Below are 72,089 nucleotides of genomic sequence, written 5' to 3' on the forward strand. Positions count from 1 at the left end.
GTGAAAGATGATTTATCCTTCCAGTGGTACTTGCTAAGGAGGCAATAAATTTGGAACCGTAATGAGGCTGCAAGTATGTTTACACTTTGAATACCCAATACCAGATGACACAAAGGTCTTGTCAGGGGACCCTGAGAGGGCCATTCCGGTGAATTTCTGTGGTACTTAAATGAACCATCTCTGTGGACAGAAGTGATGCTGGGGCTTGTTAATTTACATTTGTGGAAACACTGAAACCTCTGGATGGAAGACATTCTGCATGGGTACAAAGGGTGAGGTGGTATGTTGGGGCAAATTCTACCCGTTATGGAGGCAGAGAGGGAACAGACTGGCTTGGGGACACTTAGGGGGAGCCTCTGGCACATTATGTTTCAAACTAATCTTCAAAGAAAGCTCCCTACTTTCAGTACACTGAGTGTTTTAACCACATGTATAAGTTATTACTCTAGTAATTATTTTAACATTTCCCTCCTCAAGTCTCAGCTCTGTGTAAAGGGATCATTAGAGGGATTAGCCTGTGAGTTTTTCCCTCTACTGCACTTTTACTTTTTTAGTTTGTTGCTTTTACTACATCAGTGACACTCAGCTCCTAAGCATGACAGTCTCTCCTGCTGAGCTGATTGGGACCCAAATGGGGTCATCTCATCCATTCTAGACAGCTGTTCACAAGTTCCAGTCAGAGATTAGAATAAGCTCAGAAAGGAGAAGAGAATTTCAGCAAAAGCTGCCACTCTATGATTTAATTGCATCCATTTATAAAAAGTGGTATTAGTAGTTACTTAATAAATAATACCAATAGAATAGATCATTTTCTTAGCATAATGATCCCTCTCAGCAAGGTAAATGCATACTCAAAGATAAGACATTTAACGTAAAACTGTCAAACCAAAAGCCAAGCTTTAAAAAAAAAAAAGAAACAGGCTATCATCTTTTTCAATATGCTACATCAGTTATGTGCTTGTGATTATGCCCAAATGAGCATTTAGCTTTCTTATGTTTTTTTCTCCTTGTAATTTGCTTAGTTTTGGAGGGAGGTGGGCAGTAAATAATTTTACTGCTTGTTCTCAGGAGTCAGAAGGATTTTGTGCTTTACTGTGCCTGGCTCTTCCTGAACAAGGACTGAGCGTCCGGACCTTTTCAACGGGTCCAGACAAGTCCTAGAAACTGCTCCTTCAGACCTGGATGCTCTTTTCTGTTCATCATATCCCCTGGGATTTTCTTTACCTGCTTTACTCCAAAATCTCTTCTTCCTCAGGAGGTAGCAGGGCCCCTTCTTGCTGCTCAGAGACCATGCGAGGTTGCGTTCTTTCCAGGGCCAGTCCTGCATGTGTCCATGAGCCCACACCAGCTCATTACGGGGCGCTTCCTCGACCTCAGCCAAGGCTCTGGTTAGATGGTACCACGCATGGAGCCACAGGAGAGGTTGCCCACATCAGCCTGAGGACTGAGTATTTCTTCTTGTCTCCTCATACATGAACTATGTGAATGCCGTGGGGCCATTCTACTCATTGGCCGCTGAGTGCCCTAGCTCATATTTCCTCTTTTTGTGCCAAAGTTTTCTTAGCTTCTGAACTATTTTTCTTAAGGGAGGCCTATCACTCCAGGTTGCCTGGAAAGATGAAATGCAAAGACCCTAGGGACTGATTTGTAAACTCCTACCCTCTGATTCATCACCTGACAATATAGTATTAAACATTATAATATGACAGAAAACAGTGAACCACTAAATTTCTCTGGTCTGAGCATCCTAAACAGAGACTAGGGTGCTATAAGAAAAATGTTTGGCATTTCAAATTAAGTGGATTTTTAAAAATGTTTAGTTTTTGTTAATCCTCACCGGAGGATATTTTTCCCATTGATTTTTAGAAAGAGTAGAAGGGAGGGAGGGAGAGACAGACAGACAGGTAAGCAGCCATGTAAGAAGACACATCAATTGGCTGCCTCCCGCACGTGCCCCTGGGGCCAGGGATGACACCTGCAACCCAGATATGTGCCCTTGGCCAGGAATCACACCCAAGACCCTTTGGTGCATGGGCCTACGCTCTAACTACTTAGTACCACTGGCCAGTGAAAAATAAGTGGCTTTTTTTAATGACTGCAGGGCTTTCTCTAGCGTTTGACAGAACACGTTTGTTTTCTTTTTGATTGTGTGGATGAAAGGGGGCCACATGCTAACTTGGCTAGTTCAGGGGAAGCCTGCGTGGTGGCCTTGCAAACTCAGAGACCTAAAGTAACCACAAAGTATGGTCTGAAATTAAAACTTTTTAAACCAACAGCAGCTTATTGTGAGTAGTCATGTTGTAGGCCAGTGGCCGGCAAACTCATTAGTCAACAGAGCCAAATATCAACAGTACTTCTTCAAAACAGACTCACTCAGGCCAAAAACCAACTTCTGTGCACGGGCCACGAAGTTTCAATCACACTGTACGTGCGCAGCCCACGTGGTATGTTGTGGAAGAGCCACACTCAAGGGGCCAAAGAGCCGCATGTGGCTCGCGAGCTGCAGTTTGCCGACCACTGTCCTAGGCCAGCATCTTCCCTGAAAAAGGTCAATCTTTACCTTAACTGAGCTGGTCCATTATCTTTCTGCATCTTTGATAACATATTCTTGCAATGTCAAAATAATTTTTCTTTTTCAGGACCCCTCAAATCTCAGGTACCACTCTGTGGAGACCACAAATCCCCTCATTGTTATAGGTAATTGTTGTCTGTTAACTCTCCTGCACCCACCTAAGTAAAAGAAGTCTGTGACTATCATTTTACTTTTTATTCAATCTGAGAAGTTTCCCCGCTTTGCTTTCTCCCACCTTCCTAATCTATCACCAATGGATTTCATGTAACCCACTTGCATCTCCTCTGTTGATTGTAATGTATAAAATAAGATGCAAAACTGCTGTTCTCTGGAGCATTATCGCAATCCATTGAGATTCTCTTTCCCAGCATTTGTTGACAGTTTGGCTCAAATAAACCCACAAAAATTCTTCACAGGATTGAAAGTTTCTTACATTGACAATTGGCCAAAAGCCCATGGTCTTGACTTGAAAGAAAACAACTCTGGGTACCATCACCACCACCTATTCAGCCAACATCAAATTTTACTGAGCAACCACTGAGTGCAAAGCATATTATACTACACATGCCAAGGAAATACATCTTTCTCTTCACACTTTAAAGGATGAATCCAAACAAATGGAAATACTCATTTTTAGTCACTCCTATGAGCACAATTCAAATAGGCAGGTGTGGGGTATATAGAGGGGCTCATTACAAAGGTCTTCAAATGGGAACATCTTTGCATCAGCTACTAGTTCTGTAAATTGTTTGAGTCCCTGACACTTAAAAATGGCATCAATACCCCACTGGTGTGGCTCCGTTCCATTCCAGGTCAGGGCACATGTCTGGATTGTGGGCTTGAGCCCCAATATGGAGCATGGAGGAGGCAGACAATCGCTGATTCTGTCTCATCATTGTTTCTCTCTCTCCCTCTTTAAAATCCATAAAAACATATTTTAAATAAATAAATAAATAAATAAATAAGGCATCAAAATCCTTCAGGCTCTGTGGAAAAGGAAATAGGATGTACCATTTGTTTAGAAGAGCGCCTCAATTTGATACTAATCAGGCAGCATGTATATTCATGTCTAACCTGCCAACCCATGGACTATTCTCATAATTATATGCTTAGTACCTAGTTTTATGCTCACCAAAAGTTTTCAGGGAGGGGGGTGGTCTAGTATAAAAGCAGGGTTTGAGACAGGTAGACTTGAGATTGAATCCAATCTCACCACTTATAGTCCTCTGTCTGCAGGTAAATTATTAACTCTTGCTTCCCTTTCTTTGTCTCTAAAATGGAAATAATAGCATTGAATTCATATAGTTGTGCATGGGAAATGAGATCAAGTGTGAAAAAAAAATGTATAGAAAGCCTGAAAGAATTGATCCCTGAACAATCTCTAAACTATGTAAATAATGAAAGTTTCTGAGGCCAGCTATATTGTACTTAAATAAATGAAAACTACTATAATGGATAATATTTCTCAACTATTAGCTTGGTAAATATTTAAAACATTGATTCTAGCCAGTGTTGGTAGTAATCTGAGAACCTGGTCTTTATCATTGTTAATATGAATGTTCATGAGTACAAATTCTTTAATATCAGTTTGGCAATAATTTTATATGTATATATACTAGCATGTATTATATATGTATATATAAGCATATGTACATATATACACACATATATATACATATATATGCTTATGTATATAAATTCCTAACCTAGAAACATCATGCAATTTATTCTACAAGATATATTTATATTTTTTGTTTTTTTAGTTTTATTTTTTATTTTATTTTATTGTTTAAAATATTAGATAGTAGTACATATGTCTAGATATATTTACATTTGTAATGCTATCATTACATATATGTTAGTATATACTAAGTATACACATACTAAGATATTGATTGAAGCATATCCGTTACATTAAAATTTGTAACACATCCAGTTATGAATTCAAGTATACTGCTTAATATGTAAAACAAAGTTTTAAACATCTGGAGAAACTGGTATGAGAAATGTGTATATAACTACCTGTTAAGTAAAAGTAGCAAGTTTTTAAAAAGTTATCCAATATAATCCTTTTTGGGAAAATATATGTGTGTATGCATACACTATATATGCATGAATATATTATATATCTATATGTATATCTATATCTATATATATATATAGATATATATATGTAAATAGAAATGTTTACATTCATGTATACTTATGTTATAAATATATTTGTGTATATGAATATATATGTGAGGTACAGATATATCTATATCTATATCTACACATATAGTAGGAATAGATATCTGTTTAATTATATAGGTACTCCTTAGAATGTGGTTATATCTGGAAAATTAAATTAGGTAAGATACATAAGTTATTTATACAAAACAAATGCTAGTTATAAATTAAATACTTAAATTTTGTTTAGTGACTTGAGAGAGAGAGAGAGAGACATCAACCAGTTGTTTTTAGCATGGGATCCAACCCACAACCTGGTTCAGTGTCTTGACAGAGAATGGAACTTGCCCCTGCCACTTTTTGATGTATAGGACTATGTTCCAACCAGCTAGCCACACTAGCTGGCCAGGGATGAAATACTTTAAATTTTTTTTAAATGACTTGAATATGAAGTGAGTTTAGCAAAATGAGAGCAAAGAAAAGTCAACATCAATTTATCAAATACTCCACCATTTTATGGAGGTTGGACCCACCTTCCCAGGATGGAAAAAGATTGAAAACATATGTCACATAAATGAGTTTGTACTTCTGTGTGTGTTTTTTTTTCCATTTGAATTTCCACAAATTCAATTATAACAGTACTAGTTTTACTTAAGAATTGAAGGGGAAGTCTTTGCTGTCCATCATATTTTAATATGTATCATTTAAACTTACAATCTTACAATCTCGAGATTACAGAATAACAGTCCATTCTGTGCCACTTGAGAGTAATTTGCTGACTGGATGTCTCATCTTTCCTCTTCAGTATACATTTCTTACAAACAGGGACATTTTCCTATGTGACTAAAAAACACTGTCCAAATCAGTTGTTATAAATACTCTCTGATCCTAGGCTGAATTCATGTCTTGGCGATGCCTTTTAGAGCAAAGGTTCCAGCTCAAGAGAGCTGTTGCCTTATCTCTTTGGTTTTATTCAGTCTGGGTGAGTTCCTCAGGCACTTCCTGATTTTTATGATCTTGATATTTTGAAGGTTACAAGCTAGTTATTTTGTAAAATGTCTCTCAAGCCGCATTTGCCTGATGTTTCATCACGACTAGATTCAAACTGTGTATCTTAGGTAGGAATATCAGAGAAATGTCATTCTATCTGTTGTTGTATACTTCTTGCATCTTATCAGTTGGCTCGATATTTCAGTTTGCTTTGTTACTGATTAAGTTCACCTTGCTCACTTGATTAAGGTACTTGCTGTCTGCCAGACTTCACTATAAAGTTATGCTTCCCTATCACAATTAATAAGCATTTTTCTGGTAGATATATCATAATCATAGAACTCCCCATACTTCATTAAAATTTCAATTTATTCAACTCTTTATTTATATCTATATGTGGTTTTGATTTCCTATTTTATGTAATGGGTTATTTTTTATTGCCATCATTATTTATTTTAATGTTCAAATTGCATACTGACCTTATTAAGCAGGTATTTTTATTGTCACATTTATCAGATGGAAAAACTGAAGTGTTGAGGGTAAATTATTTTTCTAAGCTCACTAATCTTACAAGTGATGGGGCATGGAATTAAACCTGAGTTATAGTTACTTACTTGAAATGATTAATCTTAATTTTTCATGTTCTCACTCCCAATCCAGTACTCACAGAAATCCTGTTCATCACTTTTCTTTATTCTAACCTCAAGCACACAAGACCGTACCCAGAAGAACAGCTCCATTGCCCTGATATACTCTTGGGCGACTGCTTTCACTCACACGGCTACTGTACAGACCAAAGCCAGAGAGCACTGTGCAGCCTTTGGATCTTAGAAAACGCGTTCCAAATTCAATTGTGTGAAACAACAGTTTACTTCTTTCTATTCCTGTGTAATATTATTTGCCTGGACAGACAAAGGCTATATATTCCCCACTGAACGGCTTACGGGGGTGTGGTTGGCCATGCCCCTGAGGTCTACCCGCTGGCCTTCCCTGTCCTTACTAACTCCTGTCCTAGGTCCAGGTGGCTGAGACAGACAGAGGACCATGCGTCTCCTTCCTTCTGTTGGGGCTCAGTCCTGTGGGCAGAGCTGGCTCAGGCAGGGCTGCGGACAGGCACAGTGCCAGCGCTCGGTGCTGGAGGAATGGAGCTGGGCTCGGGCTGCAGCTGCAAGGGGCAGCCGGTGTTGGCCTGGGCAGGCTGGGGAATTTTTACTTCTTTTTTAATTGATGAGAGAGGAAGGAGGAGAGAGAGAGAGACATAGATTTGTTGCTCCATGTACTTATGCATTCATTGGTTGATTCTTGTGTGTGCCCTGACCTGGATGGGACCTGCAACCCTGGTGCCTGGAAAGGACACTCTATGCACCGAGCACCCGGCCTGAGGGTCTGAAATCCTCGGGGGCTGGGAGCGACAGACAGGACCAAGCGGAGACGGGGGTCCAGGGACTCCGCGCTTTTGGGGGTTCACCTACTTGCAGGCGTCCTGGTAGAGGAAGCTCCCTCTTTTCCTCAGCTGGTCGGCCTCCGCTGCCATAAAGTAGGCCCAGGGCGCGCCTCCCAGGCTCCGCCTCCTGCAGCAGTGGCGTGAAGACCTGCCAGGCGGTCGGAGCGCCTCACGGCACACGGGCACACAGGCACACCCCGTGGCTTCGGTTACATTAGCCCAGCGCGAGGCGCTCTATGGGACAGCGGAGCTTCATTTCTTGTTACTGCTGCGGTGTGTTAGGTCCGGCTCTGAATCCTCGGGTCGGAAGAACCCGCCGGGCCTCCTGGCCCTCCTGTGGCTGTGCAGGCCCTTGCACTGCCCACGGGCCTGCAGCTCACTGCGCTTGCGCGCTGCTGGGAGCTGTCAGCAGCGTCGTGGCACTGCAGCCACGGCTCAGTCTTGCACGTGTGCAGGGCTTTGCAGCGGAGGAGGAGGAAGGGCAGCTCTGCACGAAGGTCCAGGTACCCCTCGGTGGCTTTGTTGTGCCCAGATTTCAAAGTTCCCAAGACCTCCAGGGAGCCAGTCAGTCCAATGCAAAAGCAGAGTCATTTATTTTCAAACCTAGGTTTGGCTCCCCTGCCACACTCACCGATGCAACGGTAAGCTCCAGTGGCCGAGAGAGAGAGACCTGATGGGACAGGGGGTTTTAAAGGGGGGTGGAGTGAGGGCAGGAGAGGGGACTGTGGGTCCCGCCGATTGGCCAGGTGCGAGTCAGTCATAGTGATGGCGTGTACTTCCCTTGATTATTATTGGTCAGTCCAGAGAAATCCTGGGATGTGGCTAGCAGCGGAGTCTTCCAGGAAGAAGCACATGGCACCGTCCCAAAATGGAGGACCCAAGGCAAGACGGAGGGCGCACGTGGCTCTGTCCCAAGATGGAGGACCCAAGGCAAGATGGAGGGCGCAGTCCTTGCCCGGCTCCTGCTGCTGCCGCTGGAACTCGCCACAAGGCAGGATGGCCCTCCCGCATAGCACCTGCAGCTGGCCCGCGGGCAGACTGGGACTCCAGCGCGTCTGGGCGTCACAGGCGTCCAGTAAACAACGGGGTGTGGCCGGTGGAGGGGCCCAGCCCCGGAGGAGCGGCATCTGCCCGGAGCAGGCCCGGCCATGGGGCCGGTGCACTGCAGCATGGCGGCCTCCCGGAGCTAGGGCACGCGCCCCACTCCGCTGCCACCGCTGCCCCTGCAACGGGCCCAGTCCGGGGGGCAGCGGGCGGGTGGCAGCCTGCGCCGGGCTCCCGCCATGGGCCGGGGAGCCAACGCCCCCCCCCATGGGGCCCGGTGGCCGGCCCACGCAGGCCGCGGTCCCCCTGACCGGGCCCCGAGGGCCGCATGGACCCTCAGCCCCAGCGCGGGCAAGCGGGGAGCCGACCACAGGGGGAGGGAGGAAGGAGCCAAGCGGTGAGGCCCTCGGCTCCCATGACCTCCTCCATGGTCGGTTGCCGCCCGGCCCCACCCCTCGGCCCGCCACTGGCCACCACGCAGCTGGTCCGGCCACCACGCTGCCGGTCCGGCCACCACGCAGCCGGTCCGGCCACCCGGATCCGCTCCAGGGAGGCCAGGCCCCACGGCGGGCGCGGAGGGATCCCAGAGCCAGCGGCCAGACTCCTCCTCCCGCACCGCCCGGAGAGGCGGGCAGCGCGCCTTTCAGCTTCGTCCTCTGTTAGATTCCCCCTGCACGGGCCAGGGCAGCGTTGTTCTCCTACCCCTCTGAGATACATTTCAACCCCTTGGCCTTCTTTTGAGTCAGTGGAGAGGGGCTTTTCCATGGCCACCAGACACAGCATCTGCAGGAGGCGGTTCTGCATCACCTGTAGGATGAGCCCAAATTCATCGAAGTCGCTTCCGCAGCTCTCAGGACCGAAACGCTCCTTGCAGGTAAGGGTGCTGTTGACGATGTTGTCCTGGCTCCAGATAGGGCCAAGATCCTGTTGGCAAACCTCGGCACCATGAGATTCTGGACCATCTTCTTGTCCAGGTAGCGGTTGATGCGGTAGATCTAATCCTCGCAGAATAGGGGAGAGAGATGGGTGGGAAGCTGGTTGGAGTGCTTTCAGGTTCCTCCTGAAGGGCTACTCCATGATGATGCCGTTCTAGCCTGTCTGATTCATGGATGTCTGCTACATGTTCTTGGTGACGACCTCATAGATGGTGCAGGGCAAAGCTGGGTAGAAAGTTGGCCTGTGGCTCTTGGTGGTAGGTCTCCATGTGGCTGTTGAGCTGCCCTTGGGAGGCCATAATCCTAATGGCCAGCCATGTAGGATTTAGGGGAAAGAATTCCTCCAGCGTGGGTTACCTCTTCTGGGATGGCTCTGGAGAAGGCACACTCTCAGGCTGATTCTTTATGCAAACTTAATATTTGAAAATCACACAGCCATGGCAATATATTTTGGGTTCCCTATTATTTTCTTTGTGACCTCAGTTCCCTAATAGATTTTGTAAAAAGTTGTTAATTTTCCTATGTCTAGTTTTTTCCTTCTTGTAATGCTAGAAGCAATGTGCATTCCTTCTTTGCACCAATGAGCTGAAACAAGAAGTACTACATTTTTATCTCTCATAAGTTTCAAAGGATTTTTTTAGGTACTATCTGTTGTGTAATCAAATTATTAATGAAATTCTCAAATATTTATGCAAATACTTATAATTATGGAAGTTGGCATTTGCAATAGTTATCTTTTTATAGTGTTCAGTTAATATTTGTAATGGAGAGCTTATGCCATTTTTCTTCTCTTAATGCCACGAAGGATTTGAGCTCAAAATTATTTCAGATATTACTGGTGTATCAAGTTTAATGGTAAATTATGTTTGACATATGAGAGGAAGCTTGCCTTTAAAAGTCTTGTGACATCAATTAAAAAAAAAGAGAAGAAATATGTGTGGTGATAAAGAGAGAAGTTGCAGAAGTGGAAAATATAATAGGCAAGCAGGGACTGAAATTGTGAAAGTGGAGGTGGGTGCAGTTGTCAAAAGGTAAGTTTCAAATCTAGCTTGGATAGGCTAAAATGTTTGCGTTAGGAGGCCTGAACATTATTTCTTAATGAAAAGAAAAAATAATTGAAATTAATAATTCAGGAGCGTATTTAGTGTTAGATATAATTCAAATCTCATGAATTACCTTCTTATAGGGAGGAAAAATTATTGGTAGATGCTAAATATATATTAAATGACTTTATTTTTATAAGAACTTGTAGAAAACAGGTAATTTGGGGGAGGTTCCACAAAGATTGTTTTGGACATGTATAATCTGAATAAAATTAGGCAATTGTTAGGTGTACTATGAACTCTGAATAATATTGATTTCTTTTTATTCCAAGTTTTATTGTATCCTAGGTTAAGTGATGATCTGTCATATTATAAAATACAAAGCAAATAAAATAGTTCTCTAATCTTGGTATAGCAACAATTTGTTTCATTTTACAGTCATGAGTTGGTATTTTACTGAAAGTTAGGAAGATTTTTTTTATTTGAAACCACATAAGCTATAATCTAAAATATAAAGTTCATGTCATCAGTATTTAATATTCATTCTCAAATTGTTAAATTCGTGTACTCAGAGTTAACATGTTAAACACTTGATGTGACTAGAAGTTATTTTGTATCATCTCCCTCCCATTTTATTTATTTTGAAAAATGCTAGATATGATAAATATGTTAAGTTTAACATACCGTCTTATCAATTCAGTTTTAGAAAATTCTATCTCAGTTAACATTTAAAAAAAACAAAAACACTTTTGCAAACCACGAAGATACCCCTGTTCTCTGATCACCCAGAATATCCCTTTCATTTGTGACAGACCAAAAGCACATCCCACTCTTTTCATATGTCTTAAAAGACAAATATTCTGATAAGAGGGATATTTTTGGTAAGACAACAAATATCACCAATCATTTTCCACTAGAGGGTGGAGTACTAATTTGAGAGCATGTCTTGAGTTATATAGTCAGTGTTCTTTGAGTTTTTATAGTTTACTAATATTTTAGGAAAAATTATTCTCTTAAATGTCTACTTGTCTTTAACTGAGGATCAACCACCATAAAAACATGTTCGAAAATCTGTTATATCAAGTCAAATGACAGCTACTGACTTTGCCATTTTCTGCTCACTTCTTACAGATATTTGATGGCAAGGGATCTCATGCTGGGGTTTAATGAAGGGGAAGTTATATGACAGTAAATGTAAGGAAGATAATGTAGGAGTATTTGGAAATATGCCAGTAGTATATACTGCATCTGAAGTATACATGGATCTGTAATGAGTTGGGAGAGAACTAGTTTGCTAGGGTTGCCATATGAAACATCACAGAATGGGTTGTTTAAGCAAAAGAAATTTATTTCTCACAGTTCTGGAGCTATACAGGCTCGATCAGGTATAAGCAGTGTTGGTTTCTTCAGAGGTCTCTCCATTTTTGTAGATGGCTGTCTTCTCCCTGTGTCTTCATATGCTCCCACTGTGTCTTTGTGTCCTAATCTCTTACAGTGACACTAGTTATATAGATTAGGGGCTACCCTAATGACCTCATTATGACTTAATTACCTGTTTAAAGACCTGTCTCTGAATACAATCACATCTAAGGTACTTGGGTTTAGGACTCCAACAGAGAAAATTTGGGGAGATGTACTTTAGCCCATAACATGGAAATATAGGGGGTACCTAGAAAATATGTATAATTCTATTACTACTTTAGAATGATTATTACAAAGTGACTATTATTTATTTGTAGGACATATAGGTATGGTATAAAATTTAATTTGCAAACATAAAGTTGTACTATAAAATACATTTATTTACTTATACAGACATTTCTACAATGCATATGTTCATAAAAATAGGTCTGAAAATGAATATTCATCTATATCACTGGCAAGAAAGCATTCTTTATGGATGAGACTACATGTGTTTTTCAAATAGTACTGCACAACTTGTCTCATATCCTGTATACTTTAAATGCAATGTCAAGTCTGGCATTTCATATTTTTCTCACTTAGCATTTGGTCTAAACAGCCTTACTTAATAGTAGGTTTAGAAGTAATCCATGGAGTGAAAACAGCAAGAGTCTGATGATCTTACTTAGTAGTTGTGTAACTTTAGATCATAAATGAACTTCGCAGAGCCCTCGTTTAATTATCCCTAAATTAGGAATAGTTACATAACCCTTGTAAAAATCTAGTTATGATTTCTCAAGTGTGCCAAGGAAGCTTGCATAGGCGGAGTGCGCTCACGCCATTGATTCTGCCACTGCACTGAGATAAATCTCCTGAGCTCTTCCCACAAAATTACACTGTTTGGACTAGTTTTATTAATTAACAGGCTGAGCTTGGGTACTTTGGTTAATTTATACTTGGTATACCTTCTCTAAGTGTAAGGTTAAAATGGTTGTCTTGCCCAGCTGGGTGTGGCTCAGTGGTTGAGGGCTGACCTATGAACCAGGAGGTCACGGTCAGGCCCGGTCAGGGCACATGCCTGCGTTGCAGGCTTGATCCCCAGTGCAGGTGGCAGCCGATTGATGATTTCTTCTCATCATTGATGTTTCTATCTCTCTCTCACCCTCCCTTCCTTTCTCTGGAGTTAATAAAAATGTATGTTAAAAAATGGTTTTCTTTAGTTTAGGGAAAAATCCAAAAACATTAATCCTTCAAGCAAACACCCTTTTAGTACCTATAATAGGACAGTCTATCCCTATGCTCTACTAGGCACAGATTGAAATTTTATCAAGAACCGATCCCTGAACATAAAGAATTCGTAATTCCTAATCTCATAGAGAGAAATAAAGACAATTGATCTTTATTGAGTATAGTAGGAGCATTTGCAAGCTACACTGGTGGCACATAGTAAGGAGCTCTGATACTGATCTCAGGATTCAAAGATGGTAAAAGAATCTTGAACTGAGGTGTGAAGGATGAATAAAGATTCACCAAGCACATATGCAGGAAGGTAATTTCAGCTAGTTTATAGTCTGATGTTCACAATATATACTGTGCAAGTATATATTTTGAGGTAGTAAGGGAATAGAGTTGATGGGACTCAGAATGATAAAGTACATAATCTGGATACCTGAGGCAAACATTTAAACATTTTATGCAGGAAAAAAAAATCTTTTACTATTTACATTGACCATCCCGGCAGAAGACTGGGCTTGGATGGTAGTGGAGATGTATGGCAGTGAAACAGGAGGGATTAGTGAGAAGGCATTTCTAGCAGTGAGCTATAACTGGTTATATATTAGATTAGATTAGATTGGTCAAGATTGAATTAACAAATAATTTTAATGTTGGAGTCTCACTTTAAAAAAGCTGGAATTTGAAGATGTATGCTACATATATGAAATTAGGTAATGAAAAATGGCTAATAAAGGGAGATTTAGTTTGTAACAGAATGCCATTTTTAGGACATTCTCATAAAAAAACACTTCTAGTGAAGTTACATGATAGCAAAAGTGAGTTCTTCCAAAAGATTCTGTTCGTAGAAACAATTACATTCATATTTCTAGTTCTTCTCAAAGCCCTAAGAATGATCAAGATACCCCCCATTCAACATAGCCGGGAGAAACCTTTCCGTGCATTTTCTCTCAGTTCCATTTATCAGTGGAGAGGAGTCCCATCCTGGATAGAGTTAACCTAACTTAGTTCACTTTTGTATGCAGAGAGAATGAGAGCTAGAAATTGATTGTAAATTTACAGGACAATTTGCCTTACAGGCAACATCTAGAGTATTTGTTCTGGACTGAGCGTGAGTTATGAGATGTCAATAAATTCCCAGTCCTCAACTATCTTTTATAATATAAAGCTAAAGGTGATTCCTAATTTTATATCTATATCTATCTCTTTATCTCTCTCTCATCTATCTATTTAAAATTAAATGCCTGTGTATTGGTATATAGTTTTAATTTCCTGTGTATTATGATGTTTGACACCTTAGAAAAACCTCTCTGGTAGAAGAGAGACTGACTACCCCTCTCAGGACTAGCTAATTCTTAGAGCTAGGAAAGGGTCCAGAGGGGAAGATTGCTCTTGTTATGCAAACTAAGCAATCCAGGGTCCTACTTACCAGGTCCATCTGGCCCCTGCACTCCAGGAGGCAGGATTTGTCTGCCTAATCACCCCAGGGCTAGTGCCAGACAACTAGGGACCACCCCTATATAGCTCCAAGCCTGCCAAAATGAAATTATCAAAACTTTGCCATTTCCAAACTGTTCATCTGCCCTGCCTCTCCTTTCCTACAGAAACCTCAATAAAGGCTCTGGTCTAATGCTTTCTCCTGATGCCTGTCTTCTGCCTCCTGACCACCCTGGAGTATCTCTGGTGGCCCTGTAGGACCTGTGTGTGTAATAAATTTTATTTTCCTGGGTCTCTTTGCTCTTGAAGAAGAAAAATTTAAGAGTAACTTTGACTCTATTGGTCCCTAAAACACCCTTTTATGCCTTTAACTCTGTTAGCATTCCTGCCAACAATCATGTCCTGATTGATACAAGAGGAACTCTTCTAATAGTTTTGCTTTCTCTTATTTATGTGAATTTGATTTCCCCTAACACAAAATTTTCATATACAACTGTTTATATCCTTTATGGTTTTTTCCACACTGGATTGTATTATAACAAGTCTATATGGATGATGGGATGACCCCTAAAAAGAAGTCACAGGTCCTGGGTGCAATTTAGACTCAGTAATGCATTCACTTTGAGATTTGGGGTAAACTTACTTATAATTTCTGGATCTTTGTTTTTTTCATACGTATTGGTTTTCTATTATTGCTTGAAGAAATTACCACAAACCTAGTGGTTTACAACAACTCACATTTATGATTTTATAGTTTTGGAGGTCATGAGTTATAAAATCTAGGTGTCAACCAGACTGCATTCCTCCTGGAAGTTCCAGGAGAAGATCTGTTTCCTCGCCTTTTGCACCAGAGGCTGCCTACATCCCCTCCATGTGTCCTTTTCTGCTCACTCCAGCCTCTGCTTCCATCATCCCTCTAGGGCTCTGACCCTCCTGCCTCCCTCCCATGAGGACACTGTGACTATATGGGGCCCGATCAGTATCTATAAATTAATCACATCTGCAACATCCCTTTTGCTATCTAAGGTCACAGTCTCTAGGAATTAGGACTTAGGTATCTTCGTTGGGGGCAGGGGCAGTTTCTGTCTACCTCATCACCTTCTAGAATTGGGAAGATAATACCTTCCCTATTTATTTATATGGTTTATCATAGGCTAAAATGAGATACTTTTGGGGAAAGCTTTATGTAACCAGTAAAGTTATTTTTTTACTATAGGAGAACTCATTCTGTTGCTCACATTTCATGTATTTCTCTTTATTATGTAAAATATGTTTCTGTATTCTTGTGCTATTATGTGAATTTATTTCAGTGCTATCATTCATACAACTGTTTATGGTACAGTGCATTTTCTCATAGAACTGTTTTTGTTATTTGTCAAAAACTATGTAAAGAACATATTGATAAAGGATGCTTATAAATCACAAAATATAACATGTAGTATTGCTATAGACTTCTTTAAAACAAAGTGTTGATGCAGTGTCTGAATTCAGAGAAAAGATTGTCTTTTATTTTTTTTCCAGAGAAACTAGTCATTAGCTGGCTCTACAATATTATTCTGTTCAGTTTTTCATAACTACATCAGCAACCCTTGCACTGAAATTATGTGGACAAGCCTAAAGTGGCATCAATTCTATTTTCGAGAGCAGGAATGCTTGTCTGTCTGATGTACATATACACTTTTCTAACTGTCTGATAGCGATTCAAACCTATCTGTTTAGATAGCATTGTGCCTGTTTCCAGTTGTTTGTGTTTAAGTTCAAAGAAACACATATAAGGCGAGTGTGATATTTTCATTGATTTGAGTTCACATTCCTATTTGAGTCAGTCCTCTGAAACATTAGTATTAGCTATCTATACAATCATGAAATTAATGTCATTTTTGTTAGATTCCTACACAGTGCTTCTAAATACTAAATGGTTTTGTTCTAAGTTTATTTTATAAATCAACATGCAGTAAAACTGAGAATTTTATTGGTGCACAGTTCAGTGAATTTTAACACATCTATAGATTTGTGTAACCCACATTACAAAGAGACTATAGAACAGCTCTTTACCCAATAACACTCTCACCTGCTACCCTTTTATGTCTACTCCAAGTTTGTATTTCCTGCTGATGGGAATTCAAAATGTATCGCCGTTTGGTGGCACTTTGTAATGATGCACATACACTTCACTGATGTCCAAGGTGCCACTGCCAGGTATTTACTCTAGAGCAGTGGTTCTCAACCTTCTGGCCCTTTAAATACAGTTCCTCATGTTGTGACACAACCATAAAATTATTTTTGTTGCTACTTCATAACTGTAATGTTGCTACTGTTATGAATCGTAGTGTAAATATCTGATATGCAGGATGGTCATAGGCGACCCCTGTGAAAGGGTCTTTCGACCGCCAAAGGGGTCACGACCCACAGGTTGAGAACCCCTGCTCATAAGAAATAAAAACTTCTATTCCTATGAAATGATTATAGCAACATTATAAATTATTGTCCCAAACTTGAAAAAAGGTATTATTTGACAAGGGAAGAGATAAACAAATGTTGGTATATCCACAGAATGGAATGCAATTCAGAAATAAAAAGGATTTGAATTAAGTTTAAAACAGTGATGTGTTTCCTAACTTGATCTAGCACAGTGGTTGTCCATGTGTCTCAGGGGAATTTCAATACTTTTTTTCAGTGACTTTACAAAACTCTTTTTATAGTGATATTAAAATGTTATTTGTCATTTTCATTGTGTTAACATTTTCACTGATATTGCGAAAGCAATGGTGCCTTAGCACAAATCAAGGTGGTAGTAACAAAAATACTAATAGACTCTGTATTTATGACCACTTCACACTCACATTCATTAAAAAGAAAAACTTTTTTGCCCTAGCCAGTTTGGCTCAGTGGATGGAGTGTTGGCTGGGGACTGAAGGGTCCCACGTTTGATTCCTGTCAAGGGCACATGCCTGGATTGCAGGCTCGATCTCCAGTAGTGGGTATGCAGGAGGCAGCTGATCAAGGATTCTCTCTCATCATTGATTTTTCTGTCTCTCTCTCCTTTTCACTTCCTCTTTGGAATCAATAAAAATATATTTTTTAAAAAAACCTTTTTTTCCCTTATGAATGTCTTTGATTGTAGCAGCCATAAGAATATGCATCTCAGATCCTAACTACAAGGCCCCAGTGGTTGAGCTCTGAAATCCTTTGGCTGCTCCTAGCTAATGAATAATGGCTGAAGGCAGCATGGATACTAAAGCAAGCTTGCTCCTGAGAGAGTGGGTCTCCTCCATCAGGAAACTATGGTTGGAGGGTTTGCCAGTGACCTTGACAAACATTCTGTAGAACTGAACTGGAGTCTAAATAGATTTTCTGCCAACTGTTTTTCCTTTTCGCTCTCCGTCACTCAAGGTCAGACCTGTACTGTGGCTCACTTCATATTTTCTTTTATAGCTATTCCTCCCAATAAACTTATTGCAAGTTCAGTTCATCTCGATGTCTTCTTCTCTGAACCAACATAGTGATGAAGGAATAAAAGGTTATTCCTTTTATTAAAGATTGACCATTGAGTACACATTGCTTTTCTGTTCTGTATGGAGAGAATGGAAGCATATATAAAGCAGTTCTACTATACACAACAGTATAATTGTATCTCAGTAATAAATGTATGATTTATAACTATGAGTTAAATCACATTTTAGAATGTTATTATTGCTTTCAAAAATTACTGACAAAATAAAGATGGTCATCCATGTTTTGTACTTTGCTAGACATTTTCTCAGAAATATATAAAGTTAGCCTATTACTTCAAGAACAACAGTTGGCAGTATTTGGTGGCAATTATAAGATTCAAATTTATAAATGAAAATTAGAATTTTTTAAAAGGCTTGTGTCTACCACCATGGGCTCCACAGTTTCTCAAGCCTTAAAGAATATTGTCTTCTTTTTTAAAGCCATTGTCAGTTATTGGAAAGCCTACAAATTGGGAGTAGTTGTCTATAAAGGACTTGTGAACATTTTTGGGGGTGTTAGAGCATTTTATATTTTCATTAGATGGGTGATAATACTACTGTGTGCATATGTGTATATTCACAGAACAACATGTTAAAAAGAGTGACTTTATATGTAAATTAAACTTTAATAAATCTGACTTTAAAAAGCTTCATATATATATATATATATATATATATATATATATATATATATATATAATCTTGCTCAGAATCATCCCAAACTTGGACTATAGTTCCTTCACTGTTCCTAAAGTCTACATCCCTTTTATCAAGTTGACTTACTGAGTGACATTTCTCAAACAGTGTCATCTACTCTATTACAGAGGGTGACCTGAGTTTATTGTAGTCCTTGTCAGTGACTTCTCACACACACCACATTCTTTAGTATTAAGCAAATGTTGAACAACTATTAAAAGCCATGTGATGAAATATAAAGACAAAAATCAAATAGTGACACCCTCTTCCCCCAAATAGTTTGGGTTTTCGTATGAGGCATACAGGTAAACAGTAAATTATAATACATGGTGAAACCTTGATGGTAAAGTTGTGGCAAAAGAGTTTAAGGTGCTATAGGAATCTAAAAAAAGAGGGTGGGGGTGAGGTGTGGCAAGAAAGGTGAGCCCTAAACTAAATCTTAAAGTATATATACTGTTGGTCATTATTTAGACACAACATTGTCTATAATCCCCATGCCTATGATCAATACACTAATCTGTGGCTCTTGTAAACTGAAAGAACAAATTGCTTGTTTGCTTCCCAATCTGGAGACTATTTCTCAGATAGTTGCATCTACAAACTATATTATTTGTCTTCTTTCTGCCTTTTCTATTAGCTTTTTATAACCTGTCAATATCTTCAATTAATATAACTATTTTAGAGACCTGCTCATCTCCTTAAATAAATGCGTGGATCTCATTAGCATACAAAAACTTATATTCACTTACTTGAACTCATTTTTCTTTTTGTCTTGGTGACTTAGAGGTTCCTTCTCGTGTAATATGGGTCTGTAAGAATGAGTTGGTCTGGTTTGGGACATGAGTACTGCAAAAAATTTTGTTGTCACTATTTTGTCAAGTTCATTCAAACAATATTTTTTCATTTTCTTTAGAGAAAAATCTCATTTTATTTCTTCAACCTTCATTTTTGATATTGTGTTGTATGTTAGACCATTGTAAAGTTCAAGTACTACATAGTTCCTGTCTTCAAATAATGTACAGTTTATTAGAGGAAACAGATGTGAAAACAATACATCTTAATACAATGACGTATTCTAGTAATTATAATGGACCACGCGCACACAGGTTGGGGTAGAACAAACAACTTTAAGGACTTCAGGGAGACCATAGAAACTTATATTTGACCCATACCCTAAGACAGCAGTTCTCAACCTGTGGGTTGCGACCCCTTTGGGGGTCAAACGACCCTTTCCTAGTGGTCGCCTAAGACCATCAGAAAACACATATTGAATATATAATTACATATTGTTTTTGTGATTAATCACTATGCTTTAATGATGTTCAATTTGTAACAATGAAAATATATCCTGCATGTCAGATACTTACATTACGATTCATAACAGTAGCAAAATTATAGTTATGACGTAGCAATGAAAATAATTTTATGTTTGGGTGTCACCACAGCATGAGGAACTATATTAAAGGGTTGCGGCATTAGGAAGGTTGAGAACCACTGCCCTAAGAGATATAGAGATGATTTGAGTTGAACAAAGGAAGACCTAAATTTTGCAGAGAAGCTGTACAAAAGTACCTGTGCACACAAGAGAGAAAGACAGTGTGAAGAAGGGTTGGAGAAAGAGGGAGGAAGAAAGAGAGAGATGGCATGGGAGAAGGAGGCAGAAATAGACCAGGACGTAGGAAGTGGGGGTAGAAAGTGGGGAGAGAATGGGAAGGAGAGAGAGAGAGAGAGAGAGAGAGAGAGAGAGAGAGAGAGAGAGAGAGAGAGAGAGAGAGAGAGAGAGAAAGAATATGCCAGAAAGTGACAGAATATAATAGACCTTTAATTCCGTTTTAAGGTATTTGGTCTGTATATTTAAGCCTATAGTATAAAACCCAATTTTAAACATGGGAATAAAAGAAGAAACTTTGGCCCTGACTGGTTTGGCTCAATGGATAGAATGTCGTCCTGCGGACTGAAGGATCCCACGTTCGATTCCGGTCATGGGCAGGTACCTTGGTTGCGGGCACATACCCAGTAGGGAGTGTGCAGGAGGCAGCTGATCAATGTTTCTCTTTCATTGATGTTTCTAACTCTCTATCCCTCTCCTTTCCGCTCTGTAAAATATCAATAAAACATCTTAAAAAATGAATAAATAAAAGAATAAACTTTGTATTTTCAAATGTGTTTCCAACAGTAATGTGCTTTATGAATCGATGAAGTAACCTTTATGACTGAAAGCTAAAAATACTATTTTCCAATAGTATAATTATGTCATTTAATTCAGTCAATACTAATGAGAATTGAAAAGTGAGTTTTTAGAGTGAAATTGATTCGCAAATAGTCTAAGAATTGTAATTTTCCTATTTTGAAAGCTCTGGGGGGTGGTGCTTTTGCCTGGAGGTATCAATTTGTTAATTTACTTCACTGAATAAATGGTGATGTTGCTAACCGAAACTAAAAGTATTTTTTATTTCTTACATGAGGTACTTACTGACTTTTTAAGTTCCAAAATCTGTCTTCTCTTCACAATCTAGTTTTTTATGCAGTTGCCCTTGATGTCCTCATACTGTTTTCATGATATGTAATTTCCTTCCATGAGTTTGAACTGTAAAAATATTGAACATACTTATTAAGAGACATTTGAAAGATGGTTTATTTAATTTCAAAGTGTCATTATTTTTGAAATGTATCTTTGTTGTTGAAAGTATTATAGATGTCCCCCTTCCCCCTATGGACCCCCTCCATTCCTCCAGGCCTTCACTGCACTATTGTCTGTGTCCATGGGTTAGCATATATGCCTATACATTCTTTGGATAATCTCTGCCTGCTCCCCGTCCCTTTCCCTCTGTCTGTTGCATGCTTCAATATCTCTGGTTCTATTTTGTGCATCAGCTTATTTTCTTCATTAGAGTCCACATACAAGTGAGATCATGTGATACTTCTCTTTCTCTGTCTGGCTTATGTCACTTAGCATAATATTCTCCAGATCTCTCCATGCTGTTCAAAGGGGTAAAAGATCCTTATTTTTTCACAGCTACATAGCATTCCAGTGTGTGTGTGTGTGTGTGTGTGTGTGTGTGTGTATTCATAGTTTGTTTTTTTTAATCCATTCTTCTACGGATGGAAACTTTGGCTGTTTCCAGATCTTAGCTGTTATAAATAAAGCTGCTATGAACGTAGGGGTGCATGTGTTCTTTCTGATTGGTGTTTCAGGCTTTTTAAGATATAGTCCTAGAAGTGGGATCACGGTGTCAAATGGAATTTCCATTTTTTTATTTTTTGAGGAAACTCCACACTGTTTTCCACAGTGGTTGTAGCAGTCTGCTTCCCACCAATGGTGTACATACTTGCCAGCATGTGTTGTTTGTTACAAAAGTGTCATTATCAATTTTCAAAAACATTAGTTCATTTGGGAAAATTAGAGCATATGGAATTCTTTATATTTTAAAATCCAAAGACATATATTTTTTTCCAATGGATAATATTTGCTTTCTGTTAGGAAAGCTACTGAAGTTATTTTATTTTATTTTATTTTTTTTTCTGTGCAAAAAATTTTTTTTTATTGCTTAAAGTATTACAAAGGGTATTACATGTGTCCATTTTATCCCCCCGCCCTAGACAGTCCCCTAGCCTCCCCTATCCCCCAATGTCTTATGTCCACTGGGTATGCTTATATGCATGCATACAAGTCCTTTAGTTGATCTCTTACCCCCCTACCTCCTGCCCCCCAACCCGCCCCGGCCTTCCCGCTGCAGTTTGACAGTCTGTTCGATGCTGCTCTGCCTCTGTATCTATTATTGTTCAAAAGTTTATAATGGTCTCTAGTATCCATGAATGAGTGAGATCATGTGGTATTTTTCCTTCATTCACTGGCTTATTTCACTTAGCATAATGCTCTCCAGTTCCATCCATGACGTTGCAAATGGTAAGAGTTCCTTCCTTTTTAGAGCAGCATAGTATTCCATCGTGTAGATGTACCACCGTTTTCTAATCCATTCATCTACTGATGGGCACTTAGGCTGTTTCCAGATTCTAGCTATGGTGAATTGTGCTGCTATGAACATAGGGGTGCATATATCCTTTCCGATTGGTGTTTCTGGTTTCTGGGGATATATTCCTAGAAGTGGGATCACAGGGTCAAATGGGAGTTCCATTTTCAGTTTTTTAAGGAAACTCCATACTGTCTTCCATAGTGGCTGCACCAGTCTGCATTCCCACCAGCAGTGCACAAGTGTTCCTTTTTCTCCACATCCTCTCCAGCACTTGTCGTTTGTTGATTTGTTGATGATAGCCAGTCTGACAGGTGTGAGATGGTACCTCATTGTTGTTTTGATTTGCATCTCTCAGATGAAAAATCATGGTAATTCTTAACAGAAACTTGTTGAATGTTGTTATTTGAATGGTAACTGATTTTCAAATATTTTACCTAATTATAGGAATAGAAAGAATATTCATCATCTCTGTTTAATAGATCAAATAATTTGGCTCATATGACACAAATTGGGTTCTGTACTGCTACTACCTGGGTTCCCATTATTGATATTAGATAATCAGTTTTCTGAATCTATTAAGTTTCTGCCCTTCATTAAAAAAGAGACCTTGAAGTACATAGTCAAGACAAGAAGCTGTATAGATTTGTCAGTGAGCATAAAGTGTAACCCCAAATCATCATCCAGTTATGCAGAAGAAATATGCACTAATGTAGCTAATTTAAATGATCACCAGGGATGCAGGCTTTGAAGTTTTAGATAATTTGATGACTTCACATTTTTAATGGCATAGTTATGGACCATGAAATTAATTACTTTGTAATCCTTATTTTATGATAATACAAATGTGTGCATACTGACCTTTATTCAAACTATAGTTACAACTTCTATAAGCTACCTCATTAACAAGAATGCTTAGTCATGAAGCCTCAGATGATATGAAATATCTCATTATTTCAAAAATAGTCTCTATAATTATGGCTCATTTGTTTACTTCAACATTATTATTAAGGTCTAGGAATCCAGATATATTGAGTTAGGATCATTCCTTCTCCACTGATTAGTAAACATTGAATTTGACTGTGGCTGGTTATGTACATTAGAGATTTACTTTTCCCATAGTTAATTTAAAATTCATTTCTAGAAATATTTACGTATCTATAATGTTTGAAATATTATAGAAGCTAAACCACAGGAAGAAGAACGTGTTTCCTTTCCTTTATAATTCACATACCTATTGGAAATGTGAGGCAGTAAATCAGAGCTTTCATTTGTACTGAACTTAAAGAGTTATTCTTAATAATGACAGTGAACTAGGAAGATCATATTTTATGATATCTTGTCCCCTTTATAAAAGTTGTTTATATCTAGTATAGACATTCATTTTTGTTATACTTATGTACTATCAGGTAATTGTTTCTTCCAGACTTACTGTATGTTCTCAGCCTACAATCGTTCAAAGAATTGTGAGGATTAATTTAGTTAATCTATTGAAAGTTCTGTGGACTTGCCACAGGGTTTCAAATTTGAATTGCATTTTGAAGTGGTATCTGTCACAGTTTCACTTATTATATGAAAATGTAGTGATGTGAATGATCAGCTTCAGAATAGTGATGTGATAAATATACACTTTTAAAAGTGATGTTTCACTGTAATATGTATTCCCCTTTATATTTTCCTTCAATACAATTAATTAAGGACATACCACCAGGCCATTTAAATACTTTAGTTGTATATGTGTAGAGAGCTTATTGGTCAAGTTATCATAGTTGCAGGAAGATATATTTAAAGACTAAGAGACAAATGAAGAAAAGAAATTCTCATTCTTTATAATAATTTTTAGTTTTTTTAAAGGCCAAGTCTCACCCATGGAAAAGAGTGCGATGACTAGAACAATTTTAAAGAGATATTTAATAGCTATTTATGTTGCATTTAATAAACCAGAAAAGGTGAAAATAGTTAAATATGATAACATGAATTTTAATTTTTAAGAAAATATTTTTATGGACTTCAGAGAGACAGGGAGAGGGAGAGGGCGAGAAACATCGATGGAGAGAGAGAATCATTGATTGGCTGCTTCCTGCACACCCCTTACCGGGGCTCGAGCCCATAACCCAGGAATGTGCCCTGACAGGGAACTGAACTGTGACCTCCATAGGTCGACGCTTAACCACTGAGCCATGCCATCCGGGCTGAATTTTAATTTTTAGTATCCTTGTTTACCATATATTACAATGTGATCATGTTTCATTAGCTTGATGGTGCTCATTTTTTCTTTCACATTTTAGTATGTCTGAATCTGAATATGGTGATCGCATGTGAAAAAAATCTTATTTTTTCTAAATGGTACATAAAATAATAATGCATGTAACAATCAATGGAATCTTAGTTGCAATAAAATATGATGTTATCTCTAGTCCGTTCAGAAATAATTGCTGAAATAAATAATATGCATAAAAACGTATAGCCATGATGGAGTCACTGTGTCCTGATGTTTTAACTAATTATAAGATAAGATAAAACATATGTGAATGGCCAATGAGGAAAAAGAGGGGACATCTGTAATACTTTCAAAAATAAAAATAAATTTTAAAACGATAAAAGGTATTAATCAATAGGTTTTTAGAAGTTGTAAAATAAACAGCACATAACAGTGAATCATTAAACAAGAGAAAGAAATGAAGTGATTCTTACAATTGTCCCATTTTACCACCTAGAGAGAGTTTATAGGACAGAACAGAAAGGATGAACCCCAACAAAACCCCAAAAAGCTCCTCAGTTAAGGAGAAAGAGTTGAGAATTCAGGGGAAACAAACCAGCTAGAATGCACAAGCCAGATGTTTGAAGAAGAGGAAAGAGCAGAATGAACAGCAGAGAGAGGAACACAGAAAGAGCATCAGAACGTTTTCCACTATTCTTCAGCTGAACAGTAATCAGAATACAGGTGGGAGGAAAGTATCCAAAGTCTGGACAGTACTACTGGCAACAAGAAAGCAGAACAACCTCTGGTCCCACACAGAATGGAAAAACTAAAATAAGAAAACAAAGACCTTGGTTATAAATCAGATAAAAGGCAGAGAACTCAGAAGAATATAATTCAGTAATGGGTCATAATATTCCTAGACTACAGGCTGCTCTAGTTTCAGATCGACTGTGATATCCTTCATGAGATGAAGCCCAACAATAGATATTGCTCCCAAAATGACAGATGATAGAATAAGTAGACAAGAATGTTAAAATTATTATGACTGTGATTAATATATTCAAGAAGGTAGAGAGAAGCATGAGCATATTAACAAAAACTCAGAATATACTCAAAAGATCCAAAAAACACTTGTATGGATAAAATATGCAATGTTGGAGATCATAAATTGGATACTGCAGAAGAATATTCATGAAGCAGAACACATAGTGATATAAACTATTCAAAATAGAGAACATAAAGGGAAAGGGAAGGAAAAAAAACTGACCAAAGTCTCAGCAAGCAACTGAGTATGCCATTGATAAGATATTCTGATTTTCCAGGTTTTCTTGTATTCATTTGTATGTGTGTGTGTGTGTGTGTGTGTGTGTGTGTGTGTGTGTATGTTGTCTTGAATATGACTCTATACAATTTTATTGCATACATAATTCACGTACTGTGCCCACCATAGTGGCAGTAAGGAACTACTCAATTAGCACAAAAGCCTCAGGTTTATTACCACAACCACTTCACATTGCCCCTCTCTCATCTGTAACCCAAGTAATCATTAACCTGTTCCCCATTTCTAGAATTGTGTCATTTCAAGTTGAATAAATGGAATGTTCCATTATATAACCTCTTGGTATTGGCTTTCTTTTCGCTCAGTATAATTCTCTGGAGATTCATTCTAGTTGTTGCATATATCTACTCATTTTATTTTTTAAACCTATAGTTTGATTTTTATAATTTCTGACTAATATTCTTATGTCTTCTCTTATTGACATGCATTGGGTTATTTATAATTTTGTTCAATATTAAAATTTTATTAACATAATTTAATATCTTGTCTATTGCACATTTGTACCGGTTTCTTTGTTTTTTGTGTGTTTTGTTTTGTTTTGTTTTTTAAATATATTTTATTGATTTTTTACAGAGAGGAAGGGAGAGGGATAGAGAGTTAGAAACATCAATGAGAGAGAAACATCGATCAGCTGCCTCCTGCACACCCCCAACTGGGTATGTGCCCACAACTAAGGTACATGCCCTTGACCGGAATCGAACCTGGGACCTTTGAGTCCTCATGCTGACGCTCTGTCCACTGAGCAAAACAGGCTGCAGCCTAATTCATTTACTTTTAATCTATATGTGTCTTTATATTTAAAGTGGGTTTTGTGCCCAAACCGGTTTGTCTCAGTGGATAGAGCATCGGCCTGCGGACTGAAAGGTCCCAGGTTCGATTCCGGTCAAGGGCATGTACCTTGGTTGCGGGCATATCCCCAGTAGGAGATGTGCAGGAGGCAGCTGATCAATGTTTCTCTCTCATCGATGTTTCTAACTCTCTCTCTCCCTTCCTCTCTGTAAAAAATCAATACAATATATTTAAAAAAAATAATAATAATAAAATAAAGTGGGTTTTGTTTTTGATTCACCCTCATAATCTGTCTTTTAATTGGTGCATTTATGCCACTGACTTTCAGAGTGCTTACTGATAGAGTTACTACCATATCAGGCGGCTTCTGGGGCTTCTGGGGTGGGGCTGCCTTGCTGCACGGGACCCGCCAATCGGGTCCCGGGCAGCAAGGCAGGGGCGAGCCTGCCCTGGATGGCAGCGCTCTGGTGGCTCGTGCTGACCCGCCCTGCCTGCAGTATGCAAATTAGCCTCCATCTTTGTTGGCAGTTAATTTGCATATCACACTGATTAGCCAGTGGAAGGCGTAGCGAAGGTACTGTCAGTTACCATGTTTGTCTATTATTAGAGAGCATTATGAAAGAAAAGGGTTCCTCCTTTCACAAATGATTTTAAGATGATAGAAGGCAAGCCCAGTGTCAGGGGTACCCAACCTCTAGTATCACATGAAACAAGTTCAAGCAAAAAAAATAAAAGTAGAAACCAAAAGAATGTCAACATCAACTACAACAAATAATGTTTTTAATCATATAGTATGTGCAAATATAGTGCCTAGTACATTATGTAGAAGATCTCATTAAATCCTCAACTATAACTCTATGAAGTAGGTATAATTATTTATCCCCATTTTTCAGATGAGGAAACTGAGGCTCAGGTTAAGTAAAATGCCCAAAGTAATTAAACTAGAACCCATTTGATAAGCTAGGAAAATTTATGTCCAGAGCCTTCTCTTTAGTTAAGTGCTTATTGCTACTATCTGGAAATGCAGATAAGAAGGTGCATTTAAGACAAACACATAGGAATGCCTAGATGTGCTGGGCCCTTTTTAACGTTCTGAGATACAGAATTAACAAAACAAACACGGTAATGTATCTCATGGAGCTCACATTTTGGTGGAGGTAGAAGATAAAAAATGTGATGATGAAGATAAGAGCGATGAAGAAACTGGAGCAAGGTTAGAGGATGGGAAGGGGTTGGGGAGGGTGTTAGGTTTAACATTTAATAGAGTCATCCAGAGAGGTATTTCTGAGGTGTCATTTGAGCAGAGTAAGAAAACAAGTACAAAACTATGAAGCTGGGGTCAGGGCGGTGCTGGGGTGCTGAGGAAGGATGCTCTGTGTGCTCAAAGAACAGCAAGAACACTGATGTGGCTACAGGAGGAGGCAGAGGAAGGGAGGGAACTAAGTGAGTTCAGAACAGGGACGAATTTCTAAAGGACCTCTCAGGCCATTGCAAGGGCTTTGGATTTTATGAAATGGCAAAAAACCTTAGGAGAATTTTGAGCGAGTAGTGATGTGATCTGATTAGGTTCTAAATGGACTGTCTAGCTGCTGTGGGGAGAACAGACTAGCAAGGCAGGCAGGTAGAAGTGGTAGGAAGTGGATTAGGATTCTGGATATGTGAGTTGGCACTATTTCCTCATGGTTTAGATGTTGGGTGGGGAACAAAAGACAAGCCATAGAGGATTCCGAAGGAAGATCTACTGATAAGGATAAAAAGGGAAGTTACAAAGAATATTTTAAGGTAAAGGAAATTTTCCCATAAAATATTTGAATATATAATAAATTATGTATCACTAAAATTGAAGTAATAAAAATAATTATACATAAATTCAGTGAAATTATACAGCTAGAAAACAGTGTGGCAGCTCCTAAAAATTAAAAACAAAATTATCATATAACCAAGCAATTCCACCTCTACGTACATGCTCAAAAATAATTGGAAGCAGGGATGCAAACAGATATTTGCACACCCATACTCGTGGTTGCAGTATTATTCACAGTACCAAAAGGTGAAAGCAACCCACGTGTCCACAGACAGATGAATGGATAAGCATAATGTGATCTATACATACAATGGAATATGATTAAGCCTTAAACAGGAAGGATATTCTGACATAGTTACAGCATGGGTGAACCTTGAGGACATGTTAAATGAAATGAGCCAGTTACAAAAAAGGCAAATACTGTATGAATCCACTTATATGAGGTACATAGAATAGTCAAAATCATAGAGACAGAAAGTAGGATGGTGGATGTCAGGGGCTTTGGAGAAGGGGAACTAGGAATTATTATTTAATGGATATCGAGTTTCAGTTCTGCAAGATGAAAAGAGTTATGGAGATAGATCATGGCAATGACTGGACAATATGAATGTACTTAATGCTGTTGAACTGTACACATAAAGGTGGTTGTGGTGAGTATCACACCATCTGAACTTTACTGCAATAAAAAATGTTTTAAGTAATCACCAAGCACCCCCACCCCCAAATAAGAAAGGAGCTGAGGGGCTGTAAATCTCTCTGGTAGAGCCATTGTTCTGAGGCACAGGGGTAAGTCTTCCACACCTGCTGTAAACAGTCCCAGAAAACTCCAGGGTATTCGGGGGCAGGGGGCTGAAACCAAGCTTAGAAGCCTTGACTGCTTTCTGCTTAGGTGTCTCAAAGAAAAACTATAACAAAGAATGCTAATACGTGGTGTGTTGTTCAGATATCTACTAGAAGAGCAAATGGGGGGTTCTGTTCCAATTTCATGAAGCAGAGATCATCAAACACACCTTTCATGCTATAAAACATCCCTTCTCATTGCAGGCTCCCCATGGGAGGTTACAAACTACATGAGAGTTAATAGCTGAAGATTAAATAACAGGATAGCAGATTCTGGCATGTTTGGCCTACTTCTTGAGAATTGAACAATGGTTTATTTTTTACTCACCACTTTTAATAAACAGCCTAGTAGTAGGTCAGTGTTAAACCCACTATAATGAGGATGGAGGTGAGGAGAGAAATAAAGGTGTGGGTATCTATTTCAAGGACCAGATGGAATGTGGACTCACCAAAGAGGATGAACATTCCAAAGCAAGCTGGCCAGACGTCAGCAAAGACCCCTAAGCATTCTGTGGTTCTCCTTCAGGCCCACAGGAGAAGAAATGGCCTCCCATTTTTATCATCACTGACTGGAGAAGACAACTCAAAAAGTGAGCCAGAGGGCTCCACACAGACATCCTGCTTCCTGTGGGCCTAAAAGGGAAGCCCCGTATAAGGATGAATTTCCAACTCTAAATATCTAAGGTCTTGAGGTCTCTTAAGGGCACCACATCCACCTACAGATGGACAAACAGGTCCCAAAGGTAGCTGACTCCAGGTCAAACAGCCAACGTGTGTGAAAGAGCCAGTTTCTTAGCCCACCCGTGTGACTTTGAGCAAAGAAAAAGGAATATCAGTGTTTGAAATCAATGGGAATAAGGGACTGCAGTTCTCCTCAGGCACAAGGTCCCTGGGGACTTCTGAATAGCAGTGTGCTTATGTGTAAAATGGAAATGATAGTTACCTGCCAGAGTTTCTTTTAAGAAAATAAGGCATGCACAGTTATCTAGTGTGGTAATAGGTTATTGACTATACTAGACCATGGTCACCCAATTGAGGAACCTTTGCTAGTTCCAAGATGTCTGTAGGATAGAGTCCAAATAGTTGTCATCCAGATCTTATTTTAAATATCACTACTTTTCTAACCCAACTGTTCCCTCTCAAGTTGTTATCAATCCCTTGGCCTCTCTATCACAGGTCCCTGCTTTCTTTTCTTGATAAAACATATGCCTGATTTTCTTATTTATTCACCTGCCCTGCTCATTGCTGTATTGGAAGTCCTTGAAATCACAGCTGATACATAATGTTGTCTTCTATAGTTGTTGACTAAATCGGCTTGAAATTAAAGACCTTCTACACAAGAACCTCTTGAGAATGAAATGATTCCCAAAGGACATTTGTGACACCCCCTTTTCTATATGAAATGATTTGAATATAGTCCTGACAGTGGATGGAGAGCTAGAGCAGACCTCTTAAGGCCCTTTCTACTTTTTAGAATTGTTTAACCTCTCCCGGTGTTTATTTGCCATGGGAAAATCTGTCATTTTAAAAAAATAGACAATGAGCCAGCAACACCTTTCACTTCCCTGGAAAACCTTAAACTCATGTGCAATTGTACAATCTGGTCATGCAGTTGAAACTCAGTTTGTGAAAGGAAAGAAAGGAAAGGGCTTTTTATTCTCAAGAGCTAAGACTAAAATATGTAAAGAAAAAAATAACAATGCCAGCAGTAAGTACTGGCAGATTCTCTAAAAGAAAAGTTCAATTTTAAATTAAGTCAGGCAATTTTTCAAACTAGAGTTAGACTTCAGGAAATGAGGGTTTGTGTTCAAGTGGGCACATTACAATTTCATAAAAATTGTCTCAGCTGTTTCTCTGCTGTGGACTTAGGAAGATATTGATGTGCTTAATGTTTCTGATTATGTTACTGGGCAAATCAAGGATCATGGAATAACTGGAGAAGCAGAGACTAAAAGGTTTTTGGAAAGAAATGAACCAGTGACCAGTCTAAGACTTGTGTCCTATTCTCACAGTCCGCGCCAGAAGTTTACACCAACCTCACTCCTATTCTACTCTGGATCCTTTAAGTCAGTGGTTCTCAACCTGTGGGTCGCGGCCCCTTTGGCGGTTGAATGACCCTTTGACAGGGTCATCTAAGACCATCCTGCATATCAGATATTTACATTACGATTCATAACAGTAGCAACATTACAGTTATGAAGTAGCAATGAAAATAATTTTATGGCTGGGTCACAACATGAGGAACTGTATTTAAAGGGTCAGAAGGTTGAGAACCACTGCTTTAAGTGAAAGTCAACCAAAAGGAACGGAATATCATATTTCTATCTTTAGCAAGGATCGTTCTGTTGTCCAACGGGTGGTGTACAGGGAAGAAAACTCCCTGCTGCATAACAAACATCACAATGGGTGAAAGCAGCAGGGAGCTCTTTCTCTGAGAGCACAGGTCACTGTGCCTTCCAAGCCCAGATTATCCCAAGTCAAAAGCAAACAAAATGATTAACAAGATAACTTATGTTTCATCTCCCAGAAAGGAGGCTTCCTTATTTTAAATCCAGATGCCATTCCTTAACACCACCCAGCATAAAGGAAATCAGATCCTGTGCAATGAAAAGGTAGCTGGAAAGAAGCCCAAGGTCAACCCTCTCTCTTTTCATAAAAAAGGAAACCGAAGCTCTAAGACAAAGGGGTTCACCAGAGCCAAGACAAGATCCCAGATTTCTGTACTCCCAAGTAGAGTCCCAAACCACCCTGGTTGCCCAGCACTGTACTCATTTTAATGCTACAAGGCCCTCATCTGACTTCCAGTTTCTTGCATATGAGGAGTTGGAAGGCGTCACTCGGTGCTAACAAGTAAAAAGCTGGACAACATGAAATATTAACAACTCGTCTTAGAGCCATCAGAGAAGTAAGGTCATAGGACAAACCACTGCCCCAAACTGAAGACATGAACAAGCAGATACCGAACATCAAACTTCCTGGGATAGAAACCCACACGGAGAGACCTCTGCAGAAACAGTGCTGATCATAACAGGTGAATCACTGAAGGTTCATTGTAGATGAATCTGAGAGTTAAAAACTCCAGAGGGGGCCAGTCAGTTTTACCTTCAGAACCCTGCCAGGTTCTCACAGTGAAGGTGGGAGAAAAATCCTGTCATGTTTCCAGCTGGAAAGGGGTGGGAGAGGGGGCAGTGTTTAGGAAAAAAATAACCAATTTAAAATATGCCAGAGCATTCTGTTCTGTCTAACAAGGACTGCCCAAGAGAAAAACTAATTTCCTGGAGCCTAAACTATTGAGATTTTATCAGAGCCCGAGTGACCTAAGGGAAGGAAAATGCACAACACAGACCCTCTGATCATCCTCCCACATAAGGGGGAAAATAATCTAAGAAGCACTGTGAAGATCAAAGTTCAAGGACAGGTTCACTAAGAGATTGTGACCTACTCATAAGACTGTAGGACTCCCCTTACACCTTCCCACCTATACACTAAAGGCCTATTTATCACAGTTTCTTTTATTCAGAACATCATGTCTGACTATCAAGGGAAAATTGTCAAGGGACATTAAAATACAAAAACATAGTTTGAAGAGACCAAACAACAATCAGAACCAGAGTCAGATAGAGCAGGAATTCTGGAATTATAAGATGAGAAATATTTTTAAAACTATGATTTCTATGCTAAGAGCTCTAACAGAAAAATACATGAAAGAAAAAATGGGTAATGTAAGCAGAGAGAAGGAAATTTTAAGAAACTCAAAAAGAAATACTGGAGATCAAATATATTGTAACAGAAAAGTGGAGTTCCTTTTATGGGCTTATTACAAAACTGGATATGGCTCATGAAAAATCTTGAGTTTGAAGATATGTCCATGGAAACTTCCAAAACTGAAAAAAGCAAAGATTTAAAAAAGATTGAAAAAGAAAGGACAGAATATCCAAGAATTGTAAAACAACAACAAAAAGTGTTACATACATGGAACAGGGAATACCAAAAGGAAAAGAGAGAAATGAACAGAAATGATATATGAAGCAATAATGACTGAGAACTTGCCTCAGATTAATGTCAGACATCAAACCACAAGTCCAGGAAGCTCTGAGCCCACCAAGCATGGTAAATGTCCCCAAAACTATACCTATGTATACTGTATCATATTCAAACTAAAGAAAATCAAAGATAAAGAAACATTTTTGAAAGAAGCTGGGGGAGGGAAGGGAGGAACACCTTGCTTATAAAGGAAGAAAAATAAGAATTAAATGTGACACCCTCAAAAACCATTCAAACATGAAGAGAATGGGGTGGAATATTTACTGCTGAGAAAAGAAAAAAAACCCCACCAAACTAGAATTCTGTATCCTACAGAATTATCCTTCAAAAAGTAAAGGAGAAATACTTTCTTGAGCAAACAAAAACTGAATTTACTAGCAGTAGACCTTCCTTTAACATAAGAAATGTTGAAAGAAATTCTTTAGAGAAAAGGAAAATTATAAGACAAAGACTCAGATCTCCAGAAAGAAAGGAAGAACATTAGAGAAGGAATAAGTGAAGGTAAAACATTTCCTAGTTTTCCCTGGCCAGGTGGCTCAGTTGGTTGGAGTGTCACCCTATACACACACACACACACACACACACACACACACACCCACAAAAGGTTGTGGGTTCGATTTTTGGTCAGGGCACATACCTAGGTTGTGGGTTCCATTCCCAGTTAGGCAGGCACAGGAGGCAACCAATCAATGTTTCTCTCTCACATTGATGTTTCTCTCTCTCCTTTCCTCTCTCTATAAAATCAATTTTTTAAAAAAATCCTTGGGTGAGGATTAAACACACACACTTCCTATGCTATTATGTCTCCCTCACGTTGGCAACTATTTCTCTAAACCAGCTTGGGAAAATCAAGTAGTAATGCCTTCTAAGAGATCTCCAGAACTGCAGAGTTCATAATTTTGTTCATAATTATTTACAATTACCGAGGTGACTATACATCCCAGAAAGTCCCAGTCCAACTTTACACTGTTGTCCTAGCAAAATCATTAATCACACGCCAGTGTGTCCTCATTTGGGACAATTCACTATATAGTCACCAGGTTGATCATTCACCTGTCCATCATTTTCTGAGCACCGACTCTGGACCTGGCTCTGTGATAATGACTGGAAATACAAAGATGAGTAAGATAGTTCCCAGCCCCCAAGGCCTCAGGGATGGAAGACCAGGGCAAGGAGGGAAGAGGAACCACTTAATGACAACAAAAGTGATGAAAGTCACACAGAGGTCTACACCAGGGGTGGGCAAACTTTCTGACTCGAGGGCCACAGTGGGTTCTTAAACTGGACTCAGAAGGAGGAGCTGCGGCCGTGTTTCCCGATGTTGCCATGTTAACACTGCTGCTGGTGAAGGAGCGGAGGGGAGAGCAAGGGCCGGACAGAACAGCCGAACGGGCCGGGTCCGGCCCGTTTGAAATGAATAAAACTAAAAAAAAAAAAAAAAAGACCGTACCCTTTTATGTAATGGTGTTTACTTTGAATTTATATTAGTTCACACAAACACTCCATCCATGCTTTTGTTCCGGCCCTCCGGTCCAGTTTAAGAACCCATTGTGGCCCTCGAGTCAAAAAGTTTGCCCACCCCTGGTCTACACCATCAGCTGCTGGGATCACAGGGAAGGAGGGCAGATGAATCAGAGGACCACCAGGTTCCTCAGGGAAAAGCGCAAGCAGATCAGCTCATCAGTGATACCAGACAATGAATCAGCTCCACAGAGGCAGGTAGCTCTTTCCCTTTTAATACAATGTATTCATTTGTGTCTCTCCATGTCCAGGGAACTGATGTGGAAAGGATAAAAGTGGGGAGAATACATACAGTTTCCAACTCACATTGTTTCAGTGATTCTAAGAAAACCTGCCCTGCCTCGTGAATCTCGTAATACGAAGAGATAAAGATGATTGCAAAGGAAAGATATTCCACAATTTAGTAGTTTTAAAACATAATCGGATCATGTTACTTCCTCGCTTAAAACCCTCCATGGGTTGAACACTGTTTTCAGAATAAACTTCACGCTCCTTCCCATGGTCCACAAGCTCTGCCCTTCGTCTGCAGCTACAACTCCTGCTGTTCTCACACTAGCTCACTCCCCTTTGGCAGCCTTGAAAAAAGCCAAGTTCTTTCCCACTTGAGCTCTCTCTTAAGCTTTGCGGCTCCCTCTACCGGGAGCACTGTTCCTTCAGTGTTATAAAAGTCTGACTTAAATGAAGGGGAAGCCCACCTAAGAATGACACCAGCACAGAGGGAAGTGAGCAAAGCCAAGAGGTCAGCAGAGATGATTCCTCCTGAGGTCATAGAGCACCCAGACCATCAGCTGCATGAGAATGGAAGCCTCTGCCTGCTTCACCCACTGCTGTGCCCTGGTGTCTGGAGCCCGTCCAGCATGCTGGATGCTGGCCTTTTCCCTGCAGAACCACGTTGGTTACTGTTGGAGTTCCCTCATAAAGTCCCAGTACTACATCACTACATGCTTCTCAAACCAGAGGATGCACATGCCCAGTTCTGTGCAGAGGATGAAAAACAGAGTATCCAATACATCTTTCTAGAAATCAAGTTTATTACAAAAGTTGAAAGAATCAAATACTTAAATAAGAACCCCCAAAAACATGGGAGCAAAGGAGAGCAGGGGAGGGAGAAGGGCCCAGGAAAAACAGTCCAGTCTCTGAAGTTTCATTCCAGTGGGGGCCTAGGGGCGGGACTCACAGGGAGGCAGCTTCTCCTCTTGACCCCCAGGGGGCTCCAGGCAGTCCTCCAAGCTCAGAAGGCATTTTGGATAAGATGCTCCTGAAGGTCATGGATGGAGATGCCGGATACTGTCCTGAGGTGAATCCCATGCAGACAACGCCTCCCAGTTTGCACACCTCCATGGTCCACCGGAACAAGCCCTCTCACCTTGCACACACAGCGTGTATTTCTGGCACAGCTCTGACCACAGCTGTTTGCATCTAGCCTCTGGCTCATGTCCCACGCCACGTGGCCCGCCTCCCTGGAGCTCAGCATCTTTAAAGTTCAACATTGCAAATGAAGTGAGTGCTGCCTGATTGCCCCAGCATCTTTGGCCGTGGTCCTGCTTTGGCTGCCACTATTGCAAAAACATTATTTTGACTTCACTCTTGTTCTTTTGATACATGGCTTATCGGTGGGTGGCGTACAGCATAGGAATTGTAAGAAAAATCTGAAGAACCTTCTAACCACCACTTTCGCCAGCCTTGCCTGCAGCCAGAGGCAGAGGCTGGGGTGCCCCTAAAAGGCTACACATCTTGAAGGCTGTTTACATTAGTGGCTCCTTCTGGGGCTCCACCACCGCTACCAAGAGAGCGGTGGTGAACTGACCTCCCCTCAGTTTGTGGTCGGTGAGCGTTGGTGAACAGGCTTCCCCTCGCGTTTGCCCTTTGGGGCTAGGCTCAGCTCTTTGGGGCTAGGCTCAGCTCTTTGGGGTTAGCTTGGCTTTGGGGGGCTACGCTCGATTCTTCTGGTTAGGCTCAGCTCTCTTCAGAGCTATGGTTCACAGATAGAAATTACTGACCCAAGTCACCCTCATTTTACAGATTAACAAAATAAGGCCAAGAGAGGGAAAGAAATCTACTCACATTCATTCTGCAACTTTAATGACAACACTCAGATCAACGGGAGTATAAAATAGATAATACATCTTCTGGTTAACTAAAGTGTCCGTTATTCTGTATCATCCTATTTCTTTTATTATTTTTACACAAGAGCTGTAAAATGCTTAAGAGCTAGATTAGAAAACAAAAAATAAAAAAGGATCTCAGTACAGAAATACATTTAATAAATGAAAGCAAACACCAAAGATTTGAGGAGAACCAAGAGGACAAGACAAGCCTTAACCGAAAATGTTTGGAAATACCCAAGGAGCTACTGTGCCATATTCTCTCAGCTTCCAATGACCATCTACACTAATCTACACTAATAAAAGAGAAAAATGGTAATTGGCGTAAGGCGATACCGTTTTCATTGGCTAATCAGGGCTATATGCAAATTAACTGCCAACTAAGATTGGCAGTTAACTGCCAACTAAGATTGGCAGTTAACTGCCAACAAGATGGCCGCTAATTTGCATATGTAGGCACAATGCAGGGAGGCGAAAGGGGAAAGCAGGAAGAAGCCCCCTGCCACTGACAGTGATCGGAAACGCAGTGGGGAGCTAAGAGCTGGGGGGCAGGGCAAAGGCTGCCCCCCAGCCATGATCGGAGAATCAGGTGCCTTTGCCGCCCTGGCCAGTGATAGCAGGAAGTAGGGGTGGAGCCAGCGATGGGAGCTGGGCACGGTCGAAGCTGGCAGTCCCAGGAGCTAGGGGTCCCTTGCCTGGGCCTAAAGCGAAGCCCACGATCGCGGCGCCCCCCGCTGCCACTGCAGTTCCCCGCTGCCCGGGCCGGACGCCTAGCCCAGAGGCGTTAGGCCTGGGCAGGGGCGGAGCCTGCAACCGCGGGGAGCTGGGGGTCCCCTGCCCAGGCCTGACACCTCTGCCGGAGGCCTCAGGCCTGGTCAAGGGGCCGATCCGGTGATTGGTGATTGTAGGGTGATGAGGGTCAACTCCTCTGGCCGAGGCATCAGGCCTGGGTGGGGGGCGGAGCCGGGGATTGGGGGGATATGATGGTCCCCTTGCCCAGGCCTGAAGCCTGGGTCAGAGGCGTCAGGCTTGGGCGGGGGGTGGAGCAAGCGATCAGAGGGAGATGGGGGTCCCCTGCCCAGGCATGATTCCTGGGCCAGAGGCCTCAGGCCTGGGCGGGGGCCAGAGCCAGTGATCGGGGGAGATGGGGGTCCCCTGTCCAAGCCTGACACCTCTGGCGGAGGCGTCAGGCCTGGGCAAGGGGCCGATCAGGCGATCGGAGGGTGATGGGGGTCAACGCCTGAGGGCTCCCAGTATGTGAGAGGGGGCAGGCTGGGCTGAGGGACACTCCCCCCGCCACACACACACCCAGTGCACGAATTTCAAGCACCGGGCCCCTAGTTTTTAATAAGCATATCAGCCAAGAAAGACCAGCATAGTTTTATGTTTTAAAAGAAAATCAAACTTCTGTACTTCAAAGTGCTAATTTAAATTGATCCATTTAAGTAGAGAATATTCAAGGAAAATCACTAATAAAAGTACTGGTTCCCTTACCCAAATTAATGTTAGACATAGGAGTTTATGGTATTTTGCTAGTGTTTTAAATCTCTATGAACAAATTACAATACTTGTTCCTTAAGTCTAAAAGTTTTTTAAGTTTTAGAGAAAACCCACTACGATATTAAATACTAATGAAATACCTTTATAATACAAAGGTTTTCAAATGTTAACAAGGTGCTATGGTTCTAAAACAGGCCACTTTCAAACAGTCTAATAACTGGATTCTCACAGTAACTACATAAACGTATTACAGTAAAGAGAACAGTTATATATATGAGCCCTACTGGAAGCTCAGGTATTTGTGCATATGAGATCACTGGACATGTATTTCCAAAGCCTCAACAATGTGCGCAGCCGAAGGACGGTCTTTAGGGTCTTCATTAGTGCACACAGAGAAGAGCTCGATTACTTTCTGGTATGTCTCATCCAGTTCTTCCATATAAAGAGGTGGCCTCGTTCCCAAAGCTGCATAGTATGCTTCATCATCGAAGTCACTTTCATCAAAAGTTTTATCTGCTCATGAGAAAGTTTGAAACAAATAAAATCACTTTAAATCATGGAAAAACTTATCGACTGCTCACTCACCCTTCTGAAACATCATCCAGTTTGCTTTTCATTATACCAGTCTCTTCCATTGTCCTCCCATGGTGTAGAATAGCTATTGTCATGCAGTTGTTACATGGATTTAATCTATGATCATCAACCCTTAATATAATAGCTTTCTAATCTTCTCAGGCAAAGAGAGTTTTTAAGGTAACTTTTTGTTCCTCTGAATTTTCTCAATTTACCTCCCTGTTCTGAATTAATCTACATCTCATTTGTATGCAATTAAACCAAGATGATACCAAATTAGTCAACAATAATATAATCTATAACTCATGCAACTAAATCAAACACCTTGTTCTTTTTAAAGTTAACTTAATAGAAAAATAAAATGTAACTTTACAAACTAATCTTATTTCAAACCAAAGAGATTGAGTTTTACATTAAAAATATGTAGTTATACCTTCATCATAATCACCATCATCTGCAAGAGTAAGGTGTGGAATACACAGAGTCATCATTTCCCACAGAGTAAGGCCAAAGGCAAATATGTCTGCTCTGTCAGTAATAATACCATTCTCCTCCAAAGCTTCCTTGGGTTTCCAAGGCTCAGTGCCAACGTAACAGGCCTCAGGGTCAGTTACTGAAACAAGCAAAACACAGGTAGAACTGTCATAAGGGCCAGCACAAGAACTCACTGAGAAAGGCAAACAACGACCACCAAAATGCGCAAATGATTTGACAGGTGGTTTAAAGGTTATCAAGTCTAGCCAGTAAACATGAAAAAATACACTCAACCTCAATAATTAATACAAATTACTTTTTCCTTATCGGATGGATAAATATTAAAAAAGCTGGATAGTTGCCAAGGGTGTAGAGAATCAGCAATTCTTTTAGAAAGTGGTAAGAATATAAATAGATTGTGGATGTTAGTACAGACTCTAGAGCAGGGGTCCTCAAACTACGGCCCGCCGGGTGTTTTTGCCGCCGCTGCCTGTCCTGCTTAGCAGCCGACTCGTCCCAGGCCCACAGTGCACATGTGTGGAATGTCTGAGGGACAGTGAACTGGCCCCGTTTAAAAAGTTTGAGGACCTCTGCTCTAGAGCAAGATTGTCTTGCCTGGGTTCAAAGACATTTACAAGCTCTGTAACCTTAAACATTTACTCTGTGTCTGTTTCTTCATTTTTCAAACTATGCTATTATTAGGCTGAGAGAAATACCATTTCTATGCTTCTATGATTGCTAAATCAGGGAAAAGGGAAAGAGTCGAATCACATATTGGCTTTTGCTCAGGAAATGACTCAACTTCATAAAGGTTAAATAATGAAAAAGTGTTCCTTTGTGTAGCTTTGACCCTAACAAATTGCTTTTAATTTGTTATTACAGTCTCACTGTTTTCTAAATATTTTACAACTAGAATTTGATTTCTTCATTCAGCCTAGAATCAATTATAAGTATTTTAAATTTAAAAATTTGTTTGTGTTTTTTTCTTTATTGTTTCCAACTATGTTACTAATATCTAGATGTATTTCACTAAGGACAATGAATATCAAACATTAGGCTACTTCTACTTTTTGTAAACCAAGGGTTTTTTTTATATCTTAACCAATATATATAATCAATTTTCTAATGCATAGACTGACCTTATCTACTCAGTCTTTTAATTTTTTTACATCTTAGTTTTATCTACTTCATGTATTAAGGATTGAGAAAATTACGTTAGAAAATCTTATTTTTATTCTTTTTAAAAAATTCTCCTTTTCTAAAGTTTCATATCTGTAGTAGTTAGACTGAGGGTTCATGACTTTATTTTGACTTTTTCCTTCAATTCAACTTATAGACCTTAACTTTAGCTGGAAATTAAGGGGTGTGTGTGTGTGTGTGTGTGTGTGTGTGTGTATTCTAAATAGCATTCATATAAAGAGAAAAATTTAAATGTTATTAAATATGTTAAAAACAGAAGCTTTTTCTTTGAAGCTGTCTCTTGGTTCTCACTAAGAATAAAACTTAAATTCCCTAAGAGAATGAACAGTATCTATATATGTAAAAGGCTGTGTTTGTCCGTCCGACTGGTAGCTATGATGCACACTGACCACCAGAGGGCAGACACAACACAGGAGCTATCATGATGTGCAAACAGAAAACCGACAAACCAACACTAGGCTTCCCCCAAGTGGAACACAGGCCCCACCATCTTGGAATCCCACCAAGTGGAATACTGGCGTTTGCTAGCACCTCTCTCCTACTTCCACTCTAGTTTCTTCTTCTATCAGTTTCCCAAACCTTGTCAATGTATTGACGCTAAATGAATTCCTTTATAAAATCTTATTAAAATTTTATTTTCACCCTGGTTGGTGTGGATCAGTGGTTAGAGCATCAGCCCAGGCACCAAAGGGTCACAGGTTCAACTCCTGGCCCAGGGCACATACCTGGGTTGCAGGTTCAGTCCTGGGCCCCAGTCAGGGCATGTGTGGGAGGCAACCAATCAATGTGTGTCTCTTGCATCATGTTTCTCTCTCTCTTCCCCCCAACCCTCTGTCCTTCCCATCCACTCTCTAAAAATCAACAGGAGGAATATCCTTGGGTGAGGATTAACAACAACAATTAAAATATTTTTAAAATTTTTCATTTTCTATTCCCAGATCTTCTACCATTTTTTTAAAATCCCAATCTAGGTTAGAAATAGTTCCTAAAGTTATCTTCAGTTATAATATATATTAATAAGAAAACAATAATTTATACTGTGTATGTGGCAAGAGACGGGACTGGTGGCTGAGTGAAAAATACAGGAAGGATAATTTTTATTGTACACTTTATGAATAGTTTTTTATTTTTGAAGAATGTAAAGTTATTGATTTAAACGTGTAAAAATTAGAAATTTTAAAACTATATTAAAGAAATTTTACAAATTAGAATACTACTCACCTGTCATATTTTCATCCAATGGTAGAGAGACTCCTACATCACAGATTTTAATTGTTTCAAAATCACCTTTAATTACAACATTTGAAGACTTTATGTCTCCATGAAGCAACTTCTTATCTTGGTGCAGATACTAAAATAGTGGAAAATTTAACATATATGAACAAAAATACAAACTAAATACACATAAATAACCTTCAAACAAATACAATTTGAACTCCCTTCATAAACTATAGGATTATACCATCATTTCAAATTATTTGAAGCTAGAGAAGGAAATATCTCATGTTATCTTGGTCTGTCAAACATACCAGAAACCTAAGAGATATGTTGGAAATCTTGTCGATAAGCTTTTTATTTACAAACCCTTTTTAATACTTTTATATCAAAAGATGCTACAGCAGAAGCCCCAGCCAGGTGGCTAAGTTAGTTGGAGCGTTGTCCCGTACACAAAAAAGTTGTAGGTTTGATTCCTGTTGGGGCATGTACCTAGGTTTGGGTTCAATCCCCAGTCAGGGCATGTGTAGGAGGCAACTGATCGATGTTTCCCTCTCTCTCTCTCTCCCTCCCGTTTCCTCTCTCTTTAAACATCAGTAAGCCCCGCCAGTGTGGCTCAGTTGGTTGAGCATCTTCCCATGCATCCAGTGGTTCTACTCCCGGTCTTGGTGTGCCGGAAGCAGCCAATCAATGATTCTCTTTCACTGATGTTTCTCTCTCTCTCTCCCTCTCTTCTCTCACCAACTGATGACTCTCTCACAGATGTTTCTCTCTCACTCGCTCCTACCCTCTCTTTCACTCTCCCATTCCCCCTCTCCTCTCACTCTTGCTCTCGCTCCCTCCATCCCTCCCCTACAAAGGGCTACAAGAAGAGGAAGCAGAAATATAATCTAAGAGTATTTTTTGTTTTACACATTAATCCTTTCTTAGAATTGACAACTAACAACATTCATCCATAATAAAACATGTCTTACAAACCTGTTATTTGTTCATTCATCAGCATTTGAGCATCTACTCTATGACTGGGTTTGAAAGCGATGCAGACAAAAATCTTGGAATATAACTTGAAATACTCACTGTGCTTCATTTAAATGTTGCCCATCATAAAGACAATATGCTCAAATACGTAATTTATTAATTCCATTATATATATTTAAAGTCATTTATTAAATAATCAAATTGTTGATTTAGTTTATCCTATCCACTTAAAATTTTTTTTTCTATACGCTTATTAAAAATATATACTTAGCCTGACGGGCAGGGTTCGGTAGTTGAGTGTAGACCTATGAAACAGAAGGTCTCTGTTTGATTCCTGGTTGGGGCACATGTCCAGGTTGGGGGGGCTTGATCCCCAGTGGGGCGCAGGCAGGAAGCAGCCAATCAATGATTCTCTCTATTCACTGATGTTTCTCTCCCTCTCCCTTCCTCTCTGAAATCAATAAAAATATATATTTAAAAATAAAAAATAAGTATCTTTAGAAATACTGCCTTTCTCCAATTTCACACTTCATATATCAATTTTATTTAAACTCTAAGGTACAATTTTGACATCAGTATCATTACCTAATCTGCATTTGAGTCATCCAACAGTTTTCTGGGGCCATCACTACTTCTGTTTAAGTTATTTAGGATATGGAATTATTTTTATTTCTAACACTGTGTCCATCCAAAGGCACAATAATTTATTTGCATAAAATTGAGAGCTATTTTCACTTGACTTATAGATCAGCAGTCGCGAACTGGTGGTCCACTGACCACTGGTGGTCCGTGAGGTCTGAAAGGTTGGCGACTGCTGCTATAGATGACTATTCATGATGCCAAAACCTCTATCCCAAATCTTTTTTTTAAATATATTTTTATTGATTTCAGAGAGGAAGGGAAAGGGAGAGAGAGATTGAAACATCCATGATGAGAGAACCACTGATCGGCTGCTTCCTGCATTCCTCCCACTGAGGACTGAGCCCACAACCCAGGCATGTGCCCTTGATCAGAATTGAACCCGAGACCCTTCAAGTCTGCAGGGTGACGCTCTATCCACTGAGCCAAACCAGCTAGGGCCACAAAACAATCGTTAAGAAGCTTGTTTACATCAACAGGGGGTTAGGCTACACCCCCAGTAATCATAAATTTGTGTTAAATTTAATCCTTTCATAACTAAATCTAACATGTGATCTCTGTAAGCAAAACTGCCTAACTTGGGTTATTTCGTTATTTCGGACTATGTGAAGGTCTTTCAAAATAAGGAAATAGTACACTCTGTAACATAAAATATTCCATAAGGCAGCGGGTCACCAACTGGTGGTCTGTGAGGTCCGAAAGGTTGGCAACCGCTGCCATAAGGAAACTTTCACTTAACACATTGTATGCGGGAAACGTATTTATACATTTTACGTTGACTGGTAGTAGAGCGCGGGACACGTATTAATACGTTTTTTATAGACTAGCGGTAGAATGCGGGTAACATATAAATACGTTTATTTTTATACTTTTTTATTGCTCTAAAGGGATGCTAACATGCAGATATACGAATTCCAAAGGACAAAATTTGGGTCTCTAACACATACAATGGTGAATTATGTATGTACTTCCAGGTATAACGGTAATCTATTCAACTGCAAAAATGGCCCCTGCCACCTGTTAGCGCACAATAAAAACTACCCGCAAACAGTGTGTTAAGGCAGTGGTTCTCAACCTTCCGGCCCTTTAAATACAGTTCTTCATGTTGTGACCCAACCATAAAATTATTTTCGTTGCTACTTCATAACTGTAATGTTGCTACTGTTATAAATCATAATGTAAATATCTGATATGCAGGATGGTCTTAGGCGACCCCTGTGAAAGGGTCGTTCGACTGCCAAAGTGGTCGCGACCCACAGGTTGAGAACCGCTGACTCAAGGCAACCCCTTCTTTTGCGGGGTTGGAGAAGAAGCCTACCATGTGATTAGGTATATAATGTACTTGGTTTTGCTTTGGTTTTTTTTTCTGTGTGTTTTTTTTTAATATATTTTATTGTTTTTTTTTTTATTGTTTAAAGTATTACAAATAGTAGTACATATGTCTCCTTTTTTCCCCCATTGAGAATTAGAAACATCGATGAGAAAGAAACATCAATCAACTGCCTCCTGCACACTCCCTACTGGGTATGTGCCCGCAACCAAGGTACATGCCTTTGACTGGAATTGAACCTGGGACCCTTGAGTCCACAGGCCGATGCTCTATCCACTGAGCCAAACCAGTTAGGGTGGTTTTGCTTTGTTTTTAATATGTTTTTATTTCTTAGAGAGGGAGAAAGGGAAAAGAAGATAGAAATACCCATGAGTGAGAACATCGATTGGCTGCCTCCTGCACGGCCCTCACTGGGGATCAAGCCCAAAACCTGGGCACATCCCCTGAACAGGAATTCAATGGACAACCTCTTGGTGCATGGGTCAACGCTCAATCACTGAGGCACACCGGCTACCAGGGGTGGGCAAACTTTTTGACTCGAGGGCCACAATGGGTTCTTAAACTGGACCGGAGGGCCGGAACAAAAGCATGGATGGAGTGTTTGTGTGAACTAATATAAATTCAAAGTAAACATCATTACATAAAAGGGTATGGTCTTTTTTTTTAGTTTCATTCATTTCAAACAGGCCGGATACGGCCCGCGGGCCGTAGTTTGCCCACGGCTGGGCTAGACTGTACTTAGTTGTCTAATGTTCCACAAAAGTCACGTAAAATATAATGGTACAGTTACCTTTAACCCTCTTGCCATGTCCAAAGCAACTTTTAAAATTGTGGCTGCTGGAAAAGGATCGTGGCTGTCTTTATTTCGTTCTTCGATTAAGTCATTTAGAGACTTTTCACCCCCGTATTCCATAGCAAGACATAGACTACCATCATTGGCTTCAGTGAAAGCACGATAACCTTAAAGAAACATAACATTTTCTACTAGAATAGGGAAGACAACAGTACTTACGTTTTTCATAGTACTGTGACTGAAAATGGACCTTGATTAACACTGACAAATATATAATGAAACAGCTATCTATCTATGTATATATAAAAGCCTAAGCAATCGTTACGACGGAACAACCTGAATGACTGGTCAACCAGTCACTATGACGTGCACTGACCACCGGGGGCAGATGCTCAATGCAGGAGCTGCCCCCTAGTGTTCGGTGCACTCTCACAGCCAACCTCCTGCAGCCCCTACCCCCTGGCCAGCTGGCCCTGCCATCGGCCCCCCAATTATGCACAAATTCGTGCACTGGGCCTCTAGTTTATATATAAAAAAGCCTAAGCAACTGGCTGGTAGCTATAATGCACACTGACCACCAGGGGGCAGACGCTCAGCGCAGGAGCGGAAACCACAGGCATGGAAACATGGAACAAACTGATGAATCATGGGGGGTGGAGGGGGTGGCAGGAAGAGATTAACCAAAGATCTTATATGCATATTAGCAGCCCGGTGCACGGATTCGTGCACTGGTGGGGTCCCTCGGCCTGGCCTGTGGGGATCAGGCAGAAACCAGCTCTCCAAGATGCCCCGAGGGGTCCCAAATTGCAAGAGGGCACAGGCCAGGTTGAGGGACAAATCTGTGCACCGGGCCTCTAGTTATTTATAAAATTAATTCAGTCATCTAATTTAAAATGCCTTCAGTTTTTACAAATAGTATCACAAATTAAAATTTTAAAATATCTTATGCATTCCTTAATATAACGGTTCGAGCCCTACTTATATCTAAATGAAGATCACTCTATATTCCTGAATTCTCCATAGTACCAGCATCATGACTATTCTTTTAAATTATGTTTTTTAATATTTGTATTGACTTCAGAGAGGAAGGGAGACGGAGAGATAGAAACATCAATGATGAGAGAGAATCATTGATGGGCTTCCTCCTGCATGCCCCCTACTGGGGATCGAGCCTGAAACCCAGGCATGTGCCCCTGACCGGAATTGAACCCAGGACCCTTTAGTCCACAGGCTGACGCTCTATCCACTGAGCCAAGGCAGCTAGGGCACGACTAATATTCCCATGATTTTTTAAATTATTATTTTTTAAAATTTATCTTTACTGTTGAAATTATTAGATGTCCCCACTGACTCTCTCCACCCTGATTCTGCCTCCTCCCCAGGCCTTGTCTATCCATGGGCTATGCATATACGCTTATAAGTTTATTGGTTAATCTCTTCCCCCCACCTCCTGCCTTCCCTCTGAAACAAGTCAGTCTGTTGCATGCTTTAATGTCTCTGGGTCTTTTTTGTTCATAGTTTATTTTGTTCATTAGATTCCATATATAAGTGATCCCACGATGTTTTAAATATATACTTAAGCATCTAAAAATGTAAACTAACTTTTATTTTAGAATGTTTACCTTAATTTGATTCTTACCAAACTCTACCACCATCCTCTTCATTTTTATTACTGAAAATGGTTAAGAAATTATATAAACTCTTTCTGATAAACAGAATAATATACAAGATCCTGCTACCAAATAAAATTTAAACTTACCTATAATATTTGGATGATGAAGGTTTTTCAAAATCTTAGCTTCATCAGTTAATCTCTTTTGATACATACTTTGATAATCACCATTACATTTAGAATTAATCTTTTTCACAGCCCAAGGAGAATGAGACAAGCCTCTTGGAGATCTTTAAAAAATAATCATAAAATGTATAAATAATAATAAACATAATACATTTATTTCCAAATGACTAACAAGAACTTCCAATTTTTGAAAAGGACTTGATAATTTGTTGTTTTATTTTAAATTTACAAAATTTTATACTATCAACACCTCTTCTACATTTCCTTTTCAATCTGGAAGATAAATAGCTGGTATATCTTGATTACAAGAGTAGTCTGATATCTATTGCTGGAAAGGAGGGATAAAAAGAGAAAACTAGAAGAAAAAAGATGAACTGTCATAAACTTTAAACTTCAAGATTACTATTTTTAAATTTTTCTAACCAAGCATGTTGCACTACCAACTACTTATCAAACATTTAACCATATGTACCACAGAGAAGTTCTAAAATGCTAAATAGTAAACACTAATCTCTAAGAAACAATTTAAATAAGAAACATACAAGAAACATTTGGCCCATATGTAATCGTCCATATAGCAGCAGACTGTTCTTCTCCAACAAATATTATGCCTCTCCACTAACCAATCCATCTCTACCTTCACTGAATACTTAAAGGCATGAGCTTAAGGCAGTAATAATAAAGATATAAATGAGAGAGAAAATGTAAACTGTGTTGTTTATCTGGCTTAATATTTAAAGTGCAAATGTTTTGAGACCTAAATAAATAAACAGGTAAAACAAAATCAGAGAAATATTTACCTGACAAGGTAGCCATTTATTTATGAGTACAGCAAATTATGGAAGTAAAGTATATACAGCACATAGGCACAAAGGTTAGTAAAATAGCCTCAAAAGTTAAAGTTTATCTGTAAGAACACAACAACAGATTGAACTAAGAATCCATTTAGCTTTGTACTACCCTCATAAGCATACCTCTATGACTGCAGGACTTTTTCTTCTTTAAATCAAAAAACATGTACTCAAAGGATCACTAGATTTCTTATTTCATATACATCTATCATTCATATGTTTGTCTACACTATTCTTATACCTCCAGTTTTAGATAACAAGAGCATTTGGGGATAATCTCTTTCATATCATCATCTTATGAAAAATATATTTTTTAAGTTTCAAGTTTTAACTCTTGAATGTTTAGAATTCAGTGACCAAGTCCATCCTTTACCTTTCCCATAAAATATCCTGATCTATATAATGATAAAAACTATAAAATCTGAATAAAATACTTAAGCTAAAAGTTAGTTTACTGAAAAGGCTAATAAAACAGAGATTGCACAAGGAAAAAAATAAAAGGAGGCACAAATAATATTGCAATAAAAAGTGAGGACATAACTACAGAAACAGCAGAGGTTAAAAAATAAAAGTGAATAAAACTTTTAGTGGGCTGAAGTGGATCAAGGGGGTAGAAGGGGGACATATGTAATACTTTCAACAAATAAAGATTAAAAAATAATAAAACTTTTAAACAATAAATTTAAAAGACAAAATGGTCAAATTCTAAGGAAAAAAAATCTAAGAAAATTGATGAAAGAAGAAATTTAATCAGGATTTTAAAATCTTCCCACAAGAAATACAAAGCCTAGATAACTTTCCAGGTGAGTTTACTAAACTTTCAAGAGACCTAGCATTCAATTTTTTCCAAGGAATAGAAAGAAAAAGAGTTAAGAGCCTAGTATAAACTTAATTACAAAAATTAAACAGAGCCTGGCTGACGTGGCTCAGTGGTTGAGTGGTGACCTATGAACCAGGAGGTCACAGTTTAATTCCTGGTCAGGGCACATGCCCAGGTTGCGGGCTCGAGCCCCAGTGGATGCAGGAGCCAGCTAATGATTCTGTCTCATCATTGATGCTTCTATCTCTCTCTCCCTCTCCCTTCCTCTCTGAAATAAATAAAAAATATATAAGAAAAAAATTAAACAGAAACAGCAATAAAATGAAAACCACAGGTCAGTATCAATTATATCACAGATGCAAAAATTCTAAACAAATAGCAAACTAAATCTATCAGTATATATTTAAAAAATAATACATCAAAACTATGTTGGGTTTATTCTGGGTATGCAAACTTCATTTAACATTAAAAATATACTTTAGCCGAAACCGGTTTGGCTCAGTGGATAGAGCGTCAGCCTGCGGACTGAGAGGTCCCAGGTTCGATTCCGGTCAGGGGCGTGTACCTTGGTTGTGGGCACATCCCCAATAGGAGATGTGCAGAAGGCGGCTGATTGATGTTTCTAACTCTCTATCTCTCTCCCTTCCTCTCTGTAAAAAATCAATAAAATATATTTAAAAAAAAATATATATATATATATATACTTTAGACCAGCAGTTCTCAACCTGTGGGTCGCGACCCCTTTGGAGGTCGAACGACCCTTTCACAGGGGTCGCCTAAGACAATCCTGCATATCAGATATTTACATTATGATAACAGTAGCAACATTACAGTTATGAAGTAGCAACGACAATAATTTATGGTTGGGTCACATCATGAGGAACTGTATTTAAAGAGCCAGAAGGTTGAGAACCACTGCTTTAGGCCACTGATACCTTGAACATACATATACAATTTTGATCCCGCTGAAGCCTCAGTCATGTAAAACAAATGGATAGTTTAAGACATATACCCACCAACAAGGATGGAGATAACAAAGCAGACACAACAAATTTTTGGAAGCTAGAAAGCAGATGGAAATAAATGACAATAGGCCCCATGAACTTCTTGAACTTATTCATAAGCAGGTAGATTCCTAGATACCCTTCCTGATACTGTATCTCTAGGCAGTTGCCCATTCCCTGTCTCCTCAGCTTCTCAAGACTGAAAACTAGTTCTGAAAGGGGCTAAAGCAGAGGGTCTTTAGTTTGAGGTTTATTGGTAAAGTTGAATGCCTGTGAACATACAGGAACACAGTAATTCATGACCATATGCATACTAAATGCTCAATGAGTTTTCATACATGCTATCACCATCAAGATCAATATATAGAACATTTCTAGCACTCCCAAAAGACTTAGGATGCCATTTTAAAAAGGAAAACTTTCAGATAATTAGTTAAAAACAAAATAGACAAAAATGAAAAACTCAATAGAAGTATCAGAAGATGAGGTTGGGAAAATCTCTCGGAAAATAGAACAAAGAGAAAATAGGAAAATCAGGGAAAAAACAGAGATCAGTCCAGTAAGTAGAACATCCACATAAAGCATAGGAAGACAGGGGTGAAAAATGTCAGTAAAGAATTTTAAACATAACTTCTTAAAAGTTTAAGAACAGGAATTTTCAGAATCCCACACCTATGCATGTCACTGTGAAATTTCAGAACACTGGTGACAAATAAAGATACAAAGTTCAGAACACTGGAAGGAATCCTATCTAATAAAAGAGTAATATACAAATTAACCATCACACCCTCACTCCCTCAGTCCATCACAAAGATGGCAGTGACCACGGAATTGGAGTGAGCAGAAGGCTTAGGTTTCCCCCTGGCGATGGAGGAAGCCAAGCTTCCTGCCTGCCCTGGCCGGCCCTGAGCTCCGCTCAAGGCTACAAAGTTTCAATTATAGAAGATAAATAAATCCCAGATACCTGCTTCCAGCCTGGGGCCACTCAGGTTGTGGTTAGCTGTCCTCCCCTCAGGTTGTGGTCAGTGAGCGTCGGTGAACAGCCTTCCCCTTGCGTTTGCCCAAGTGGGCTGTGGTTAGCTGTCCTCCACTCAGGTTGTGGTCGGTGAGCGTTGGTGAACAGGCTTCCCCTCGCGTTTGCCCAAGTGAGCTGTGGTGTACTGTCCGGTCATGGTCTCACTCAGTTAACTTTCTTCTCTTCACTTGTGGCCCATTGAATCTCTTATTCTCTTCGCGTGTCTGGGTGAAGTGTGGCCACCGACACTCCGTGCATGAATGTTAAATTGGCACCACACGTGTAATTTTAACGCGTGTTTTTTTAGGGTCTCCCGTACAGCAGAAGCATCTTTTCAAAAATCGTAAAATCCTCCTTGCCATCCCCTTTCCGCGCTGGCTATGGTCAGGTGAAGAAGCTCGGGTCTCCTCACCAGATGACCTAGCGTGGCCTTTGTTGGTGGTGGTCTCCTCTGTGCCTCCACTACAGCCTCCGGGGCTGCCACTGCTCTGGGTGGCAGGGAGCATGTTACTCTCACCTTGGAGTTCTGGGTTCAGTTTCTGTTTCCTTAACTCCCCCCTGGTGTCTGGCTGGGAAGTGCTCTCCAGTTGTTCGCTGGCATGCTGGCTGGTGTTCCACAAGTTTGTGCTGCCAGCCTGCCTGGTGATCTGCCAGTGAGCACTGCCAGCCTGGCTGATGTTCTCCATGTGCACACTGCCAGCCTGGCTGGTGTTTTCCAAGTGCCCACTGCCAGGCTGGCTGATGTTCTTCAGGTGTGCACTGCCAGGCTGGCTGATGTTTTGCAAGTGCTCACTGCGTGGCCGGATGATCGTCTTCACCTCCACTCTAATTGGAGGTGTGGCAGTACTCCAGTCCAGCCCCCCCGGTGGTGTGGTGGTGGGCACACTCAACTCTGGGCTCGGTGGTGGATTCCGAGGGTGTCCGCCCTTCGTCTCTGACCCGTACCCCGGTGGTGTGGTGGTGGGCACACTCAACTCTGGGCTCGGTGGTGGATTCCGAGGGTGTCCGCCCTTCGCCTCTGACCCGTAAGTCCCCTCGGTTGTACAAACTGTTCTGTTGGAGTATGAGGGGGACCTGGCACTTACTTTTATTGTCCGGATGCCGGTGGTAAGTTGCAGGTTTAGTATCCGGTAGGTCCCCATCACACTATCATATTTCCTCTCCAGCAGGGATGACTCTATCTCCTTTGGCTCATACCCCAGTGTTGTCATGATGTCAGTGACATGGGGGTCTATGTCAGTCCACGGTGGTTCTGTGTATGGGGTCAGTGTCTCTGCCTCCCCGATGTTTACCCAGACATCTTGCATAATTACTCCCAGGTTCGGTCTTCGGCCGGGGTCGATGTCGATCATCGTCTTTAATAGTGTGTGGCACGGTATAGATAGAAAAGAGGGAATAGAAAAGGCCCCACTCAAGATGTGCTCCCTGAGTTCTTCTATGGTTTCTCCCACAAACGGACGTACTCCGGTCACCATCTTATAGAGCACGACCCCCATGCTCCAGACGTCCACCTTCGGGCCTTCATATGGTTCAAGACGGAACAATTCTGGGGCCTTATAGTTGGGAGTGCCACAGAAGGTGGTGAGTTTTTCGTCTGTGAACACAGCACTCAGTCCGAAGTCAGCCAGTTTTATATTCAACCCGATGTCCAGCAGGATGTTTTCCGGTTTTATGTCCCGGTGGGCGATATGTTTTTGGTGACAGTACTGGACGGCCGACAGCAGCTGCCGGAATGGGGCTCGTGCTGCCGTCTCCGATAAAGGACCCCACTTCTTCAGATAATTGTATAAGGTACCTCCCCAGGCATATTCCATAAACATGTATACCTGGTGGTTGGTGTTGACCACCTCAAATAATCTGATGATGTTTGGGTGGTTGAGTTCTTTCAAACAATAAATTTCTTTGGCCACGTCTGCGGGATCTTTACAGCTGACTATTTTCACCGCCACCTTCATGCTGGTTAGGAGGTGCCGGGCCAGTCGCACCTCACCAAAGGAGCCCCTTCCAATGCTGCTGAGGATGGCATAATTGCCACACTGGAAGTCCACTTGGGACGAGGCGTCCTCAAAAAAATCACACATAGTGATTAAAAAATTTCCACTGAAGGGGATCAGTGGTAGGAGGGGAGGAGGAGGAGGAGGACTAGGACGAGGAGGAGGAGGAAGAGGAGAAGGAGAAGGAGAAGGAGAAGGAGAAGGAAGAGGTAAAAAGCAACAATCAATCCGCCAATCCACTACTACAAACCAATCTAACCAACCACTACTACACCCACAGCTTCCTGGGCTCAGCCAGCACCTTATATAGGATTGGTTTGCAACGGATCACAATGGCGCCTTTTGAGGTCAGAGCAAGAAATGGACCAATCAGGGTTGGGGATGGACCACAGTGGTTTTCTCTCTTTTTGGTCCCATGATCCTTATACTCTGGGGAAAAATAAAATGACCACAAAAGAGCTTTTTTTTAATGTGGAATATTAAAGATTGATGTATACTTTTTTAGACATGAAAATATGAAGGGAAGGAAGGAAGGAAGGGAGGAAGGGAGGGAGGGAGGGAGGGAGGGGGGGGGGAGGGAGGGAGGAAAGAAGGGAGGGAAAGTCTGACTTATTCTCATGCTCCAGGTCTCAGTTCAAATATCACCTGCTTAGTGAGCTTCCCTGGTCCATCCATTCCTATCTGCCTCACCCAGCCCATCACGTTTGTCATCTTCATAGCACTGACCACAGTGTGGCTGATTCTTGTTTACTGTCTGTCCTTCCCATGAAGGGAGGAGCATGACTGAAGTGTTCCCTGTGTCTAGCACATGAGTGGCAGGCAACACAGTAAGTTTCTAATCAATATTTGTTCACTGGATTAATAACGAGTTTGGGGAATAAAAAAATATATGGCCAAGTATTTATTTAATCAAAGTGATTCCTAAAACATCTTAAAAAACCATCATGTTCTGTCCTCACTGTGAGGTTAGGTGGCTCAGGAGGCGGCGAAAGAAATAGAGTCCAGTGAATCAGAAAAGAAAGGAAAGGAAAAGGTTTATTCTGCGTCCCCGGGAGACCCAAGTACCCCAAGGACAGGGCACGTGGATTCACGCCAACAGGGAGGGGGGCGCTTTTTTTATACTGCGGTTGGGTGAGGGGCGGGGACATGAGCTGAGGAATTCTCTGCTGCAGGGAATGGGCGGAATATTCAGGACAAAGTTCTTATCTGTGTGGGGGTATGTGGATTAAGGGAAAGAAGCCTGTATCTGTGTCTGGCACCTTGATCTGTGAGAAATTCCAGGGGAAGTCCATTATCTTGTCACATGTCTGCATGCATCAGAACCTGGGCTCTCTCCAACCTAACATCCCGACCTAACATCCTGGCCTTCTGGTGATAAAGGATGGCGACTCGTTCTGGCTGCTTCCAGCTGGCCAAGGGCGAAGAGGGGGGCGTTTAAAGGCCAGGCTTAGGCAGAGGCAGGTCGGAGGGGAGCCGAGTGTAGGGATGGAGCAGGAGCTGATTCACAGTCACTCGTGACATCTCCGAGATCCGGGAGTGGATGAACTTGAGGAGGCAGGGGGCTAGGAGAAAAAAAGACAGAGATGAGAATCAGGGGCCCTATCATGGGTAGGACCCAGGTGGCTAAGGGGTTTGGAAGCAGCCGGAAGGAGAGTTGTCCTGGAAGTGTCCTGCATGTAGTTCTTCAGTCAGCTTAGTCAGGGTCTGTACGTTTTGTTTTGCTCCACTACTCGACTCGATGTAGTAACAGCATTCTTCCCGAAGGAATATACAGGTTCCTCCTTTTTCTGCAGTCAGAAGGTCTGAGGCGAGCTGCTTCTGCAGGGCTACTTGGGCTACTGATGTCACTTGTCACTGTAGGGAGGCTAAAAAGAGGCGGTAGTAGACTCCAGGGCTAACTGGAGCTTGTCATTAAAGTACTGAGCAGTGACCAGACTGTTCCCGAGGGCCCCCCAGTTAGGCCTACTGAGGCAGCAATACTCACCCCTAACATGGCAGGGAGGAAGGCAGCCCGGCGGGTCCAGGGATGGGATGGAGGGAGCAACCAGTGAGCTCCGGCTCTCCATACAAGGTTAGTTGGGGAACTACTGTGACCACAAAGCAAGGCCCGGGGTCAGAGGAGTTCATGCAGTTCCTTAAGGTGCCGTTGCACCAAAAGAAGGTACCTGGGCTGGCCTTGGTGAGACTGGCTGCGATGTGGTATGATAGTCTCTCCCGTGGCAACCCCATAGGTGTTGACATCTTGATTACATCTGGCTGGGTTCCGCTGCCGGGTGACTTGTTTGCCGTTCTGGTGGTGGGTTTCACGGACCTTGAACCTCCACACATAAGCCGGTGCGGGTGGGTGTAGGTTGCACACGGCAGGGAGGAGAAGGAAGGAGGAGGGGAGGGCGGTTAAGGCAGACCTTAGTGGGGCCCAACACCTCACATTTATAGATGTCATGCTGCTCCGGGGTCCTCTTGAGTCTGGAGAGGCGGTGCCAGGACAGGTCGTCAAGCTGGGGTTGCCAAGCAGCTTGGCCGCAGTGGGGGCTGTGAGGATTACAGTGTGAAGTCCCGTCCACCTAGACTCCAAGGCTTGTGGTTGTAGGTTCTTAAGGAGGACCGAGTCACCAGTGTGAAGGGCTGGACTTGGGAGTCCTGGTCGGTCGGCTCTGGCTTGGGCAGAAACCTGTTCTCGTGTTCTCGGAGCAATTGCCTGGTTAAAGACAGATATGGGAGATACGTACCCAGGGGAGGGGGATCAGTAAGAAGACGGTGGTTGAGCAAGAAGAGTCAAAAGGGCTCAAGAAAGTGGGGCTCCTTGGTGTAGCCGGAGTTTGGTCAGGGCCATGGGCAGGAGGTCCGGCCAGGAGCTGCGAATTTCTAGAGAGAGTTTAGTTAGATGGTTCAATAGGTTGGAATTGAGTGGCTATGATGAGGGTTCGAGCCAGTGACAGAAATCCAGCAGGATGTAGAGGAGGAGGGACTGATGCCAGAGAGTAGATGGAAAGTTGTGTTGATGAGGGTGGGCATAGGAGTAGGTCCAGGGTTCGTAAATAGAGAGTGACACTAGAGGATTTCCCATCCAGACAGTAGAATTGATGACTCCCTCATCATTCCGTGTCTGTTTCACCTGAAAATATGAAAAACCTGAGCAAAACTGGAGGGTCCCTTGCCAGGTAAGAGCCTGTGAGGAATGATGGGTCATCCGGTCCTGGGTGGTGTCGCTGAATCTTCTTCGGGGATGGTGGGAGGCACTCGGTGAGCCTGAGAGAGGTAGGGATTGCAGCCAAAGTGGGAGAAAACGTTAGAATGTGCTGTTATCCAAAGGAAAATGGAAGGAGCAGTGGAAGCCAGGGACCTGGAGGCTGGAGAAAAGGCGGGGAGGGAGGGAGCAGGTCGCGCAGCCTGTTCCCAGGCCTCTAGCCGCTTGGATTTTAAAACTGCCGCATTTTTCCTTTGGGGAGGGTGGAGGGGGATGGGGTGAGGTCAGAGCAGTTTTCAGTTCAGAGGAGGGGACAGTGTTGGCGGAGAGAAGGAGAAAAGGCGTTCACAGCGACGACTGAGCTAGGCTACGACTGAGCTAGGCGACTGTGGTCAGGGACAACTGGGCCCCATAACGGGACGCATGGCAGTGGAGGATTGGTGTCCCTGTAAAGGGAGGGGGCCAGGAGTGGGAGGAGCAGGGAGCTGAAGGGCTCAGAGTGACTGCAGAGTGGCCACTAGGATGGTGAGGATGTCTCGTCCTAACAGGGGCATGCTATCATCAAGGAGGCAGGGAAGGGGTCCGGTGGCCAGAGGGCAGGTGGTTTTGCCATCAATACCCATGTCCGAGATCTTGGAAGGATAAAGGGGCCCTAAAAAGGAGGGCAGGACAGAGAAGGCAGCCCGGGAAGGTGACCTACTACCTTCATTGTGACCCGAGGCTCAGCGAGGGGATTGGAGTCATGGAGGCTGGGCTTCTTCAGTCTTCAGTCAGTTCCAACATGGCCAGAGGGTGGGTCCTGGACTGCAAGGGTGGTCCCCCCACACTGAGGCGTAAGGGGCCCGCCACTTTTCCAGGGACAGTCACTCTTCCAGTGACCATTTTGACCGCATGCCGGGCAGGGCTTGGTTGGAGCTCGGGGCCAGGGGCACTGCATTGCCCAGTGGCCTTCATTTCCGCATTTGAAGCATCCTCCGGTGGCGTTCCTTTCATTGCACCCCCACCTCTCACAGCCCCCTTAGGGCCATGGCGGCTGCCGTCAACCTCAGGGTCACAAACAACTAAGGCGTGTCTGCAGGTCTACCTCCTGTGGAAGGCAGGCCTCCCATTCTGACTGTGCCTGCTCCTCCAGGGCATTAAGAACCTGCAAGGCCATTTTTCACTCGATCTCGGACCTGGGTCTGAGGACCAATAAAGACCTTAAAGGTCGGGTTAGAGAGTGGGGGGCATAGATTCAGACAATGCCCTCACTTCCTGGACGGGACTATGGCAGGGGTAGAATGGGCGCAGAAATGGAAGAGGCTGTTTTGGAGCTGACGTTCTTAGGATTTGGGCTCTAGGGGAGAAGGAAGCTTCTCGTTAAGAGGGTCTGAAGAGAGCACAGCTGCAACCTCTCGCAAAGGGAACTGGCCGGCCACCTGTGAATTAAAGTGCTGGCAGTAATGGGGGCAAAGTTTCAGTGGAGCGCACAGAGGAAGGCGGGCGGTTAGACCTTACAGAGGGCACTGCGTGGGGTGCTGGTTACTAAGGCAGGCTGCAAGGGAAGGGGAGAGCACGGGAGAGGTGGCCTGGGTGGGCCTGGGAGAGGTATTGGCAGTTCAGTTTAAAAGCTGCAACCTCCCAGGGGCAGAACGGAGGAGGAAGGACAGAAGGAAGGTAGAGCCTACGGACGCGTGTGTGCACCAACTGGGAAAGGCAGCAGGGGACTTGGCGTTAGAGGGTGCGGGGTTGTGAGGACAGACCAACTGCTCAGCGGCGGAGGCTTGCAGGGACGTGGGGTTGTGAGAGGCGGTTTGAGTTTTCCGCAGCGGTGGGGCGGGGGGAAGAGGGGAGGCGGGGCCAGTGGGTCGATGGAAGGCGTGGCTGGAGGAGAGTCCAGCAGGGAGGGAGGAGGGGAGAGTGTGGACGGACAGGGGCACGAGGCCAGTGGGAGAGCGGCGGCTTATGCCGGGGGAATTTGTGGTGGCCTCTGATGAAGGGCGGGTGGGAGAGCACGGAGACAATGATGATGATTACGGCCCTCCACCACCCACACACAGCACATGAACCCACCCCCACATGCACCACACACACCGCGGGCTCAGCGGTGCGGGGAGCGGCATGGCGCAGGGACAGCCCGGAGGGAGGAGGAAGGGCGGAGCGAGGAGAGATGGCAGAAGGAACTTTGGGGGAGGGACGGGGAACGCAGAGAGATGGAGAGAGGCTGAGAGAGACTGAGAGAGAGACAGAGAGACAGCCTGAGAGAGAGAGACTTGGGCAAATTTCCCAGTTCGCTGGCAGAAATTACTGAGATCAGTGTGACCTTAAAGTCAGTGTCCCGTTTTCATACTGGGGCCATGCCGGGACAGGCCCCGTGTTTAGCCAGATCCGTGAGCCGGCACCTTAGAGGTGTGCTCGGGTCAGGATTGGAGTTTGGATTCCCCCTGTGCTTGATCCCCGTGGCCTGTAGCGGGGCTAAAGGCTGGCGTCCCAGCGGTTTAACCCACGCTACGGAGGGACGGAGGGAACGTGGGCGGGGTAGAGGCGTCCCTGCTACCCCCCCAGGTCCGGAGGAGCCTTCCTGGAAGGGTCCGGAGAGGCAATCTCTGACGTGGCCACGGTTTACGGACAGAGATGCCGGCGGGAGGGCGGCCACCTGGGACCGGCACGGAGCGGGGCGGGGCGGGACTCACCACTGATGCTGCCAAGCTGGGAAAAGTTGCAGAGCTGAAGAGATGAGGTCCTGATGGGTCCAGAGCCACGAGGAGGGAGAGGCGGGCACCCAGAGCCGTGGAGGGACGGCCAAAGGGAGTGCTCGCGCCACCTGGGTTTCAAGGCACCAAATGTGAGGTTAGGTGGCTCAGGAGGCGGCGAAAGAAATAGAGTCCAGTGAATCAGAAAAGAAAGGAAAGGAAAAGGTTTATTCTGCGTCCCCGGGAGACCCACGTACCCCAAGGACAGGGCACGTGGATTCACGCCAACAGGGAGGGGGGCACTTTTTTTATACTGCGGTTGGGTGAGGGGCGGGGACATGAGCTGAGGAGTTCTCTGCTGCAGGGAATGGGCGGAATATTCAGGACAAAGTTCTTATCTGTGTGGGGGTATGTGGATTAAGGGCAAGAAGCCTGTATCTGTGTCTGGCACCTTGATCTGTGAGAAATTCCAGGGGAAGTCCATTATCTTGTCACATGTCTGCATGCATCAGAACCTGGGCTCTCTCCGACCTAACATCCCGACCTAACATCCCGGCCTAACACTCACTTAGGTTTGGGGGCAGATAAGATAGGAAAGAGGAGGGCTGAAGTCTGGCTTCCCAGGAATGTGGTCGCTCCATGAGACTGAGGAAGGCCAAGTGGTAGGGGCCTTGATCAAGGTGAAAGATGATTTATCCTTCCAGTGGTACTTGCTAAGGATGCAATAAATTTGGAACCGTAATGAGGCTGCAAGTATGTTTACACTTTGAATATCCAATACCAGATGACACAAAGGTCTTGTCAGGGGACCCTGAGAGGGCCATTCTGGTGAATTTCTGTGGTACTTAAATGAACCATCTCTGTGGACAGAAGTGATGCTGGGGCTTGTTAATTTACAGTTGTGGAAACACTGAAACCTCTGGATGGAAGACATTCTGCATGGGTACAAACGGTGAGGTAGTATGTTGGGGCAAATTCTACCCGTTATGGAGGCAGAGAGGGAACAGACTGGCTTGGGGACACTTAGGGGGAGCCTCTGGCACATTATGTTTCAAACTAATCTTCAAAGAAAGCTCCCTACTTTCAGTACACTGAGTGTTTTAACCACATGTATAAGTTATTATTCTAGTAATTATTATTTTTTTAATATATTTTATTGATTCCTTACAGAGAGGAAGGGAGAGAGACAGAGAGCCAGAAACATTGATGAGAGAGAAACATCGATCAGCTGCCTCCTGCACATCTCCCACTGGAGATGTGCCCGCAACCCAGGCACATGCCCCTGACCGGAATCGAACCTGGGACCCTACAGTCCGCAGGCCGACGCTCTATCCACTGAGCCAAACCGGCTTCGGCTATTCTAGTAATTATTTTAAAATTTCCCTCCTCAAGTCTCAGCTCTGTGTAAAGGGATCATTAGAGGGATTAGCCTGTGAGTTTTTCCCTCAACTGCACTTTTACTTTTTTAGTTTGTTACTTTTACCACATCAGTGACACTCAGCTCCTAAGCATGACAGTCTCTCCTGCTGAGCTGATTGGGACCCAAATGGGGTCATCTCATCCATTCTAGACAGCTGTTCACAAGTTCCAGTCAGAGATTAGAATAAGCTCAGAAAGGAGAAGAGAATTTCAGCAAAAGCTGCCACTCTATGATTTAATTGCATCCATTTATAAAAAGTGGTATTAGTAGTTACTTAATAAACAATACCAATAGCATAGATCATTTTCTTAGCATAATGATCCCTCTCAGCAAGGTAAATGCATACTCAAAGATAAGACATTTAACGTAAAACTGTCAAACCAAAAGCCAAGCTTTAAAAAAAAAAGAAACAGGCTATCATCTTTTTCAATATGCTACATCAGTTATGTGCTTGTGATTATGCCCAAATGAGCATTTAGCTTTCTTATGTTTTTTTCCCCTTGTAATTTGCTTAGTTTTGGAGGGAGGTGGGCAGTAAATAATTTTACTACTTGTTCTCAGGAGTAAGAAGGATTTTTTTGCTTTACTGTGCCTGGCTCTTCCTGAACAAGGACTGAGCTTCCGGACCTTTTCAATGGGTCCAGACGAGTCCTAGAAACTGCTCCTTCAGACCTTGATGCTCTTTTCTGTTCATCATATCCCCTGGGATTTTCTTTACCTGCTTTACTCCAAAATCTCTTCTTCCTCAGGAGGTAGCAGGGCCCCTTCTTGCTGCTCAGAGACCATGCGAGGTTGCGTTCTTTCCAGGGCCAGTCCTGCATGTGTCCATGAGCCCACACCAGCTCATTACGGGGCGCTTCCTCGACCTCAGCCAAGGTTCTGGTTAGATGGTACCACGCATGGAGCCAGAGGAGAGGTTGCCCACATCAGCCTGAGGACTTAGGATTTCTTCTTGTCTCCTCATACCTGAACTATGTGAATGCCGTGGGGCCATTCTACTCATTGGCCGCTGAGTGCCCTAGCTCATATTTCCTCTTTCTGTGCCAAAGTTTTCTTAGCTTCTGAACTATTTTTCTTAAGGGAGGCCTATCACTCCAGGTTGCCTGGAAAGATGAAATGCAAAGACCCTAGGGACTGATTTGTAAACTCCTACCCTCTGATTCATCACCTGACAATACAGTATTAAACATTATAATATGACAGAAAACAGTGAACCACTAAATTTCTCTGGTCTGAGCATCCTAAACAGAGACTAGGGTGCTATAAGAAAAATGTTTGGCATTTCAAATTAAGTGGATTTTTAAAAATGTTTAGTTTTTGTTAATCCTCACCGGAGGATATTTTTCCCATTGATTTTTAGAAAGAGTAGAAGGGAGGGAGGGAGAGACAGACAGACAGGTAAGCAGCCATGTAAGAAGACACATCAATTGGCTGCCTCCCGCACGTGCCCCTGGAGCCAGGGATGACACCTGCAACCCAGATATGTGCCCTTGGCCAGGAATCACACCCAAGACCCTTTGGTGCATGGGCCCACGCTCTAACTACTTAGTACCACTGGCCAGTGAAAAATAAGTGGCTTTTTTTAATGACTACAGGGCTTTCTCTAGCGTTTGACAGAACACGTTTGTTTTCTTTTTGATTGTGTGGATGAAAGGGGGCCACATGCTAACTTGGCTAGTTCAGGGGAAGCCTGCGTGGTGGCCTTGCAAACTCAGAGACCTAAAGTAACCACAAAGTATGGTCTGAAATTAAAACTTTTTAAACCAACAGCAGCTTATTGTGAGTAGTCATGTCGTAGGCCAGTGGTCGGCAAACTCATTAGTCAACAGAGCCAAATATCAACAGTACTTCTTCAAAACAGACTCACTCAGGCCAAAAACCGACTTCTGTGCACGGGCCACGAAGTTTCAATCACACTGTACGTGCGCAGCCCACGTGGTATGTTGTGGAAGAGCCACACTCAAGGGGCCAAAGAGCCGCATGTGGCTCGCGAGCTGCAGTTTGCCGACCACTGTCCTAGGCCAGCATCTTCCCTGAAAAAGGTCAATCTTTACCTTAACTGAGCTGGTCCATTATCTTTCTGCATCTTTGATAACATATTCTTGCAATGTCAAAATAATTTTTCTTTTTCAGGACCCCTGAAAGCTCAGGTACCACTCTGTGGAGACCACAAATCCCCTCATTGTTATAGGTAATTGTTGTCTGTTAACTCCCCTGCACCCACCTAAGTAAAAGAAGTCTGTGACTATCATTTTACTTTTTATTCAATCTGAGAAGTTTCCCCGCTTTGCTTTCTGCCACCTTCCTAATCTATCACCAATGGATTTCATGTAACCCACTTGCATCTCCTCTGTTGATTGTAATGTATAAAATAAGATGCAAAACTGCTGTTCTCTGGAGCATTATCGCAATCCATTGAGATTCTCTTTCCCAGCATTTGTTGACAGTTGGGCTCAAATAAACCCACAAAAATTCTTCACAGGATTGAAAGTTTCTTACATTGACAATTGGCCAAAAGCCCATGGTCTTGACTTGAAAGAAAACAACTCTGGGTACCATCACCACCACCTATTCAGCCAACATCAAATTTTACTGAGCAACCACTGAGTGCAAAGCATATTATACTACACATGCCAAGGAAATACATCTTTCTCTTCACACTTTAAAGGATGAATCCAAACAAATGGAAATACTCATTTTTAGTCACTCCTATGAGCACAATTCAAATAGGCAGGTGTGGGGTATATAGAGGGGCTCATTACAAAGGTCTTCAAATGGGAACATCTTTGCATCAGCTACTAGTTCTGTAAATTGTTTGAGTCCCTTACACTTAAAAATGGCATCAATACCCCACTGGTGTGGCTCCGTTCCATTCCAGGTCAGGGCACATGTCTGGGTTGTGGGCTTGAGCCCCAATATGGAGCATGGAGGAGGCAGACAATCGCTGATTCTCTCTCATCATTGTTTCTCTCTCTCCCTCTTTAAAATCCATAACAACATATTTTAAATAAATAAATAAATAAATAAATAAATAAGGCATCGAAATCCTTCAGGCTCTGTGGAAAAGGAAATAGGATATACCATTTGTTTAGAAGAGCGCCTCAATTTGATACTAATCAGGCAGCATGTATATTCATGTCTAACCTGCCAACCCATGGACTATTCTCATAATTATATGCTTAGTACCTAGTTTTACGCTCACCAAAAGTTTTCAGGGAGGGGGGTGGTCTAGTATAAAAGCAGGGTTTGAGACAGATAGACTTGAGATTGAATCCAATCTCACCACTTATAGTCCTCTGTCTGCAGGTAAATTATTAACTCTTGCTTCCCTTTCTTTGTCTCTAAAATGGAAATAATAGCATTGAATTCATATAGTTGTGCATGGGAAATGAGATCAAGTGTGAACAAAAAATGTATAGAAAGCCTGAAAGAATTGATCCCTGAACAATCTCTAAACTATGTAAGTAATGAAAGTTTCTGAGGCCAGCTATATTGTACTTAAATGAAAACTACTATAATGGATAATATTTCTCAACTATTAGCTTGGTAAATATTTAAAACATTGATTCTAGCCAGTGTTGGTAGTAATCTGAGAACCTGGTCTTTATCATTGTTAATATGAATGTTCATGAGTACAAATTCTTTAATATCAGTTTGGCAATAATTTTATATGTATATATACTAGCATGTATTATATATGTATATATAAGCACATGTACATATATACACACATATATATATACATATATATGCTTATGTATATAAATTCCTAACTTAGAAACATCATGCAATTTATTCTACAAGATATATTTATATTTTTTGTTTTTTTTTAGTTTTATTTTTTATTTTATTTTATTGTTTAAAATATTAGATAGTAGTACATATGTCTCGATATATTTACATTTGTAATGCTATCATTACATATATGTTAGTATATACTAAGTATACACATACTAAGATATTGATTGAAGCATATCCGTTACATTAAAATTTGTAACACATCCAGTTATGAATTCAAGTATACTGCTTAATATGTAAAACAAAGTTTTAAACATCTGGAGAAACTGGTATGAGAAATGTGTATATAATTACCTGTTAAGTAAAAGTAGCAAGTTTTTAAAAAGTTATCCAATATAATCCTTTTTGGGAAAATATATGTGTGTATGCATACAGTATATATGCATGAATATATTATATATCTATATGTATATCTATATATATATGTAAATAGAAATGTTTACATTCATGTATGCTTATGTTATAAATATACTTGTGTATATGAATATATATGTGAGGTACATATATATCTATATCTATATCTACACATATAGTAGGAATAGATATCTGTTTAATTATATAGGTACTCCTTAGAATGTGGTTATATCTGCAAAATTAAATTAGGTAAGATACATAAGTTATTTATACAAAACAAATGCTAGTTATAAATTAAATACTTAAATTTTGTTTAGTGACTTGAGAGAGACATCAACCAGTTGTCTTTAGCATGGGATCCAACCCACAACCTGGTTCAGTGTCTTGACAGAGAATGGAACTTGCCCCTGCCACTTTTTGATGTATAGGACTATGTTCCAACCAGCTAGCCACACTAGCTGGCCAGGGATGAAATACTTTAAATTTTTTTTAAATGACTTGAATATGAAGTGAGTTTAGCAAAATGAGAGCAAAGAAAAGTCAACATCAATTTATCAAATACTCCACCATTTTATGGAGGTTGGACCCACCTTCCCAGGATGGAAAAAGATTGAAAACATATGTCACATAAATGAGTTTGTACTTCTGTGTGTGTTTTTTTTTTTTCATTTGAATTTCCACAAATTCAATTATAACAGTACTAGTTTTACTTAAGAATTGAAGGGGAAGTCTTTGCTGTCCATCTGATTTTAATATTTATCATTTAAACTTACAATCTTACAATCTCGAGATTACAGAATAACAGTCCATTCTGTGCCACTTGAGAGTAATTTGCTGACTGGATGTCTCATCTTTCCTCTTCAGTATATATTTCTTACAAACAGGGACATTTTCCTATGTGACTAAAAAACACTGTCAAAATCAGTTGTTATAAATACTCCCTGATCCTAGGCTGAATTCATGTCTTGGCGATGCCTTTTAGAGCAAAGGTTCCAGCTCAAGAGAGCTGTTGCCTTATCTCTTTGGTTTTATTCAGTCTGGGTGAGTTCCTCAGGCACTTCCTGATTTTTATGATCTTGATATTTTGAAGGTTACAAGCTAGTTATTTTGTAAAATGTCTCTCAAGCCGCATTTGCCTGATGTTTCATCACGACTAGATTCAAACTGTGTATCTTAGGTAGGAATATCAGAGACATGTCATTCTATCTGTTGTTGTATACTTCTTGCATCTTATCAGTTGGCTCGATATTTCAGTTTGCTTTGTTACTGATTAAGTTCACCTTGCTCACTTGATTAAGGTACTTGCTGTCTGCCAGACTTCACTATAAAGTTATGCTTCCCTATCACAATTAATAAGCATTTTTCTGGTAGATATATCATAATCATAGAACTCCCCATACTTCATTAAAATTTCAATTTATTCAACTCTTTATTTATATCTATATGTGGTTTTGATTTCCTATTTTATGTAATGGGTTATTTTTTATTGCCATCATTATTTATTTTAATGTTCAAATTGCATACTGACCTTATTAAGCAGGTATTTTTATTGTCACATTTATCAGATGGAAAAACTGAAGTGTTGAGGGTAAATTATTTTTCTAAGCTCACTAATCTTACAAGTAATTGGGGCATGGAATTAAACCTGAGTTATAGTTACTTACTTGAAATGATTCATCTTAATTTTTCATGTTCTCACTCCCAATCCAGTACTCACAGAAATCCTGTTCATCACTTTTCTTTATTCTAACCTCAAGCACACAAGACCGTACCCAGAAGAACAGCTCCATTGCCCTGATATACTCTTGGGCGACTGCTTTCACTCACACAGCTACTGTACAGTCCAAAGCCAGAGAGCACTATATGCAGCCTTTGGATCTTAGAAAACGCGTTCCAAATCCAATTGTGTGAAACAACAGTTTACTTCTTTCTATTCCTGTGTAATATTATTTGCCTGGACAGACAAAGGCTATATATTCCCCACTGAACGGCATACGGGGGTGTGGTTGGCCACGCCCCTGAGGTCTACCCGCTGGCCTTCCCTGTCCTTACTAACTCCTGTCCTAGGTCCAGGTGGCTGAGACAGACAGAGGACCATGCGTCTCCTTCCTTCTGTTGGGGCTCAGTCCTGTGGGCAGAGCTGGCTCAGGCAGGGCTGCGGACAGGCACAGTGCCAGCGCTCGGTGCTGGAGGAATGGAGCTGGGCTCGGGCTGCAGCTGCAAGGGGCAGCCGGTGTTGGCCTGGGCAGGCTGGGGAATTTTTACTTCTTTTTTAATTGATGAGAGAGGGAGGAGGAGAGAGAAAGAGACGTAGATTTGTTGCTCCATGTACTTATGCATTCATTGGTTGATTCTTGTGTGTGCCCTGACCTGGATGGGACCTGCAACCCTGGTGCCTGGAAAGGACACTCTATGCACCGAGCACCCGGCCTGAGGGTCTGAAATCCTCGGGGGCTGGGAGCGACAGACAGGACCAAGCGGAGACGGGGGTCCAGGGACTCCGCGCTTTTGGGGGTTCACCTACTTGCAGGCGTCCTGGTAGAGGAAGCTCCCTCTTTTCCTCAGCTGGTCGGCCTCAGCTGCCATAAAGTAGGCCCCGGGCGCGCCTCCCAGGCTCCGCCTCCTGCAGCAGTGGCGTGAAGACCTGCCAGGCGGTCGGAGCGCCTCGCGGCACACGGGCACACAGGCACACCCCGTGGCTTCGGTTACATTAGCCCAGCGCGAGGCGCTCTATGGGACAGCGGAGCTTCATTTCTTGTTACTGCTGCGGTGTGTCAGGTCCGGCTCTGAATCCTCGGGTCGGAAGAACCCGCTGGGCCTCCTGGCCCTCCTGTGGCTGTGCAGGCCCTTGCACTGCCCACGGGCCTGCAGCTCACTGCGCTTGCGCGCTGCTGGGAGCTGTCAGCGTCGTGGCACTGCAGCCACGGCTCAGTCTTGCACGTGTGCAGGGCTTTGCAGCGGAGGAGGAGGAAGGGCAGCTCTGCACGAAGGTCCAGGTACCCCTCGGTGGCTTTGTTGTGCCCAGATTTCAAAGTTCCCAAGACCTCCAGGGAGCCAGTCAGTCCGATGCAAAAGCAAAGAGTCATTTATTTTCAAACCTAGGTTTGGCTCCCCTGCCACACTCACCGATGCAACGGTAAGCTCCAGTGGCCGAGAGAGAGAGACCTGATGGGACAGGGGGCTTTAAAGGGGGGTGGAGTGAGGGCAGGAGAGGGGACTGTGGGTCCCGCCGATTGGCCAGGTGCGAGTCAGTCATAGTGATGGCGTGTACTTCCCTTGATCATTATTGGTCAGTCCAGAGAAATCCTGGGTGTGGCTAGCAGCGGCGTCTTCCGGGAAGAAGCACATGGCACCGTCCCAAAATGGAGGACCCAAGGCAAGATGGAGGGCGCACGTGGCTCTGTCCCAAGATGGAGGACCCAAGGCAAGATGGAGGGCGCAGTCCTTGCCCGGCTCCTGCTGCTGCCGCTCGAACTCGCCACAAGGCAGGATGGCCCTGCCGCATAGCACCTGCAGCTGGCCCGCGGGCAGACTGGGACTCCAGCGCGTCTGGGCAGCACAGGCCCAGCAAACGGGGTGCGGCCGGTGGAGGGGCCCAGCCCAGGAGGAGCGGCATCCGCCCGGAGCAGGCCCGGCCATGGGGCCGGTGCACTGCAGCATGGCGGCCTCCCCAAGCTAGGGCACGCGCCCCACTCCGCTGCCGCCGCTGCTGCTGCACCAGGCCCAGTCCCGGGGGGCAGCGGGCGGGTGGCAGCCTGCGCCGGGCTCCCGCTGTGGGCCGGGAAGCCAACGCCCCCCCCCATGGGGCCCGGTGGCCGGCCCATGCAGGCCCCGGTCCCCCTGACCGGGCCCCGAGGGCCGCATGGACCCTCAGCCCCAGGGCGGGCAAGCGGGGAGCCGACCACAGGGGGAGGGAGGAAGGAGCCAAGCGGTGAGGCCCTCCGCTCCCATGACCTCCTCCGTGGTCGGTCGCCGCCCGGCCCCACCCCTCGGCCCGCCGCCGGCCACCACGCAGCCTGTCCGGACACCCGGATCCGCTCCAGGGAGGCCAGGCCCCAAGGCGGGCGCGGAGGGATCCCAGAGCCAGCGGCCAGACTCCTCCTCCCGCACCGCCCCGAGAGGCGGGCAGCGCGCCTTTCAGCTTCGTCCTCTGTTAGATTCCCCCTGCACGGGCCAGGGCAGCGTTGTTCTCCTACCCCTCTGAGATACATTTCAACCCCTTGGCCTTCTTTTGAGTCAGTGGAGACGGGCTTTTCCATGGCCACCAGACACAGCATCTGCAGGAGGCGGTTCTGCATCACCTGTAGGATGAGCCCAAACTCATCGAAGTCGCTTCTGCAGCTCTCAGGACCGAAATGCTCCTTGCAGGTAAGGGTGCTGTTGAGGATGTTGTCCTGGCTCCAGATAGGGCCAAGATCCTGTTGGCAAACCTCGGCACCATGAGATTCTGGACCATCTTCTTGTCCAGGTAGCGGTTGATGCGGTAGATCTAATCCTCGCAGAATAGGGGAGAGAGATGGGTGGGAAGCTGGTTGGAGTGCTTTCAGGTTCCTCCTGAAGGGCTACTCCATGATGATGCCGTTCTAGCCTGTCTGATTCATGGATGTCTGCTACATGTTCTTGGTGACGACCTCATAGATGGTGCAGGGCAAAGCTGGGTAGAAAGTTGGCCTGTGGCTCTTGGTGGTAGGTCTCCATGTGGCTGTTGAGCTGCCCTTGGGAGGCCATAATCCTAATGGCCAGCCATGTAGGATTTAGGGGAAAGAATTCCTCCAGCTTGGGTTACCTCTTCTGGGATGGCTCTGGAGAAGGCACACTCTCAGGCTGATTCTTTATGCAAACTTAATATTTGAAAATCACACAGCCATGGCAATATATTTTGGGTTCCCTATTATTTTCTTTGTGACCTCAGTTCCCTAATAGATTTTGTAAAAAGTTGTTAATTTTCCTATCTCTAGCTTTTTCCTTCTTGTAATGCTAGAAGCAATGTGCATTCCTTCTTTGCACCAATGAGCTGAAACAAGAAGTACTACATTTTTATCTCTCATAAGTTTCAAAGGATTTTTTTAGGTACTATCTGTTGTGTAATCAAATTATTAATGAAATTCTCAAATATTTATGCAAATACTTATAATTATGGAAGTTGGCATTTGCAATAGTTATCTTTTTATAGTGTTCAGTTAATATTTGTAATGGAGAGCTTATGCCATTTTTCTTCTCTTAATGCCATGAAGGATTTGAGCTCAAAATTATTTCAGATATTACTGGTGTATCAAGTTTAATGGTAAATTATGTTTGACATATGAGAGAAAGCTTGCCTTTAAAAGTCTTGTGACATCAATTTAAAAAAAAGAGAAGAAATATGTGTGGTGATAAAGAGAGAAGTTGCAGAAGTGGAAAATATAATAGGCAAGCAGGGACTGAAATTGTGAAAGTGGAGGTGGGTGCAGTTGTCAAAAGGTAAGTTTCACATCTAGCTTGGATAGGCTAAAATGTTTGCGTTAGGAGGCCTGAACATTATTTCTTAATGAAAAGAAAAAATAATTGAAATTAATAATTCAGGAGCGTATTTAGTGTTAGATATAATTCAAATCTCATGAATTACCTTCTTATAGGGAGGAAAAATTATTGGTAGATGCTAAATATATATTAAATGACTTTATTTTTATAAGAACTTGTAGAAAACAGGTAATTTGGGGGAGGTTCCACAAAGATTGTTTTGGACATGTATAATCTGAATAAAATTAGGCAATTGTTAGGTGTACTATGAACTCTGAATAATATTGATTTCTTTTTATTCCAAGTTTTATTGTATCCTAGGTTAAGTGATGATCTGTCATATTATAAAATACAAAGCAAATAAAATAGTTTTCTAATTTTGGTATAGCAACAATTTGTTTCATTTTACAGTCATGAGTTGGTATTTTACTCAAAGTTAGGAAGACTTTTTTTATTTGAAACCACATAAGCTATAATCTAAAATATAAAGTTCATGTCATCAGTATTTAATATTCATTCTCAAATTGTTAAATTGGTGTACTCAGAGTTAACATGTTAAACACTTGATGTGACTAGAAGTTATTTTGTATCATCTCCCTCCCATTTTATTTATTTTGAAAAATGCTAGATATGATAAATATGTTAAGTTTAACGTACCATCTTATCAATTCAGTTTTAGAAAATTCTATCTCACTTAACATTTAAAAAAAACAAAAACACTTTTGCAAACCACGAAGATACCTCTGTTCTCTAATCACCCAGAATATCCCTTTCATTTGTGACAGACCAAAAGCACATCCCACTCTTTTCATATGTCTTAAAAGACAAATATTCTGATAGGAGGGATATTTTTGGTAAGACAACAAATATCACCAATCATTTTCCACTAGAGGGTGGAGTACTAATTTGAGAGCATGTCTTGAGTTATATAGTCAGTGTTCTTTGAGTTTTTATAGTTTACTAATATTTTAGGAAAAATTATTCTCTTAAATGTCTACTTGTCTTTAACTGAGGATCAACTACCATCAAAACATGTTCGAAAATCTGTTATATCAAGTCAAATGACAGCTACTGACTTTGCCATTTTCTGCTCACTTCTTACAGATATTTGATGGCAAGGGATCTCATGCTGGGGTTTAATGAAGGGGAAGTTATATGACAGTAAATGTAAGGAAGATAATGTAGGAGTATTTGGAAATATGCCAGTAGTATATACTGCATCTGAAGTATACATGGATCTGTAATGAGTTGGGAGAGAACTAGTTTGCTAGGGTTGCCATATGAAACATCACAGAATGGGTTGTTTAAGCAAAAGAAATTTATTTCTCACAGTTCTGGAGCTATACAGGCTAGATCAGGTATAAGCAGTGTTGGTTTCTTCAGAGGTCTCTCCATTTTTGTAGATGGCTGTCTTCTCCCTGTGTCTTCATATGCTCCCACTGTGTCTTTGTGTCCTAATCTCTTACAGTGACACTAGTTATATAGATTAGAGGCTACCCTAATGACCTCATTATGACTTAATTACCTGTTTAAAGACCTGTCTCTGAATACAATCACATCTGAGGTACTTGGGTTTAGGACTCCAACAGAGAAAATTTGGGGAGATGTAATTTAGCCCATAGCATGGAAATATAGGGGGTACCTAGAAAATATGTATAGATCTATTACTACTTTAGAATGATTATTACAAAGTGACTATTATCTATTTGTAGGACATATAGGTATGGTATAAAATTTAATTTGCAAACATAAAGTTGTACTATAAAATACATTTATTTACTTATACAGACATTTCTACAATGCATATGTTCATAAAACTAGGTCTGAAAATGAATATTCATCTATATCACTGGCAAGAAAGCATTCTTTATGGATGAGACTACATGTGTTTTTCAAATAGT

Source organism: Myotis nattereri, assembly GCF_964212035.1.
Source record: "Myotis nattereri genome assembly, contig: HAP1_SCAFFOLD_89, whole genome shotgun sequence".
Taxonomy (NCBI): domain Eukaryota; kingdom Metazoa; phylum Chordata; class Mammalia; order Chiroptera; family Vespertilionidae; genus Myotis; species Myotis nattereri.